At 39.2% G+C, this 72,089-nt stretch overlaps 1 protein-coding gene and 1 non-coding gene across 2 annotated transcripts; both read right to left on the bottom strand.

Annotated features, from left to right (window-relative positions):
• Positions 1 to 25,145: 25,145 nt before the first annotated feature.
• Il36a (interleukin 36 alpha) lies at positions 25,146 to 27,686 on the bottom strand. Its single transcript, XM_052181026.1, has 4 exons — positions 27,671 to 27,686; positions 27,465 to 27,578; positions 26,837 to 26,976; positions 25,146 to 25,358 (listed from the first exon to the last, which is right to left on the bottom strand). The coding sequence occupies exons 1-4, from the start codon at positions 27,684 to 27,686 to the stop codon at positions 25,146 to 25,148; spliced, it is 483 nt and encodes a 160-aa protein (XP_052036986.1).
• Positions 27,687 to 67,113: 39,427 nt separating this feature from the next.
• On the bottom strand, positions 67,114 to 67,220 carry LOC127686636 (U6 spliceosomal RNA). Its single transcript, XR_007978218.1, has one exon. It is a non-coding gene; the product is annotated as a U6 spliceosomal RNA (small nuclear RNA).
• Between the last annotated feature and the right edge of the window lie 4,869 nt (positions 67,221 to 72,089).

The raw sequence follows: 72,089 nt of genomic DNA, 5'->3' as shown, positions 1-72,089 counted from the left end.
GAGGTAATTCTTCTTCCCTCATAATTGGTAGACATCCCTTGGTCACAGAACTACACTGATGAGGGCACTGTCACTCAAGAATAGAATTTCATTGGTCATGTGCTGACTCTACCCTCCTGCCTTCCTTGTTCTTAACTACCTTCTCCTGGTCCTGTGTCTCAAAGGGCAGGTCCACTTCTATTTTCATGACAGATATTGCAATAAGTTTCATGTAGCTACAAAAAAGTCTAGGGACTACAAACAAGAGAAACGTTTGTGTTTCTGAGACAGACTTATTTTGCTTAATTTGATTATCTCAAGTTGTATCTATTTTCCTGCAAATTCCGTAGCATCATTCTTGATGTCTGAAGAATTGTTCCCTCACTCAGCTACTGTGAGTATTGCTGCAATAAGACTAATGTGCATGTGCCTCTGTGACATGTTGACTCAGAGCCCCTCAGGGGAATACCCAGGAGAAGCAGAGCTAGGTCATGTGCTAGATCTACTTTTTACTTTTTTGAGGAACCTACATACTCATTTCATGGTGGCTGGACTAGCTTACATTTCCATCCACAGTGTGTAGAGTGTTCCCTTTCCACCTCCTCCTCATTTGTTGCCATATGTGTGCATAATGACTGCCAGTATCTTGCTCAGGTAACCATGTGCTAGTTATCTTACTACAAAATGTTCAATCATGAAGCACATGGCAAGGATTTCAGTTTTTGAAAACTTTTAACCTCTGTTGAAGTTAACTTTCATATGCACTATTCATATTCCAATTTAAAAATGTTGTTGGGCCAGTGAGATAGCTGAGGATAAAGGTGCTTGCTGCCAAGCCTGGTGACCTGAATTTGACCCCCAGTACTCATATGGTGGAAGGAGAAAAATGATTCCTGCAAGTTGTCCTTTGACCTCTCCATATATGTGTGACTTGCACACAGACACAGGCACAGACACAGACACACACACACACACACACACATAAACACACTCATGGATACAGACACATGTACATATGCACAAACCAATGAGATAATTCTTTAAAATATTTTCTACTGTTATTTAAAATACATCCACCTTCCAGTTTCTGTCTGCTGGTGGTGAAGATTGTCTGCCACAGGGCTCCATACCCAGGTGGCACAGGGAGATAGCTAGCCTACTAGGAGTGCGGGCAGGCCTGTGAGTTTAGATAGGAACTGATGCTCAGAGCAACCTGCCCATAACCCTTAGGACACAGGAACCCAGGACCAGCCTGGGATGAGAGCCTTCTGGTTTCTGTCTGTGTCCAGAGCTGATCCTGGGCCACAGAGGTACATATATAAATACCATCAGGAGAGAGCTGGTCTCCCAGAAGTGCCTACATACCTGCGAGCATAGAGCTGACCCTGCACCACAGCTCTCCACACCTAAATTCCTTGAGGAGAGGACTAGTCTCCCAGGAGTACTGACACACATATTTGCAGGACAGACAAGTCAAGTCAAGGAAAGCAAGAGCAGCTAGCACCAGAGATAACCAGATGGCAAAAGGCAAGCACAAAAACACAAGCAACAGAAACCAAGGCCTCTTGGTATCATCAGAATCCAGTTCTCCCACTATGAGTCCTGGTTACCCCAACACACTAGAAAAGCAAGACTCTGATTTTAAAATCACATCTCATGATGATGATAGAGGACTTCAAGAAGGACATAAATAACTTCCTTAAAGAAACACAGGAAAAAACAGGTAAACAAGTAGAAGCCCTTAAAGAGGAAACACAAAAAACCCTCAAAGAAATACAGGAAAACACAACCAAACAAGTGAAACAATTGAACAAAACCATCCAGGATCTAAAAATGGAAGTAGAAACAATGAAGAAATCACAGAGGGGGACAACTCTGGAGATAAAAAACCTAGGAAAGAAATCATGTGTCATAAATGCAAGCATCAACAACAGAATACAAGAGAGAGAAGAGAGAATCTCAGGTGCTGAAGATACTGTAGAAAACATTGACTCAAGAGTCAAAGAAAATGCAAAATGCAAAAAGCTCCTAACCCAAAACATCTAGGAAATCCAGGACACAATGAGAAGACCAAACCTAAGAATAATAAGTATAAAAGAAAGTGAAGATTCCCAACTTAGAGGGCCAGTAAAAAACTGAGGAATACTGAATGTCTGAGAGGCACCTAAAGAAATGTTAAACATCCCTTTGTTTAGTCATCAGGGAAATGCAAATCAAAACAACCCTGAGAGATTCTACCTCTTACCAGTCAGAATGGCTAATTTCAAAAACTCAGGTGACAACAAATGCTGGTTAGGATGTGGAGAAAGGGGAACTCTCCTCCACTGCTAGTGGGATTGCAAGCTGGCAAAACCATCTGGAAATAAATTTGGTGGTTCCTCAGATAATTAGACATAGTACTACTGGAGGACCCTGCTATACCACTCCTGGACATATACCCAGAGGATTCCCCAGCATGTAATAAGGACACATGCTCCACTATTTTCATAGCAATCTTGTTTATAATAGCCAGAAGCTGGAAAGAACCCATATGTCTTTCAACAGAGGAATAGATACAGAAAAATGTGGTACATTTACACAATGGAACACTACTCAGCTATTAAAAACAATGAATTCACGAAATTCTTAGGCAAATGGATGGAACTAGAAAATATCACCCTGAGTGAGGTAACCCAGTCACAAAAGAACACACATGGTTTGCACTCCGAGATAAGTGGATATTAGCCCAGAAGCTTGGAATATCCAAGATACAATTCACAGACCAAATGAAGCTCAAGAAGAAAGAAGACCAAAGTATGGATACTCTGGTCCTTCTTAGAAGGGGGCACAAAATATCCACAGGAGGAGATACAGAGACAAAGTGGATCAGGGAAAGGCCATCCAGAGACTGCCACACCTGGGGATCCATCCTATATACAGTTACCAAACCCAGACACTATTGTGGATGCTAACAAGTGCTTGCTGACAGGAGCCTGATATAGCTGTCTCCTGAGAGGTTCTGTTAATGCATGACAAATACAGACCAGGACACTCTCAACCAACCATTGAACTGAGCACAGGGTCCCCAATGCAGGAGCTAGAGAAAAGACCCAAGGAGCTGAAGGGGTTTCTAGCCCCATAGGAGGAACTACAATATGAACCACCCAGTATCCCCAGAGCTCCCAGGGACTAAACCACCAACCAATGAGTACACATGGAGGGACCTGTGGCTCCAGCTGCATATGTAGCAGAGGATGGCCTTGTTGGACATCAAAGGGAGGAGAGGCCCTTAGTCCTGAGAAGGCTCGATGCTGCAGTATAGGGGAATGCCAGGACAGGAAAGCAGGAATGGGTGGGTTGGTGAGCAGGGGCAGGGAGGATGGGTTAGGGAGGATTTTTTTGGGGGAAATCAGGAAAGGGAACATCATTTGAAATGTAAATAGAGAAAATATCTAATAAAAATAATAAAAAATAATAAAATCACTGTTTTAAAAACAACAACAACAACAACAACAACAAAATACATTCACCAAATACGTCCAAATTGTATCCTCCCTAAAAACTAATTTTTCTTTTTCTCGACTCAGTGGTAGTTACTATAATGTATTGATATCACTCTGGTCAATTGAATATGAAAATATGCAGTGCTTTTCTGCGTGTCTTTGCATATCTCTAAGTGTGTGCATTACTGACTCACATACATTTCCCTGGTTGGTACTTGTCCATTCAGCCATATGTGTGAATGATGTTTATCCTGGTATGAATAGCTTTAGTTCATTCTCTACAGCTGCTGGCGAGTTTCCAAAATTCCTTTCACTGCTTAGCTATTCCTTGAGATTGGCAGGTAGGCGGTTTCATAAACAGTATTACAACAACTATCCTCCTGAAGACCCCGTTTCATAGCTGCATATCTTGCATATACAAGCAATATTTTCATTAGAAGAATGAATTAAGGGATGATGGAATAGATGCTTTCTTTATTTTTCAGGAGCTCTCTCTCTTAGATATGGCTTTTCCCATTTAAATACCTTTAAGATATTTTTCCTTGACTAATATTTCTCATAATTTAGATTATGAGTTCTGTTAGCTCAGTTATAAAAGACCATTATTTGTTTGTAATTGTTCATCATTTACTAATAAGCACTCACTAGTCAGCACACCCTAGTCTGACCTCCATGTCTAATCTTCCATTCCAACTCTGCTGAGCAGCATTGATAACACCTTTGTCTGTTGCATAATCCAGAGGGCACTGGCATTTCACCCCAGACAGTGGTGGAAACAGCTCCCCTCCCCTCACATCTCCTACTCATCGACCAGATATTCTGCACTAAGTCCTGTCTTACCAGACCTTACTGGGTGTCTGTTCCTAGTCCTGCTTGCTGACTCCTCCTCATGTGACTTCTAAAGGCTGAAGCTGCCCTGAAGTCACTGGTCCCTCCTCCTTCTTTCACAATATTTTGCTAGGTGGTACTATTTGTTCTCATGAGTTTAAATTCTAGGTGTAAGCTAAGAAATGGTCTTGGGCCCAGAACTCTCTATTAAACTGCAGATTGGAACTGTGCTGACTTGTGCTGTCTCATAGCTCATAAATAGATATGTGGTGAGCAGAACCTTTAATGCTCCCCAACCTACCTATGCCCACACCCAGTTTTCTCTCCTTTTCTCAAGTAAGAAACCAAACAGTCATCATGGATTCCTCCTTGGCCTAAAGCCCAAAACTCCAGAAAGTTCATTTTCAAAGATTAACTCTTAACTACATCTCATTCCACCCATCTCTGTGCAGAATCTCTGCCAGTCACCACTAAATGATAGGCAAACAATCAGCTGAATTGTGGGTAATCTGCTGAACTCAACTATACCCATTAAATCCATCTTGTACATGGCTACCAACATTTAGGCTCTCCTACACTCTACATGCACGTTGCAGGCTCACCTAGAGAATTAGGCACAACCTCCCCACTCTGGGGATCTTCCCTTAACAGTTATGCCAATCTTTCGATTCCTCAAAGGTGCCACCTTTTCTATAGCCTCAAGGCTTTTACATGTACCATGCTCTTTCACATCCCTGAACCTGGACTGCTTGTTTATTTTTTATGTATGTATATAATAAGTATGTATGTATATATGCATGCATATATTTATTTTATTTTCTATATTCTTTGTTTATATTCCAAATGATTTTCCCTTTCCTGGTTCCCCCCTCCCCCTAAGTCCCATAAGCCCTCTTCCCCAATCAACCAGTTCCCCAATCAACCCCCTCCCACTCCTCTGTCCTGGCAATCCCCTACAATGCTGCATCAAGCCTTTCCAAGACCTGGGCCCTCTCCTTCCTTCTTCATGGGAATGATTTGATATGTGAGTTGTGTCTTGGGTATTCTGAGCTTCTGGGATAATATCCACTTATCAGTGACTGCATTCCATGTGTGTTCTTTTGTGAATGAATTACTCACTTAGTATGATATTTTCCAGTTCCAACCATTTGCCTATGAATTTTATGAATTCATTGTTTTCAACTGCTGAGTAGTATTCCATTGTGTAAATATACCACATTTTCTGTATCCATTCCTCCATGGAGGGAAATCTGGGTTCTTTCCAGTTTCTGGCTATTATAAATAGGGCTGCTATGAACATAGTGGAGCATGTGTCCTTACTACATGTTGGAGAATCTTCTAGGTATATGCCCAGGAGTGGTATAGCAGGGTCCTCTGGAAGTGTCATGCCTAGTTTTCTGAGGAACCACCAGACTGATTTCCAGAGTGGTTGTATCAGCTTGTAATCCCATCAGCAGTGGAGGAGTGTTCCTCTTTCTCCACATCCTTGGCAACACCTGCTGTCTCCTGAGTTTTTAATCTTAACCATTCAGACTGGTATGGGGTGAAATTTCAGGGTTATTTTGATTTGCATTTCCCTGATGACTAAAGATGTTGAATATTTCTTAAGGTGCTTCTCAGACATTCAAAATTCTTCAGGTGAAAATTCTTTGTTTAGTGCTTTACCCCATTTTTAATAGGGTTATTTGGCTATCTGGAGTCTAACTTCTTGAGTTCTTTGTGCATATTGGATATTAACCCTCTGTCAGATATAGTGTTGGTGAAGATGTTTTTCCAATTTGTTGGTTGCCGTTTTGTCTGATTGACAGTGTCCTTTGACTTATAGAAACTTTGTAATTTTATGAGGTCCCATTTGCCAGTTCTTGATCTTAGAACATAAGCTATTGGTGTTAAGTTCAGGGACGTTTCCCCTGTGCCCATGTCCTCAAGGCTCTTCCCCAGTTTTTTCCTATTAGTTTCAGTGTATCTGGTTTTATGTGGAGGTCCTTGATCCATTTGGAGTTGAGCTTAGTACAAGGAGATAAGAATGGATCAATTTGCATTCTTCTACATCCTGATCTCCAGTTGAACCAGCACCATTTGTTGGAAAGGCTATCTTTTTTCCACTGGATGGTTTTAGCTCCTTTGTCAAAGATCAAGTGACTATAGGTGTCTGGGTTCATTTCTGGGTCTTCAATTCGATTCCTTGATCTATCTGCCTGTCACTGTACCAATACCATGCAGTTTTTAACACTATCGTTCTGTCGGACTGTTTGAGGTCCGGAATACTGATTCCCCCAGAAGTTCTTTTACTGTTGAGAATAGTTTTAGCTATCCTGGGTTTTTCTGTTATTCCAGATGAATTTGAGAATTACTCTTTCTAACTCTATGAAGAACTGAGTTGGGATTTTGATGGGGATTGCATTGAATCTGTATATCACTTTTGGCAAGATGGCCATTTTCACTATATTAATCCTACCAATCCACAAACATGGAAGATTTTTCCATTTTCTGAGGTCTTCTTCAATTTCCTTCTTCAGAGACCAGAAGTTCTTGTCATACAGATCTTTCACTTGTTTCGTTACAGTCACACCAAGATACTTTATATTGTTTGTGGCTATTGTGAAGGGTGTCATTTCCCTAATTTCTTTCTCAGCATGCTTATCCTTTGAGTATAGGAAGGCTACTGATTTGCTTGAGTCGATTTTATAACCTGCCACTTTGCTGAAGTTGCTTATCAGCTGTAGGAGTTCTCTGGTGGAGTTTTTCAGATCACTTAAGTATACTATCATATCATCTGGGAAAAGTGATAGTTTGCCTTCTTCCTTTCCTATTTGTATCCCTTTGATCTCCTTATGTTCTCTAAGCGCTGTAGCCAGAACTTCAAGTACAGTATTGAAAAGATATGGAGAAGGGGGGCAGCCTTGTCTAGTCCCTGATTTTAGTGGGATTGCTTCAAGTTTCTCTCCATTTAGTTAGATGTTGGCTACTGGTTTGTTGTATATTGCTTTTACTATGTTTGAGTATGGGCCTTGAATTCCTGTTCTTTCCAAGCTTTTAGCATGAAAGGATGCTGAATTTTGTCAAATGCTTTTTCAGCATCTAATGAAATGACCATGTGGCTTTATCTAGTTCCATCCATTTGCCTAATAATTTCATGAATTCATTGTTTTTAATAGCCGAGTAGTACTCTATTGTGTAAATGTACCACAGTTTCTGTATCCTTTCCTTTGTTGAGGGACATCTGGGTTCTTAACAGCTTCTGACTATTATAAATAAGGTTGCTATGATCATAGTGGAGCATGTGTCCTTATTACATGTTGGAACAATGTTTGGGTATATGTCCAGGAGTGGTATAGTTGGGTCCTCAGGTAGTGCTATGTCCAATTATCTGAGAAATCGCCAAACTGATTTCCAGAGTGGTTTTACTAGCTTGCAATCCCACCAGCAGTGGAAGAGTGTTCCTCTTTCTCCATATCCTCTCCAGCATCTGCTCTCCCCTGAGTTTTTGATCTTAGCCATTCTGACTGGAGTGAGGTGGAACCTCAGGGTTGTTTTGATTTGCATTTCCCTGATGATTAGGGATGTTTAACAGTTCTTAGGTGTTTCACAGCCATCTGGTGTTCCTCAGTTGAGAATTCTTCATTTAGCTCTGTACATCACTTTTTAATAGGGTTATTTGGTACTCTGGAGTCTAACTTCTTGAGTTCTTTGTATATATTGGATATTAACCCTCTATCAGATGCAGGATTGGCAAAGATCTTTTCCCAATCTGTTGGTTGCTGTTTTGTCCTATTGACAATGTCCTTTGCCTTACAGAAGCTTTGCAATTTTATGAGGTCTCATTTGTCAATTCTTGATTTTAGAGCATAAGCTATTGGTGTTCCAGATTCTTCCCCACTTTCTCTTCTATTAGATTCAGTGTATCTGGTTTTATGGAGGTCTTTGATCCATGTGGACTTGAGCTTTGTACAGGGAGATAAGAATGGATCAATTTGCATCCTTGTACATGTTGACTGCCAGTTGACCCAGCACCATTTATCCTAGGCTGGTCAGTTTCTGCCATTTTTCTTTTCTTGATTTCCTATTTTCTCTGTTTTCATGGATGACGGCTTTCCAGAACAATTCTGACTTCAAAATACTGAACACATTTTTATAGGATGTAGTTAAGGAGTGGACTTGTTGGGTTACAGTGTCTACCCAAATGTAACATATTATACTCCCATCAACCTCTTGGGAGAATTCCATTTGCCCATATTTGGCATTGCCAGGCTATAGGCTATTTAGGTATTCCTTGTGGCTTCCTTGTGGTTACTTTTCTGCTGTTGTAGAAAACCCTGATGAAATGCAGCTTTGGGAAGAGAATGTTTATTTGGTTTACAGTTCCAGGGGATACATTCCATTATGGGGATAGGGGCCCTGGCAGCAGGAGTGTGTAAGAAGTGGAGTCAGGGTGCCCACTCCCAGTGACTGACTTCTAGCAAGGCTCCACCTCCTAAATACTGCACCCTTCCCAGACAGTGACCCCAGGCTGGACCAAGCAGTCAAACACATGGACCTATAGGAGCATCTCAGATTCAAATTGCAACACTGCTTTATTTTGCATTCCATTAAATTAGGAATGGCATTGAGGTGTCAGCACACACTTAGCTCTAAGTGTCTATTTTGCATACTGTCCAGTTTTATGATTGTGTTTTATTAGCTGTCATTGTATCCTTACTGGCACATACACAGATGCAGGGATTTTAATTTTCGGTATTCAATCAAAGAGCTTAATATTTGTCTAGTTATAAAAAAAAAAAAGGAAAGAAAATGTTATCTTTTTCCACTGGATGGTTTTCGCTCCTTTCTCAAAGATCAAGTAATTATAGGTGTGTGAGTTCATTTCTGGTCTCCAATTCTATTCCATTGATCTTTCTGCCTGTCTCTGTACCAGTATCATACAGATTTTTTTAAATCACTATTGCTCTGTAGTAGAGCTTGAGGTCAGGGATGATGATTCTACCAGAAGTTCTTTTATTGTTGAGAATAGTTTCAGCTATCCTAGATTTTTTTGTTATTCCAGATAAATTTGGAAATTGCTCTTTCTAACTCTATGAAGAATTGAGTTGGAATATTGATGTGGATTGAATTGAATTTGTAGATTGTTTTAGGCAAGATGGCCATTTTTACTATATTAACCCTGCCAATCCATGTGCATGGGCAATCTTTCAATCTTCTGAGATCTTCTTCTATTTCTTTCTTCAGAGACATAAAGTTCTTATTATACAGATCTTTCACTTGTTTGGTTAGAGTCACACCAAGGAATTTTATATTATTTGTGACTATTGTGAAGGGGGTCATTTCCCTAATTTCTTTCTCAGTCTGTTTATCCATTGAGTATAGGAAGGCTACTGATTTGTTTGAATTAATGTGATATCCAGCCATGTTGCTGAAGTTGTTAGGTTTAGGAGCTCTCTAGTGGAATTTTTGGGGTCACTTATGTATAGATGGTATCATATCTGCAAGTAGTGATACTTTAACTTCTTCCTTTCCAATCTGAATCCCTTTGACCTCCCTTGTTGTCTAATTGTTCTGGCTAGGACTTCCAGTATTATACTGAACAGACAGGGAGAGAATGGACAGCCTTTTCTAGGCTCTGATTTCAATGGATTGCTTCAAGTTTCTCTCTGTTTAGTTTGATATTGGCTACTGGTTTGCTGTATATTGCTTTTACAATGTTTAGGTATGGGCCTTGAATTCTTGATCTTTCCAAGACTTTTATCATGAAGAGGTGTTAGATTTTCTTCAAATGATTTTTTGGCATCTAATGAAATGGTCGTGTGGTTATTTTCTTTGAGTTTATTTATATAGTGGATTACATTGATGGATTTCTGTATATTGAACCATTCCTGCATACCCTGGAATGAAGCCTACATGATCATGGTGGATGATTGTTTTGATGTGTTCTTAGATTCAGTTGGCAAGAATTTTATTGAGTATTTTTGCTTCAATATTCATAAGGAAAATTGGTCTAAAGTTCTCTTTCTTTGTTGGGTCTTTATGTGGTTTAGGTATCAGAGGAATTGTGACTTCATAAAATGAGTTGGCTAATGTTCCTTCTGTTTCTATTTTGTGAAGTAGTTTGAAGAGTATTGGTGTTAAGTCTTCTTTGAAGGTCTGGGAGAACTCTACATTGAACCCATCTGTCCCTGGGCTTTTTTTGTTGGGAGAATATTAATGATTACTTCTATTTCTTTAGGGGTTATGGGATTGTTTAAATCATTTATCTGATCCTGATTTGACTTTGGTACCTGGTATCTGTTTAGAAAATTGTGCATTTCATCTAAATTTTCCACTTCTGTTGAGTATATGCTTTTGTAGTAGGATCTGATGATTTTTGGATTTCCTCAGTATCTGTTGTTATGTCTCCCTTTTCATTCCTGATTTTGCTGATTTGGATACTGTCTCTGTGCCCTCTGGTTAGTTTGGCTAAGGGTTTATCTATCTTGTTGGTTTTTTCAAAGAAATAACTTCTGGTTTCATTGCTTCTTTGTATAGTTCTTTTTGTTTCTACTTGGTTGATTTCAGCCCTGTGTTTGATTATTTCCTGATATCTACTCCTCTTGGGTGTATTTCCTTCTTTTTGTTCTAGAGCCTTCAGCTGTGATGTTAAACTGTTAGTGTATGCTCTTTCCAGTTTCTTTTTGGAGTACTCGGGGCTATGAGTTTTCTTCTTAGCACTGCTTTCATTTGTGTCCCATGTTGTGGCTTCATTTTCATTAAATTCTAAAAAGTCTTTAATTTCTTTATTTCTTCATTGACCAAGTTATCATTGAGTAGAGTGTTGTTCAGTTTCCATGTGTATGTGGGCTTTCTGCTGTTTTTGTTGTTATTGATGACCAACCTTACTTCATGGTGATCTAATAGGGTGCATGGAACTATTTCAATCTTCTTATACATGCTGAGGTCTGTTTTGTGCCTGTGTATATAGTCAGTTTTGGAGAAGGAGCTGAGAGGTGCTGAGAAGAAGGTATATTCCTTTGTTTTAGGATAAAATGTTCTATAAATATCTGTTAAATCCATTTGGTTCATAACTTCTGCTAATTTCACTGTTTAGTTTGTGTTTCCCCGATCTGCCATTGACAAGAGTGGGGTGTTGAAGTCTACCATGATTATTGTGTGGGGTGCAATGTATGCTTTGAGTTTTAGTAGTTTCTTTTGTGAATGTGGGTACCCTTTTGTTTGGATAATATATTTTCAGAATTGAGAGTTCATCTTGGTAGATTTTTCCTTTGATGAGTTTCAAGTGTCCTTCCTTGTCTTTTTTGATTACTTTAGGTTGAAAGTCGATTTTATTCAATATTAGGATGGCTACACCAGCTTGTTTCTTGGCACCATTTGCTTGGGACATTGTTGTCTAGCTTTTTACTCTGAGGTAGTGTCTGTCTTTGTGCCTGAGGTGGGTTTCCTGTATGCAGCAAAATGTTGGGTCCTGCTTATGTATCCAGTGTGTTAGTCTATTTTTTTTTTGAGAATTGAGTCCATTGATATTAAGAGATATTAAGGATAAGTGATTGTTGCTTCTAGTTATTTTTGTTATTACAGGTGGAGTTATATTTGTGTGGATCACTTCTTTTTGGTTTGTTAAAAGAAGATTAATTTCTTGCTTTTTCTAGTGTGTAGTTTTCCTCCTTTTGCTGGTGTTTTCCATTCATTGTCCTTTGAAGGGCTGGATTTGTGGAAAGATATTGTGTAAATTTGTTTTTATAGAGGAATACTTTGGTTTCTCTCTCTGTGGCAATTAAGAGATTTTCTGGGTATAGTATCCTGGGTTGGCATTTGTGTTCCATTAGGGTTTGTATGACATCTGCCCAGGATCTTTTGTCTTTCAAAGTCTCTGGTGAGAAGTCTGGTGTAATTCTGATAGGTCTACCTTTATGTGTCCCTTGACCTTTTTCCCTTACTGCTTTTAATATTCTTTCTTTGTTTAGTGCATTTGGTGTTTTAATTATTATGTGACAGGAGAAATTTCTTTTCTGGTCCAATCTATTTGGAGTTCTCTAGGCTTCTTGTATGTTCATGGGCATCTCTTTCTATAAGTTAGGGATGTTTTCTTCTATAATTTTGTTGAAGACATTTACAGGCCCTTTAAGTTGGAAATCTTCACTCTCTTCTATACCTATAATCCTTAGGTTTGGTCTTCTCATTGTGTCCTGTATTTCCTGGATGTTTTGGGTCAGGAACTTTTTGGATTTTGCATTTTCTTTGATTGTTGTGTCAGTGCTTTCTATGGTATCTTCTGCATCTGAGATTCTCCCTTCTATCTCTTGTATTCTGTTGTTGATGACTCCTAACTTCTTTCATAGGTTTTCTATGTCCAGAGTGGTTTCCCTTTGTGATTTATTTATTGTTTCTCCCTCCATTTTTAGATCCTGGATGGTTTTGTTCAATTCCTTCACATGTGTTTACCTGTATTCTCCTATATTTCTTTAAGGGCATTAATTATGCCCTTCTTAAAGTCCTCTATCAGTGTCATAAACTGTGATTTTAAATCCAAATCTTGCTTTTCTGGAGTGTTGGGGTTCTAGGACTTGTTCTTGTGGAAGAATTGGGTTCATATGGTGCCATGTTGCCTTGATTTCTGTTGGTAACCTTCCTACATTTGCCTTTTGCCATCTGGTTATCTCTGGTGTTAGTTGGTCCTGCTTTGACTGGAGCTTGTCCTTCCTATTGCCTTGCAAGCCTTTCTCAGCACCCCTGGAACAGATTGCTGTGGCACTGGCCAGATCCTGGGTGCAGGTGGAGCCTGGACTGACCCTGTCCTAGAGGCTCTTCCATTCCTGTGTTCCCTGCGCTCCTGGCTTTACAAGTCTGCTCAGTCACTGGAGAGAAGATGGCGGCCTCACCTCTAAACCTGGGAGTCAAATAACTCCCTGCAGAGTAGTTCTCCCCTAGCAGGATCAGTGCACAGATGGCTGTGGCACTGCCCAGCTCCTGGGTGCAGTTGATGCCCACAGGACCACAGGACCATAGGACCATAGGATCACAGGATCACAGGATCACAGGATCACAGCATCACAGCATCACAGGATCACAGGATCACAGGATCACAGGATCACAGGATTAAATAGACAGCTGGACTCCCAAGACTTCTGACACAACCAGAATCACAGGCTCACAGGCTCACAGGAAGGACAGGCTCCAGTGAGAGTCAGCGAAGCCAGTTAGCACTAGAGATAACCAGATGACAAGAGGCAAGTGCAAGAATATAAGCAATAGAAACTAATGCTACTGAGCAACGTCAGAACCTAGTTCTCCCACCACAGCAAGCCCTGGATACACCAACACACCTGAAAAGCAAGAATAAGATCTAAAATCCCATCTCATGAAGATGATAGAGGACTTTAAGAAGGACATAAATATTTCCCTTAAAGAAATATAGGAGAATACAGGTAAATAAGTAGAATCCCTTAAAAAGGAAACACATACATCTCTTAAAGAAATATAGGAAAACATAATCAAACAGGTGAAGGAATTGAACAAAACCATCCACGATATAAAAATGGAAATGGAAATATTAAAGAAAACACAGAGACAACCCTGGAGATGGAAAACCTAGCAAATAGATCAGGAGTCACAGATCACTAACAGAATGCAAAAGATAGAAGAGAAAATCTCAGGCATAGCAGATCCAATGCCCAACAGTCAAAGAAAATACAAAAAGGAAAAAACTCCTAATTCAAAACATTCGAGAAGTCAAGGACACAATGAAAAGACCAAACCTAAGGATTATAGGCATAGAAGAGTGAGGATGCCCAACTCAAATGATCAGTAAACATTTTCAACAAAATTACAAAAGAAAACTTCACTAACCTAAAGAAAGAGATGCCCATGAACATACAAAAAGCCTACAGAACACTAAACTGATGGGACCAGAAAAGAAATTACTTCCATCACATAATAATCAAAACACCAAATGCACAGAACAAAGAAAGAATATTAAAGGCAGTAAGGGAAAAAGATCAAGTAACATATAAAGGCACACCTATCAGAATGACACCATACTTCTCATCAGAGACTCTAAAAGCCAGAAGATCTTGGGCAGATGTCATACAGACCTTAAGAGAACAAAAATCCCAGCCCAGGCTACTATATCTAGCAAAATTCTCAATTACCATAGATGAAAAAACCAAGATATTCCATGACAACCCCAAATTTAAACAGAATCTTTCCACCAACTTAGCCCTACAAAGGAAAATAGAAGGAAAACTCAAGCACAAGGAGGGAAACTATACCCAAAGAAAAGCAAGAAATTAATCTCATAACAAAACCAAAAGAAGAGAACCCAACAAACATAATTCCACCTCTAACAACAAAATTAACAGGAAGCAATAATCATTGGTGCTTAATATCCCTCAACATCAATGGACTTAATTTTCTAGTAAAAAGACATGCGCTCTCAGACTGGATATGTTAAAAGAACTCAGCATTTTGCTGCATACAGGAAACACAACTCAGTGACAAACAGAGATACTAACTCATAGTGAAAGGCTAGAAAAAATTCCAAGCAAATGATCTCAAGAAACAAACTGGAGTAGGAATTCTAGCATACAATAAAATAGACTTTCAACCAAAAGTTATCAAAAATATGGAGAAGGACACTACATACTCATCAAAGGAAAAGTCCACCATGCTGAACTCTCAATTCTGAACATCTATGCCCAAAATGCAAGGGAAACCAACCACATTTGTAAAAGAAAATTACTGAAGCTCAAAACACACATTGAACCCCACACAATAATAGTTGGAGACTTCAATACCTCATTTTCACCAGTGGACAGATCATGAAAACAGAAAATAAACAGAGACACATTGAAAATAACAGACATTATTGAACCAAATGGATTTAACATATATCTTCAGAACATTTTACCCTAAAACAAAAGAATATACCTTCTTTTCAGCACCTCATGGTACCTTCTCCAAAACTGACCATATAATTGGTCACAAAACAGTCTCAATAGATACAAGAAGATTGAAATTATCCCATACATCCTATCAGATCATCATGAACTAAGGCTAATCTTCAATAACAACAAAACCAACAGAAAGCCCACATACATATGGAAGCTGAATCAGTAGCTCAATGATAACTTTGTTAGGGAAGAAGTAGAGAAAGAAATTAAAGCCTTTTTATAATTGAACAAAAATGAAGGTACAACATACCCTAACTTATAGGACACAATGAAAGTGGAAAACTCATAGCTCTGAGTGCCTCCATAAAGAAACTGGAGAGAAAATACGTTGAAAGCTTAACAGCATATCTGAAAGCTCTAGAACAAAAATAAGCGAATACACCCAAGAGGAGTAGATGGCAGGAAATAAACTCAGGGTTGAAATCAACCAAGTATAAACAAAGGTAACTATACAAAGAATCAACAAAACCAGGAGCTGGTTTTTTGAGAAAAATCAATAAGATAGATAAACTCTTAGCTAGACTAACCAGAGGGCACAGAGACAGAATCCAAATTAGCTAAATCAGAAATGAAAAGGAAGACATAACAACAGAAACTGAAGAAATTAAAAAAATCATCAGAAACTACTACTAAAGTCTTCACTCAACAAAACTGGAAAACCTAGATGAAATAGATGATTTTTTAGACAGATACCAGGTTCCAAAGTTAAATCAGGATCAGATAAACTATCTAAACAGTTCCCTAACCCCTAGAGAAATATAAGCAATAATTAAAAACCTCCCAACCAAGAAGAAAGCCCAGGACCAGAGGGTTTTAGTACAGAATTCTATCAGACTTTCAAAGAAGACCTAATACTAATACTTCTTCAACTATTTCACAAATAGAAACAGAAGTAACACTACCCAATATGTTCTATGAAGCCACAGTTACATTTATACCTAAACCACACAAAGATCCAATAAAGAAAGAGAACTTCAGACCAATTTCCCTTATGAATACTGATGCAAAAATACTCAACAAAATTCTTGCAAACTGAATCCATGAACACATCAAAATGATCATTCACCATCACATCATCATGATCAAATTGGCTTCATCCCAGGGATGTAGGGATGGTTCAATATACAGAAATCCATCAATTTAATCCACTATATAAAAAAATACTCAAAGAAAAAGACAACATGATCATCTCAGATGTTGAAAAAGCCTTTGATGAAATAAAATACCCCATCATGTTAAAAGTATTGGAGAGATCAAGAAATCAAATTCCATACCTAAGCATAATATAAGCAATATAGAGCAAACTAGTAGCCAACATCGACCTGAGTGGAAAGAAACTTGAAGCAATCCTACTAAAATCAGGAATAGGACAAGACTGTCCTCTCGCCCCTATCTATTCAATATAGTATTCAAGGTTCTAGCCAGAAAAAATATGTAACAAAAAGAGATCAAGTGATACAAATTGGGAGGGTGCAAGTCAAGATACCCCTCCATAGACCCCCCCATTCCCCACCTCTTCGCCACTATGAGGGTGCTCTCCCACCTACCCACCCACTATTACCCCACCTCTCCAGCATCCCTCTATACTGGGGCAGCAAACCTCTACAAGATCAAGGACCTCCCCTCCCGTTGATGTCAAACAAGGCCATCCTTTGCTACATATGTAGCAGGAGTCATGGATTCCTCTTTGGTTGGCGGTCTAGTCCCTGGGAGCAGTGGGTGGTCTGGCCAGCAGACATTGTTCTTCCTATGGGGTTGCAATGCTCCTCTGCTCCTCCAGTCCTTCTGCCAGCTCCCACAGCTGGGTCTCAGAACTCAGTCTGATGGTTGGCTCCATGAATCCACATCTCCATTGGCCCACTGCTGGCAGAAGCTCCCAGGGAACAGCCACACTAGGTTCCTGTCATCAAGCACCTCTTGGCAACAACAACAGTGTCAGGGTTTCATGTCTGCAGACAGGATGAATTACAAGGTGGAGCAGTCCCCGGATGGCCCTTTCTTCAGTCTCTGTTCCATTTTTTTTTGACCCTGTCTTTTCTTTGGACATGAATATTTAAAGAAACTTTAGTTTTAAAAAATATATTAAAAGATAATCCTACAAAAATGAATATCCTCTGCATATAAGAGCATGAAGTCAAGTTATGGTTGATGAGCTCAAAGAAAAAGTCAAAAGATGCTCACAGAAGCACATCCCAGCAGAAAGAAGCTAACACACCCAAGAGGAGTAGATGACAGGAGATCATCAAGCTCAGGGCTGAAATCAACCAAGTAAAAACAAAAAGAACTATACAAAGAATTAACAAAACCAAGAACTGATTCTTTGAGAAAATCAACAAGATAGATAAACCCTTAGCTTGATTAACCAGAGGCCACCAAAACAGTATCCAAATTAACAAAATCATAAATGAAACAGGAGATATAACAACAGAAACTGAGGAAATTAAAAAACTCATCAGAGCCTACTATAAAAGCCTGTACTCAACACAACTGGAAAATCTGGAGGAAATGAATATTTTCTAGACAGATACCAAATACCAAAGTTAAATCAGGATCAGATAGACCATCTAAACAGTCCCATAACCCCTAAAGAAATAGAAGCAGTCATTGAAAGTCTCACAACCAAAAAAAGCACAGGACCAGGTGGCTTCAGTGCAGAATTCTATCAGACCTTCAAAGAAGACCTAACACCAATACTCTTCAAACTATTCCACAAAATAGAAACAGAAAGAACTCTACCCAATTCGTTCTATGAAGCCACAATTACGCTGATACCAAAACCACACAAAGATCCAACAAAGAAAGACAACTTCAGGCCAATTTCCCTTATGAATATTGATGCAAAAATACTTAATAAAATTCTTGCCAACTGAATCCAAGAACACATTCAGACGATCATCCACTATGATCAAGTAGGTTCCATCCCAGGGTATGCAGGGTTGGTTCAATATATGGAAACCCATCAATGTAATCCACTACATAAACAAAGTCAAAGAAAAAAACCACATGGTCATTTCATTCGATGCTGAAAAAGCATTTAACCAAATTCAGCATCCTTTCATGTTAAAAGTCTTGGAAAGAAAGGAATTCAATACCCGAACCTAAACATAGTAAAAGCAATATACAGCAAACCAGTAGCTAGCATCAAACTAAATGGAGAGAAACTTGAAGCAATCCCACTAAAATCACTAGACAAGGCTGCCCTCTCTCTCCATATTTATTCAATATAGTACATGAAGTTCTTGCTAGAGCAATTAGAAATCAAAAGGAGGTCAAAGGGATAAAAATGGAAAGGAAGAAGTCAAATTATCACTATTTGCACACAACAGGATAGTATACTTAAGCAACCCCCCACCCCCCCAAAAAAAACTCCACCAGAAAACTCCAACAGCTCATAAACAACTTCAGCAAAGTGGCTGGATATAAAATTTAACACAAACAAATCAGTAGTCTTCCTATACTCAAAGGATAAACAGGCTGAGAAAGAAATTAAAATGACACTCTACACAACAGTCATAAGCAATATAAAGTACCTTGGTGTGACCCTAAACAAACAAGTGAAAGATCTATATGACAAGAACTTCAAATCTCAGAAGAAAGAAATAGAAGAACACCTCAGAAGGTGGAAAGATCTCCCATGCTCATGGATTGGTAGATTATTATAGTAAAAATGTCCATCTTGCCAAAATCAATCTACAGATTCAATGCAATCCCCTTCAAAATTCCAACTCAATTCTTTATAGAGTTAGAAAAAGCAATTCTCAAGTTCATCTGGAATAACAAAAAACCCAGGAACTTTCCCCCTGTACCAATGTCCTCAAGGGTCTTCCCCAGTTTCTTTTCTATTAGCTTCACTGTGTCTGGTTTTATGTGGAGGTCCTTGATCCATTTGGAGTTGAGCTTAGTACAAGGAGATAAGGATGGATCAATTTACATTCTTCTGCATGCTGACCTCCAGTTGAATCAGCACCATTTGTTAAAAAGGCTATCTTTTTTCCACTGGATGTTTTCAGCCCCTTTGTTGAAGATCAAGTAGCCATAGGTGTGTGGGTTCATTTCTGGATCTTCAATCCTATTCCATTGATCCACTTGCCTGTCACTGTACCAATTCCATGCAGTTTTTAACACCATTGCTCTGTAGTATTGCTTGAAGTCAGGGATACTGATTCCTCCAGAATTTCTTTTGTTGTTGAGAATAGTTTTAGCTATCCTGTGTTTTTTGTTATTCCAGATGAATTTGAGAATTGCTCTTTCTAACTCTATGAAGAACTGAGTTGGGATTTTGATGGGTATTGTGTTGAATCTGTATATTGCTTTTGGCAAAATGGCCATTTTAACTATATTAATCCTGCCAATCCACGAGCATGGCAGATTTTTCCATTTTCTGAGGACTTCTTCCATTTCCTCTTTCAGAGACTTGAAGTTCTTGTCATACAGATCTTTCACTTGTTTGGTCAGAGTCACACCAAGGTACTTTATATTGTCTGTGGCTATTGCTAAGGGTGTCATTTCCCTAATTTCTTTCTCAGTCTGCTTATCCTTTGAGTATAGGAAGGCTACTGATTTACTTGAGTTGATTTTATATCCTGCCCCTTTGCTGAAGTTGTTTATCAGCTGTAGGAGTTTTCTGGTGGAATTTTTTAGGTTGACAAATGGGACCTCATAAAATTACAAAGTTTCTGTAAGGCAAAGGACATCATCAAAAGGACAAATGGTCAACCAACAAATTGGGAAAAGATCTTTACCAACTCTACATCCGACAGAGGGCTAATATCCAATATATACAAAGAACTCAAGAAGTTAGACCCCAGAAAACCAAATAACCATGTTAAAAATGAGGTACAAAGCTAAACAAAGAATTTTCACCCGAAGAACTTCAGATGGCTGAGAAGCATCTTAAAAAATGCTCAACATCATTAGTCATTAGGGAAATGCAAATCAAAACAACCCTGAGATTTCACCTTACACCAGTCAGAGTGGCGGAAGATTAAAAACTCAGGAGACTGGAGGTGTTGGCGAGGATGTGATGAAAGAGGAACACTCTTCTACTGCTGGTGGGAATGCAAATTGGTACAACCTGCATCAGTCTGGTGGCCTCAGAATCAGTCTCAGAAAATTGGGCATGTCACTTCCGGAGGACCCTGCTATACCACTTCTGGTCATATACCCAGAAGATTCCCCAGCATGTAATAAGGATACATGCTCCACTATGTTCATAGTAGCCCTATTTATAATAGCCAGAAGCTGGAAAGAACCCTCAATGGAGGAACAGATTTTAAAAAATGTGGTATATATACACAATGGAGTACTACTCAGCCCATAGAAACAATGAATTCATGAAATTCTTAGACAAATGGATGGAGCTGGAGAACACCATACTAAGTGAGGCAACCCAGTCTCAAAAGATCAATCATGGTATGCACTCACTGATAAGTGGATATTAGCCTAGAAACTTGGAATACCCAAGACATAATCCACATATCAAATGATGTTCAAGAAGAACTGAGGAGTGGCCCCTGGTTATGGAAAGACTCAGTGCAGCAGTATAGGGGAAAACCAGAACAGGGAAGTCGAAAGGGGTGGATGAGGGATCAGGGGGAGGGAAGAGGGCTTATGGGATTTTTGGGGAATGGGGAGCCAGAAAAGGGGAAATCATTTGAAATGTAAATAAAAAAATATATCAAATTAAAAAAAAAAAGAAATCTCAGAAGTCCCCAGGAGACGCCAACACTCTGAGCTTCTTAAATACTGGGTTAGTAATAGAGCTTGGCCTTTGCATTTAAGGACTCCTAGTAAGGATACATTTCAGGATTAAAACTTAAATTCTATCTAATCTGTTAGTTAGCCACCTATCCCCTAGAGATGGTCTCCACTGAAAAGCATTTGATTTGCTAAAGCTCTATAACATTTTCTTGCTGACAACTAAAATTAGGACTGTCTGTGGGCCATGAGGGGAAGCAGGCAGGAAGGAGAGGGGTGTGAAATTTCAGAAGCCTTCTGGGAACTTGTTCATATTTGTTGTAACCTATCAGGTTCTTTCCCTATTCTTTTTAAGAAGTGGAATCAGAATTTGTAATATTTTACCTTGGCCTTTTGAACCAAGCAAATTTTGTTTGTCTGTTTGAAAATTGTCACTGAGGCGAGCAATCCTTAACTGAGCTTGATGCTTTTTTTCCTTGCTCATAATTATTAAACATCTGCACCTTCACTAAAAAAAAAGAAAATAAAAAAGAAAAAGGAAGACCAAAGTGTGGATACTTCAGTCATTCTTAGAAGGGGGAACAAAATACTCAAGGGAGGAAATATGGAGACAAAGTGTGGAGTAGAGACTGAAGGAAAGGCCATCCAGAGACTGCCCCACCTGGGGATCCATCTCATATACAGTCACCAAACCCAAACACTATTGCTGATGCCAAGAAGTATTGCTGTCTCCCGAGAGGCTCTGCAAGAGCCTGACCAATACAGAGGCAAATGCTTGCAGCCAAACATTGGATTGAGCACAGGGTCCTCAATGGAGGAATTAGAGAAAGGACTGAAGGAGCTGAAGGGGTTTGCAGCCCCATAGGAAGAACAACAATATCAACCAACCAGACCCCCCACCCCAGAGCTCCTATGAATTAAACCATCAACCAGAGTACACATGGAGGGGTCCATGGCTCGAACTGCATATGTAACAAGAGGATAGCCTTACTGGACATCAGTAAGAGGAGAGGTCCTTGGTCCTGTGAAGATTTGATGCTTCACAGGGCAGGGAGACATTGGGTGGGTGGATTGGGGAACACCCTCATAGAAGCAGGGGATGGGGAGATTGGATAGGGGGTTTCTGGAAGGGAAACCCAGAAAGGGGATAACATTTGAAATGTGAATAAAGAAAATATCCAAGAAAAATGTATTATTTAAGAAAATACAAGTAATTTTCAGCTCCTCTGTCTCATCTGTTAAATAATCATACCTTCATGATGTTTCCTCCAGTGTCTCAAATTCTTGTGTGTTTAGGGGTAAATAAGAAATAATCTCAGGCTGGAGAAGTGGCTCAGTGGTTAAGAGCACTGCCTGCTCTTCCCGAGGTCCTGAGTTCAATTCCCAGCTCCAGAGGCATAGTCAACAGAGGATTGCTTTGTTGGACATCAAAGGGAGGTGAGGCCCTTGGTCCTGGGAAGGCTTGATGCTGCAGTGTAGAGGAATATCAGGACAGGGAAGTGGGAGAGGGTTGATTGGGGGACAGGGGGAGGGGAGATGGGTTATGGAATTTTCAGGGAGGCAGGAAAGGGGACAACATTTGAAACGTAAATAAAGAATATATTTAAGAAAAAAGAAATGTAAATAAAGAATACATCTAATTAAAAAAAAAAAGAAAAAGAAAAAGAAAAAGAAAAACACAACCAAGGGTAGGGCAGGAGATTTGAAGTCAGTTATGCATCTGCATTGTGCAATACAGAATACAAAATGTAGAATACAATTTCTATTAATGGCATCCTGTTTGTCTTAGTCATTCCATATTTGTGCCTTGAAGAATCTGGTTTTGGAAAAGGATACTTTCTTTAGAAATCTTGCTAGTTCTAAAAGTTAAGAGACTTGGGGCCCAGGAGATGGGATAAAGGATCATGTAGTTGGTGCTCAAGTGTGCAAACCAGAGTTCAAGTCCCCAATACCCATGTAAGGGCTGGGCAGGCATAGCAATTTTGTTAGTTTGTTTCCTATTGCTTTTATAAAGATTATAGTCAAAAGTGGTTTGGAGAAGAAAGATTTATTTGATTTACACATTCTGGTCACAGCCCACTTTTGAGGGATACCGCTCTGGTTACTGTTTTATTACTGTTAAGAGACACTATGCCTAAGGTGACATTTGTAAAGAATAGCATTTAACTGGGTTCTTGCCTACAGTTTTAGAGGGTTAGTACATTGTTGTCATGGCAGGAAGCAGACACACATGGCACTGGAGCAAGAACTGAGAGCTTTACATCTTGATCCTCAGGCAGAGGGCAGAAAGAGCAATATTGGGCCTGGTATGGACATTTGCGATCTCAAAGCAACACTCCTCCTCCAACAAGGCCACTCCTCCCAATCCTTCCAAGCAGTTCACCAACTAGGGGCTAAGTGTGCCAATATATGAGGCTATTCTCATTCAGATGCCACAGAAGCCAAGGCAAGAATTCAAGCAGGTGAAACCATGGAGGCAGAGGCAGAAGCCGAGACCATGGGAGGAGTGCTGCTTACCGGCTTGGCCATTGTGAGCCTGTTTTCTTACACTACTGAATTACTAGCACAGGGGAGGCTCTGCCCATTATAGATTGGACGCCCCTGCATTAGTCATTAATCAAGGAAATTCTCCACAACTGAAGTTCTCCTCTTCTCAGATGACCCTGCTTGCGTCAAGTTGACAAAAACAAAACAAAACAAAAAACCTTAAGCAGCATGTGTCCCATTTGTAATCCCATCCCTCTGAAGGTAGAGACAGAGTTCTCCATGAGAAAGCTGGATAGCTATACCAGCTGAGTTGGCAAAATCTGAGCCCAAGTGAAAGACTCTGTCTCAATATATAAGGTGGAGGGTGATCAAGGAAGAACCATGACATCAACTTCTGGCCTTCACATGCACATGCATACAAGGAGAGAGGGGGAGGGGGAGGGAGAGGGGAAAGAGGAAGGAAAGAGGGAGAGGGAGAAAGGGAGGGGAAGGAGAGAGAGAGAGAAAGAGAGAGAGAGAGAGGAGAAAGAAAAGAGAGAAACTGCATGTGAGCTTGCTTTACAAACCACACTTCCTTATAAATGCAAACATCATATGGCTATTTTATTCCACTAAAATCACTGCATTCAAAAATACAAGTGAGATAAATGATTTTAATTCAAAAAGTTCACTCCTTGTAAAAACCAACAGTAAATGCTTTGGATGAAAACATGGTAAGAAGTTCTGCATCTGATCCTTCTGTCGAGGGAAAACAGTCCAGGGAGGGCCGCTCAGTTTTCTTTTCAGTATTGCATTTTGTTAAGGGTGTCTCTGGTTACTTCTTCTTGTTGGAATCTGAGAGATCTTGAGAGAGTGCCAGAGCGATGTGTCTAAAACCCAGAAGTGTGAATACAGATAGTTACCACTTATATATTAGCTTACATATTATCATGAAGTATATAGCTAGAGGTCTCTTCATTAGTTTTGTGATGGTGTCATGATTTAATGACATGACCATGACAAAAAAGCCTAGTATACCACTACTGTTTCCCCCACAGCCTACACCAGCATTTAGATCATTGCATGAATTTGTTGGAGGGCACCAATTCATCTTGAGTCAAAAGTCCAATAACAGATTCTTTCTTTGTATTTTAGGATTAAGCTTTACTACACATTACCTCTTAATCTACTTTCTATCTCTGAAAATTGGGTATGTGTGTTTGCTTTTTTGTTGCTGGAATAAAACATTTATCAAAAACAACTTGGCAAGGAAATGTTTTATTTCAATTTATGCTTTCAGGTCCCAGGTAACAATTTATCACTGAGGGAAGTCAGTGCAAGAACTCCAGACAGGAACCTAGAGTCTAGAATGGAAGCAGAGACCCCAGAGGAATACTGATTTATATATGGGGTTTGCTCAGCTTGCCTTCTTATACCCTCTGGGACCACCCAGGCAAGTGTAGCATCAGCCACAGTGGCCTGGGCCCTCCCGTATCAATCACTAATCAAGAAAATAGCAGCATTTAGATCATTTAGACTTGCTGATAAGCCAATATAATGGAATTATTTTCTCAAATGAAATTTTTGCTCCTAGATGAGTCTAACTTTTAGGTTGACATGAGCAAAGTCTCCTCTCCTTGAAGGATGGAGCAGGGTAACAGTATCCATGTAAGAAGGAAGGGTGCGGCGAGCTAGAATGGTGGAAGCAAAGGCGAGGTTCTCTGCTTGGGAAGCAGGACCCATTACAAGACTGACCTTAATGCACCACAATCATCTCGAAGTCAGTGATGAAGGTTTTCCCCAGTTCTTGGGTCAGAATGAGTGGGCAGCTCCCTTTGGAGCAGACAGCGATGAACCAACCAGGGAAGGCTGCAGACTCAAATGTAGAGGTTGTACCACTCTTCTTGTGATAGAAGAGAGAGGCCTTTACAGGTTCCTTTTGGTGGTACATTTCCATTATGTTCCCTTTCTGGTGGGCGAGAAGGAGATTCCAGGATGAAATGTCACCATGGGAACTCTTGCTTTTTAACGTCAGGATTAAAGAAAGGGAGATCTTTTAAAATAGTCTGGAGACTTCTGTTTCTTATTAGAGAATCATGTACTCCAAATACATTTTAAGAGTATAGTAAAAACATTAGGACACAAAATTTCAATTTTGTTTGTGTTGTCAATATTTTGAGACAAATTTTCTCTGGGTAGCCTCAATGCTAAGGTTCTGGCAGGTGCCACCATGTCCAGCTGGTCCCCCACTCCCACCCCCTGCTCTGTAGATCAGAATAGCCTTGAACTCAGAGATCTGCCTGCCTCTGGCTCCCAGTTGCTGGGATTAAAGGCATACACCATCACTACTTGCCTCAGTCACTCTTAATGTTTTGAAAGAATAAATTGGCAGAGATTTTGGATATTATACACCATTGTTTTAGCAATTCACTTCCTGTTTCCTACAAATAAAGATGTTCAAAGAATGTTTACATATTAGCATAAATTTTGAGTAAAATACAATTGTCTTTGCAAAATTTCTTTAATCTTAGCAATATGCACATCTTTATTGTCAGGGGATGCCCTTTTATGTAGGTTGATCCCTGTATGCAGTATCCCTGCCCTTCACTCACTAGACAAAAGGCACATTCTTGCCTCAAATTGTAACCTCCTGTTCTAGTTAGGTTTTCATTGCTGTGAAGACACTCTATGACCACAGCAACTCTAATCAACAAGACCACACCTCCATTAATGTTATTCTCCATTATACCCAAAGTATCTTGACAAAGACAACTTATTTCCTAGTTGAAAATCACTCCATTTTTAGTCATAAAGCTGAGCATTTGTCTATGACTGCTTATTGAAAGGGTCAAAGTAATCATTATGGTTATAATGAAGAGTCATTAAGATGCCTATTGCAGAGATTTATATATTTTTTTCACAAAAAATTGTCAGTGAAATTTTGTCTAGAAGATAAACTCGTCCACTCTGTGACAGTTTAAATGTCCTTGGTTTTTTTAAACTGGCCAGTCAGCCTAGCTTAGTTGATGAGCTCCAGATTTGGTGAGAGGTCCTATCTTAAAAATAATGTGGAGGGGGGAGATGAAGGAAGATACGCAGTGTCAGTCTGACTTATATATACACGCACACATGCACACATGTGCACATAGACCTATGCTCACACATATGAACACACAGACACTCCAGAGTAACTCTAAAAATCTTCTTCCTCGACCAAACTTACTTTTGTAAAATAAAAGAAAATGTTATTTTGGAAAGCTGGTTTCAAAATACCCCTACATTTTTTCCTCATTCTTTCGTGATGTATGTACCCTTAAATCAGTGTAAGGATAATGTAGTAATTGCCTTTTAAAAGATTTGAGAGTTTTTGTTAAGTGGGTGCTTTGTGAAAAGGTAGGCTCCTCTTCCCTGGTCAGAAGAGAGTAGCTCCTCCTTTTCTAAACTCACCGCAAGTTGTAGTACAGGCCACTCCCCATTCTTTGTGCAGAACAGGCAGCTCTGAGGCTTTTTAACTCCCAGGTACATAGGATCCCCCCTGTTCTTCTCAAGAGTGTCCAGATATTGGCATGGGAGTAAGGTAACAGTGACTATGAATGCAAGGCAGAGAGCAGAGTTCAGTTCATGCTTCCAAAGCATCATCTCTAAACTCAACACAACAAAATAGAGACTGGAATCTTCTCACCCACCTTCCTGTCACCCACTGCACACCACCTGGCTCAGACAGGTCTGTTTCATGCATCTTAGTTGTGTGACTGACAACTTCTCAGGGATTCAAAAGTTCATCTCATAGGCTTTTCTCTTTTGTTTAACTCTTGGAAGCTTCACAGAAAAAAAAAAACAAAACTTCTACCATTTCCTCATCCTAACCCTCCACTCCTCTTAGGGTCACCTACCTCTCTTTTTCTTGACCCATCCTTTGGCTGTCCAAGACCATGACTGCCCTCCTTTATAAGCTATCCATGCAATTCTCCTCTTTAGATAAGGCCAGTTAACACACATTCAGTGAAATGAAAATCTGAGGACACACCCACAACATTAGCCAGAGGGGCTGCCATAAAGGGCCAGGGCTACTCACCTGGATCTGTTTGCTCTTTCCTTGGGACTGCAGTGAGGATATTGTTCTGAAGGACCCACACACGACTACTAAGATCCTGAATATGTCTAAACCAAGGTGTTAGTGCACTTAGTTCTGTAAGGAAAATAAATGCAGATTCTTAAGTAGGAAGGCACAGACTATCTCCCCTTTCCAATCTTTTTCTCCTATATAAAGATGATCTTTACCTTTATCCTTACTCATTATGTTGATGTTGTTTCTTAACTGCCAATCTGCAGACTGACCTTAGGGAAGACATAGAGTTAGTCCTAAGTCACTGTTTGACCCAGGTCAGAGGAGCTGGTGAGCAACTTAACTGTGACCCTTGGCAGACTCTCTAAGCCAAGTGTCACCAAGCTCCCATTATCTCCTTAGACTCAGCTTATTGTCCAAGAGAAGCAGCTACTAATTCCCATGTGGGCCTGAGGTATAAGGGGACAGAGAGCATCAAGGCCAGAGCCAAGCAGCAAGAGATTCCCAGCAGTGGCTGAGAGCCACAGGCTGCATTTCTAACCTGATTGCAGAGGAACGCGTCTGTACACTACAGAACTACAGCCACTGCTGTCTCAGCTTCTCTGACAAGCTCTACTAGGGTCCAGGCCTTTTATCCACAACATGTGGGAGGAGGTTATTCCTTAGTGGATCTACGACTGCTGGACACCCTAGATAATTGCTGGAGGGCTTGCTAAGCATCTTTTGGAATAAATCGTAATTATAGCCATGCTTGTGATTTAGAGCAACGTGGAAAGGGAAGGCTTGCTAAGCCTGTGAGAGCAGTAAGCAGGAAATAAGTCACAGATTTTAACATGATGGAGGAAAGAAACATTATGGGATTTCCCCAGGATGGATGACTGGACTAGATGACATAAAATGAAGAAGTAGAATATTGCTCCTACTAGTAGGAGCCTACAGGAAGTGCAAGGGTGGATGAGAAGACTATGTTCTAAGTCTTACGTTACTTTTAAACTGGTACAAGTCACCTGGGGCTGACTCCAGTAGATGCTCCACCTTCTCCCAGCCAATATGCATGTTGCTTCTCCATCAACAAATTTTAGCCAAAACAAAGCCAACTCCTGGACTTCCTGCCCACTTAAATCTCAGCAGATTTAAGTAATTATCTTGTTATAGGAAGAGGAAGCCTGATGGACTGCTCACATTTGGAGTACTCCCTTCTGATGCGTGTTAGGCACAGAACACACCCAAACAGCAATTACTAAGCAACATACAACGTGGCTGCATCTGAACTGAGCAAAAGCAGGAGTGAATGGCTATTTCCCTATTAAAGGGGAAAAAGGGGGAAGGTTAGGTTAAAATGGCCTAGAATGAGTAGGTAGGTTCTGGTTGGACTTGTTAGTTAGTGTAGCCAAATAGGAAATTTTGATAGCTGGATCTTGGTAGTCACGCCCAGGAAGGAATCAGGCATAATAAGGAAGTGGCCAACTAAGGGAATCCAATGCTTTAGCATGAGAGGGAAGCAGAAAGGGCAGCATCTGCAGGTGCATATTTGCCATGCTTGGGCCTAAATGTCAGATGGTCTATCAGTTGTCAGAGTGTCTATCATTAGATTTTTCTTAAAGGAAACTGAGGCAATGATTTTTATGTGCTCCTCCACTGCTGGTGGGAATGCTTTTCTCTATATCAGAGTTTATGGTCTGTCTCTGAAAGACCTGAAAACATGTCACTTTCATACCTTTTGGGTTCCATCTCAGGGACAAATACTACCAATGAGTTAAGGGACGTTTGGATAAGGTCCCAGCCTCCTAGTCCCCTGGCAGACAATTCTCAGGCTTCTCAGAGTGCCCTCAGTGGCTCCCAGCTGCAGTTACCTATAAAAGTAACTAGTATCTACTGAATTCCCTGTAGTCATCTCCTAAACAAGTTTCCTGCTCTAAAGACTACCTTAATAAGCCAGTAGTTCAATATTAAAAAGGAAGACATTTGCATCAAAATACTATGTATTCAAAGTAAAACTTTAGACATTTCTACTTATGCTAACAATTGATTATGATGTGTAGACTATTCATGTTGTATTGGCATCATTTGGCATCTGGTCAGAAATACAAAAACCCAGGCTCTACTCCAACCTACAGTATCAAAATCTGAAATAAAAGAACATTAAAACTTGATATACTGCTTCCAGTCACCATCTGCACCCAGGACCTAAGGCTGTTCCACAGCCCTCTGTACAAAGGTCCTGCCAGGAGGGAGCTGTTCTCCTAGGAGTGCTCTTGCCTCCTAGCTCAGAGGGGAGATCTCCACTCTCTCTCCAATAACTGCCTAAAGTGGGACCAGCCAGGAGCACACAGGGCACAAAAACAGTGGAGCACTTGGGACAGGATACTTCTGATCACCATCTGCACCTGGGAGCTAAGGCTGTTCCATAACCCTCTGTACACAGGTCCCATCAGGAGAGAGTTGGTTTCCAAGGAGGGCTGATACAGGTTTACAGACCCACAGGAGGGACAAGCTCTAGCCAGAGACAGCAAGAAATAACAAGATGGCAAAAGGAAAAGTGCAAGAATCCTACCAACAGAAACCAAGGTTATGTGGCATCATCAGAACCCAGTTCTCCCATCACAGCAAGTTGTGGATACCACAAAACACTGGAAAAGCAAGATTTGGATTTAAAATCACATGTCATGATGATGATAGAGGACTTTAAGAAGGACATAAATAACTCCCGTTTAAAAAAAAAAATAAAAGAGGAGGACACAGGTAAACAGGTAGAAGTCCTTAAAAAGGAAACACAAAAATCCCTTAAAGAATAACAAGAAAACATAACCAATCAGGTGAAGGAATTGAACAAAACTATCCAGGATCTAAAAATGGAAATAGAAACAAAGAAATCACAAAGGGAGACAACTCAGGAGATAGAAGACCTAGGAAAGAGATCAGGAATCACAGATGCAAGCATCACCAACAGAATACAAGAGATAGAAGAGAAAATCTCAGGTGCTGAAGATAGAATAGAAAACATTGACACCAAAGTCAAAGAAAATGCAAAATGCAAAAAGCTACCAACCCAAAACATCCAGGAAATCCAGGACACAATGAGAAAACCAAACCCAAGGATTATAGGTATAGAAGAGAGGATTATAGGTATAGAAGAGAAGATTATAGGTATAGAAGAGAGGCCCTTTCCACCTTAAATCCAAAACATCCAGGAAATCCAGGACACAATGAGAAGACCAAACCCAAGGATTATAGGTATAGAAGAGAGGATTATAGGTATAGAAGAGAGGCCCTTTCCACCTTAAAGGGCCAGTAAATGTCTTCAACAAAATTATAGAAGAAAATTTCCCTAACCTAAAGAAAGGGATGCCTATGAACATACAAGAAGCATACAGAACACCAAACAGACTAGACCAGAAAAGAAATTCCTCTCATCACAGAATAATCAAAACACCAAATGCACTAAACAAAGAAAGAATATTGAAAGCAGTAAGGGAAAAAGGTCAAGTAACTTATAAAGGCAGACCCTTCAGAATTACACCAGCCTTCTCACCAGAAACTATGAAAGCCAGAAGATCCTGGTCATACCCTAAGATATGACCATAAGACCCTAAGAGAACACAAATGTCAGCCCAGGTTACTATATCCAGCAAGCCTCTCAATTACCATAGATAGAGAAAATAAGATGACAAAAACAGATTTACACAATATCTTTCCACAAGTCTAGCCCTTCAAAAGATAATAAATGGAAAACTCCAACACAAGGACAAAAACTAAATCCTAGAAAAAGTAAGAAAATACTCTTCTTTTAACAAACTGAAAAGATAGCCACAGAAACATAATCCCACCTCGGACAACAAAAATAACAGGAAGCAACAATCACTTTTCCTTAATATCTCTTAATATGAATGCTATCAATTGCCCAATAAAAAAGACATAGACTCACAGAGAGGATATATAAACAGGATTCAACATTTTGTTACACATAGAAAAACCACCTCAGTGACAAAGACAGACATTAACTCAGAGTAAAAGGCTAAAAAACAATTCTCCAAGCAAATTTCCAAAGAAACAAGCTGGAGCAGCCATTCTAATATCTGATAAAATTGACTTTTAACCCAAAGTTAGCAAAAAAGATAAGGAAGGACACTTCATACCATCCAAAGGAAAAATCCACCAAGATGAACTCTCAATTCTGAACATCTATGCCCCAAATGCAAGGGCACCCACATTTGTAAAAGAATCTTTACTAAAGCTCAAAGCACACACTGCACCTTGCACAATAATAGTGGGAAACTTCAACGCCCCACTCTCATGAATGGACAGATCATGGAAACAGAAAATAAACAGAGACACAGTGAAACTAACAGACACTATGAACCAAATGTATTTAACAGTTATATATAGAACATTTTATCCTGAATCAAAAAAATATATACCCTTCTTCTCAGCACCTCATGGTACCGGCTCCAAAATTGACCATATAATTGGTCACAAAACAGCCATCAACAGATACAAGAAGAGTGAAATAATCCCATGCATCCTATCAGATCACCAGGGACTAAGGCTGATCTTCAACAACAACATACACAATAGAAAGCTCACATACTTGGAAGCTGAACAACACTCTACTCAATGATAACTTGGTCAAGGGAGAAATAAAGAAATTAAAGACATTTTAGAGTTCAATGAAAATGAAGCCACAACATATCTAAACTTATGGGACACAATGAAAGCAGTGCTAAGAGGAAAACTCATAGCTCTGAGTGCCTCCAAAAAGAAACTGGAGAGAGTATATACTAGCAGCTTGACAGCACACCTGAAAGCTCTAGAACAAAAAGAAATGAATACACTCAAGAGGAGTAGATATCAGGAAATAATCAAACTCAGGGCTGAAATCAACCAAGTAGAAACAAAAAGAACTATGCAAATAATTAACCAAATCAGGATCTGGTTCTTTGAGAAAATCAATAAGATAGATAAACCCTTAGCCAGACTAACCAGAGGGCACAGAGAGTATCCAAATCAACAAAATCATAAATGAAAAGGGAGATATAACAACAGAAACAGGAAATTAAAAACTCATCAGATCTTACTACAAAAGCTGGAACAAAACTGGAAAATCTGGAGGAAATGGATAATCTTCTAGACAGATACCAAGTACCAAAGTTCAATTAGGATCAAATAAATGATCTAAACAGTCCCATAACCCCTACATAAATAAAGGCAATCATTAATGGTTTCACAACACCCACCGCCCCCAAAAAAGCCCAGGACCAAATGGGTTTAGTGCAAAGTTCTATTAGACATTCAAAGAAGACCTGATACCAATACTCTTCAAACTTCTCCACAGAATAGAAATGTAGGAACCCCACCCAATTAATTATATGAAGCCACAGTTGTGCTTATACCTCACAAAGCCCCCCAAAAGAAAGAGAACTTCAGACCAATTTCCCTTATGAATATCAATGCAAAAATACTTAATGAAATTCTTTCCAAGTGAATCCAAGAACACATCAAAATGAAAATCCATCACCATCACGTAGGCTTCATCCCAAGAATGAATAGTTCAATATACGAAAATCCATCAACATATGAGCAAACTCAAAGAAAGAAAAACCCACACAATCATTTCATTAGATGCTGACAAAGCACTTGACAAAATTCAACACACCTTCATCATAAAAGTCCTGGAAAAACCAGGAATTCAAGGCCCATACCTAAACATGGTAAAAGCAATATACAGCAAACCAGTAGCCAATATCAGATTAAATGGAGAGAAACCTGAAACAATCCCACTAAAAATCAGGTACTATACAAGGCTGCTCACTCTCTCCGTACCTATTCCATATAGTACTGAAAGTCCTAGCCAGAGCAATTGGAAAACAAAAGAAGGTCAAAGGGATAAAAATTGGAAAGGAAGAAGTCAAAATATCGCTATTAGCAGATGATATGATAGTATACTTAAGTGACCCCAAAAATCCCAACAGAGACCTCCTACAGCTAATAAATAACTTCAGCAAAAACAGCTGAATATAAAATTAACTCAAACAAATCAGTGGCCATCCTCTACTCAAAGGATAAACAGGCTGAGAAAGAAATTAGGAAAACAACTCCCTTCACAATAGTCACAAAAAATATAAAATACCTTGGGGTGACCCTAATTAAGCATGTGAAAGATCTGTATGGTAAGAACTTAAAGTCTCAGAAAAAAGAATCGAAGATCTCAGAAGATGGAAAGCTCTCCCATGCTCATGGATTGGCAGGATTAATATAATAAAAATGGCCATCTTGCAGAGAGCAATCTACAGATTCAATGCAATCCCCATCAAAATTCCAACTCAATTCTTCACAGAGCTAGAAAGAGCAATCTGTAAATTCATTTGGAATAATAAAAAACCCAGGATAGCAAAAACTATTCTCTACAATAAAAGAACTTCTGGGGAATCAGTATCCAGGACCTTAAGCACTACAGAGCAATAGTGATAAAAACTGCATGGTATTGGTACAGTGACAGGCCGGTAGATCAATGGAATAGAATTGAGAACCAAGAAATGAACCCACACACTTGTGGTCAGTTGATATTTGACAAAGGAGCTAAAACCATCCAGTGGAAAAAAGACAGCATTTTTGACAAATGGGGCTGGGTCAACCGGAGGTTAGCACGCAGAATGCACATTGACCCATTCTTATCTCCCTGTACAAAACTCAAGTTCAAGTGGAACAAGGACCTCCACATAAAACCAGATACACTGAAAATAATAGAAGAAACTGATAGGAGGTAATGTGGGGTAGAGCATGGGCACAGGTGAAACATTCCTGAACAGAACACCAATAGATTATGCTCAAAGATCAAGAATTGACAAATGGGACCTCATAAAATTACAAAGTTTCTGTAAGGCAAAGGACACCGTCAATAGGACAAAACAGCAGCCAACAAATTGGGAAAAGATCTTTACCAACCCTACATCCAACAGAGGGCTAATATCCAATATATAAAAAGAATTCAAGAAGCTAGACTCCAGAGAACCAAATAACCCTATTAAAAATGGGATACAGAGCTAAACAAAGAATTTTTAACTGAGGAATATTGAATGGCTGAGAAGCACCTAAAGAAATGTTCAGCATCCTTAGTTATCGGGGGAAATGCAAATCAAAACAACTCTGAGGTTCCACCTCACACCAGTCAGAATGACTAAGATCAAAAACTCAGGGGACAGCAGATGCTGGAGAGGATGTGGAAAAAGAGGAACACTCCTACATTGCTAGTGGGATTACAAGCTGGTCAAACTACTCTGGAAGTCAGTTTGGCAGTTCCTCAGATAATTGGATATAGCACTACCTGAGGACCCAGCTATACCACTCCTGGTCATATACCCAGAAGATGTTCCAACATGTAATAAGGACACATGCTCCACTATGTTCATAGCAGCCTTATTTATAATAGCCAGAACCTGGAAAGAACCCAGAAGTCCCTCAACAGAGGAATGGACATAGAAAATGTGGTACATTTACACAATGGAGTACAACTCAGCTATTAAAAACAATGAATTCATGAAATTCTTAGTCAAATGGATGGAGCTAGAAAATATCATCCTGAGTGAGGTAACACAATCACAAAGAACACACATGGTATGCACTCCCTGATAAGTGGATATTAGCCCAGACACTTGAAATACTCAATATACAATTCACAGACCACATAAAGTTCAAGAAGAAGGAAGACCAAAGTGTAGATCCCCCTTCTTAGAAGGGGGATCAAAATACCCCCACATGGCTCACAGACAACCAATAGACTGAGGATAAGATCCCTAGTGGAGGAGCTAGAGAAAGGACCGAAAGAACTGAAGAGGTTTGCAGGTCCATAGGAGGAACAATTATATGTACCAACCAGTAACCCCAGAGTTCCTAGGAACTAAACCACCAACCAAAGAGTACACACGGAGGAACCCATGGCTCCAGCTACATATGTAGCAAAGAATGGTCTCTTCAGACATCGATGGGAGCAGAGGCTATTGGTCCTGTGAAGGACTGATGCCCCAGTGTAGGGGAAAGCCAGGTCAGGAAAGTAGGGAGGGGGGTTGGTAAGTATGGGGAAGGGAAGGGGATAGGGTTTTTCTGAGGAGTAACAAGGAAATGGGATTACGTTTGAAATGTAAATAAAGCAAATATCTAATAAAAAAGAAAAGAAAAAAAAACTTGTGGAATCACCATCCCTGACCTGTACTACAGAGCAATTAAAAAACTGTACAGAGTAATTAAAAACTGTATGGCATTGGTACAGTAACAGGCAGGTAGAACAGTGGAATAGAACTGAAGACCCTGAAGTGTACCCACACACCTATGGTAACTTGATCTTTGACAAAGGAGCTAAAACCATCCAGTGGGAAAAAGACAGCATTTTCGTTTTCTTCCTTCCTTCCTTCCTTCCTTCCTTCCTTCCTTCCTTCCTTCCTTCCTTCCTTCCTTCCTTCCTTCCTTCCTTCCTTCCTTCCTTCCTTCCTTCCTTCCTTCCTTCCTGTCTTTCTTTCTTTCTTTTTGAGTGAGTGAAGTAAAGAAAACAATTCTTTAATTTGAAAAGTAGAAATTTTGATAAATGATTAAACAGAAAGGTGGTGTGTGGTAGACCTTCATAACGGAGACTTCTGGAGATCATGAGAAGCATAAAGAGCTTGTGGTAGGAATGACTGCAAAAATGCAAAAAAAAAAAAAAAATTAGTTACCAGTTATTTTTTTCTCCATTTGACCTAAGAAAAAAAATTCCCACTGGTGACTGAACAATTGTGTAAACTATATAAGCTTCTAAATGAAATTAATACCTTTAATATTTTTAGTTTTCTACTTTATAGAGGAGGTATTTTTTTTTCTGGATCACTTTTACACAATATAGGAAGGCACATACTGATATCTGACTTGGACAACAGTTTTAGGTCAGCATTTTAGAGTAGAAATCTGAGCATATGTGAAATAAAGGTCCAAGGGTCAATCATTTATAAAGTATAAATGTGTGTATGTGTGTGTATGTGTGTGCGTATACTTTCTTTTATTTATTTACTTTCTTTTTTATTAGCTGTTTTCTTTTTTTATTGTTCTGATACTATCTGATTGTATTACCTGTTTTTTTAAATTTATTTTCTACATTCTTTGTTTCCATTCCAAATGATTTCCTCTTTACCCATTCCTCCCTCCCCATAAGTCCCATAAGCCCTCTCCCCTCTGCCCATTCCCCAATCAATCCCCTCCCACTTCTCTGTCCTAGATGCTCCTTCAAGCCTTTTCAGGACCAGGGCTCTCTCCTTTCTTTTTCTTGGGAATGATTTGATATGTTAATTGTGTCTTGGGTATTCAGAGCTTCTGGGCTAATATTCACTTATCAGTGACTGCATTCCATGTGTGTTCTTTTGTGTTTGGGTTACCTAACTTAGGATGATATTTTTCAGTTCCAACCATTTGTCTAAGAATTTCATGAATTCATTGTTTTTGATTGCTGAGTAGTATTCCATTGTGTAAATATACCACATTTTCTGTATCCATTCCTCCATTGAGGGACATCTTGGTTCTTTCCAGCTTCTGGCTATTATAAATAAGGCTGCTGTGAACATAGTGGAGCATGTGTCCTTATTGCATTCTGGGGAATCCTCTTGGTATATGCCCAGGAGTGGTATAGTGGAGTCCTCTGGAAGTGTCATGCCCAGATTTCTGAGGAACCACCAGACTGATTTCCAGAGTGGTTGTACCAGCTTGCAATCCCACCAGCAGTGGAAGAGTGTTCCTCTTTCTCAACATCCTTGCCAGCACCTGTTTTCTCCTGACTTTTTGATCTTAGTCATTCTGACTAGTGTGAGGTGAAATCTCAGGGTTGTTTTGATTTGCATTTTCCTAATGACTAATGATGTGATCATTTCTTAAGGTGTTTCTCAGCCATTTGAAATTCTTCAGGTTAAAATTCTTTTGCCATTTTGTCCTTTTGACAGTGTCCTTTGCCTTACAGAAACTTTGTAATTTTATGAGGTCCCATTTGTCAATTCTTGATTTTAGAGCACAAGCTATTGGTGTTCTGTTCAGGAACTTTTCCCCTGTGCCCATGTCCCCAAAGCTCTTCCCCAGTTTCTTTTCTATTAGTTTCGGTGTGTCTGGTTTTATGTGGAGGTTCTTGATCCACTTGGACTTGAGTTTAGTACAAGGAGGTAAGAATGTATCAATTTGCATTCTTTTGTGTGCTCGCCTCCAGTTGAAGCAGCACCATTTGTTGAAGAGGCTATCTGTTTCCCACTGAATGGTTGTAGCTCCTTTATTAAAGATCAAGTGACCATAATTCTGTGGGTTCATTTCCGGGTCTTCAATTCTATTCCATTGACTTGCCTGTCACTGTATCAATAAGAATGGATCAATTTGCATTCTTCTGCATGCTGACTTCCTATTGAACCAGGACCATTTGTTGAAAAGGCTATCTTTTTTTCCCACTGGATGGATTTAGCTCCTTTGTTGAAGATCAAGTGACCATAGGTGTGTGGATTAATTTCTTCAATTCTGTTCCATTGATCTACCTGCCTGTCACTGTACAAATACCATGCAGTTTTTAACACTATTGCTCTGTAGTACTTCTTGAGGTCTGGAATCCTGATTCCCCCAGAAGTTCTTTTATTGTTGAGAAGTTTTAGCTATCCTGGGTTTTTTGTTATTCCAGATGAAACTGAGAATTGTTCTTTCTAACTCTATGAAGAACTGAGTTGGGATTTTGATGGGAATTGCATTGAATCTGTATATTGCTTTTGGTAAGATGGCCATTTTTACTGTATTAATCCTGCCAATCCACAAGCATGGAAGATTTTTCCATTTTCTGAGATCTTCGATTTCCTTCTTCAGAGACCTGAAGGTCTTGTCATACAGATCTTTTACTTGTTTGGTTAGAGTCACACCAAGATATTTTATATTGTTTGTGGCTATTGTGAAGGGTGTCATTTCCCTAATTTCTTTCTCAGCATGCTTATCCTTTGAGTATAGGAAGGCTACTGATTTGCTTGAGTTGATTTTATAACCTGCCACTTTGCTGAAGTTGTTTATCAGTTGTAGGAGTTCTCTGGTGGAGTTTTTTGGGTCACTTAAGTTTATTATCATATCATCTGGGAATAGTGATAGTTTGACTTCTTCCTTTCCAATTTGTATTCCTTTGGCCTCCTTATGTTGTTTAATTGCTCTAGCTAGAACTTCAAGTACTGTATTGAAAAGATATGGAGAGAGTGGGCAGCCTTGTTTAGTCCCTGATTTTAGTGAGATTGCTTCAAGTTTCTCTCCATTTAGTTTGATGTTGGCTAATGGTTTGCTGTATATTTGATTTTATTATTTTTAGGTATGGGCCTTGAATTCCTGTTCTTTCCAAGACTTTTAGTGTGAAAGGATGCTGAATTTTGTCAAATGTTTTTTCAGCATCTAATTAAATGACCATGTGGTTTTTTTTCTTTGAGTTTGTTTATGTAGTTGATTGTATTGATGGATTTCCGTATATTGAACCATCCTTGCATCCCTGGGATGAAGCCTACTTGGTCATGGTGAATGATCATTTTGATGTGTTCTTGGATTCAGTTGGCAAGAATTTTATTGCGTATTTTTGCATTGATATTCATTAGGGAAATTGGTCTGAAGTTCTCTTTGTTGGATCTTTGTGTGATTTTGGTATCAGTGTAACTGTGGCTTCATAGAGCATATTGGGTAGTGTTCCTTCTGTTTTTATTTTGTGAAATAGGTTCCTGCTCATCAAACCACCCACTTCAGCTTCCCTGTCCTGCCATTCCCTTATACTTGGGCATTGAGCCTTCTCAGGACCAAAAAACCCAGGATAGCTAAAACTATTCTCAACAGTAAAAGAACTTCTGTGGGAATTAGTATCCCTGACTTCAAGCAGTATTATAGAGCAATTGTGTTAAAACTGCATGGTATTGATACAGTGACAGGCAAGTCAATGGAATAGAATTGAAGACCTGGAAATGAACCCACAGAATTATGGTCACTTGATCTTTAATAAAGGAGCTACAACCATTCAGTGGAAAACAGATAACCTCTTCAACAAATGGTGCTGCTTCAACTGGAGGTCAGCATACAAAAGAATGCAAATTGATACATTCTTATCTCCTTGTACTAAACTCAAGTCCAAGTGGATCAAGGACCCCCATATAAAACCAGACACACTGAAACTAATAGAAAAGAAACTGGGGAAGAGCTTTGAGGACATGGGCACAGGGGAAAAGTTCCTGAACAGAACACCAATAGCTTATGCTCTAAGATCAAAAATTAACAAATGGGACCTCATAAAACTACTAAGTTTCTGTAAGGCAAAGGACATTGTCAAAAGGACAAAATGGCAACCAACAAATTGGGAAAAGATCTTTACCAAAACTACATCCGACAGAGTGCTTATATCCAAGATATACAAAGAACTCAAGAAGGTAGACTCCAGAAAGCCAAATATCACCCTTAAAAATGGGGTACAGAGCTAAACAAAGAATTTTCACCTGAGGAATATTGAATGGCTGAGAAGCACCTAAAGAAATGTCCAATATCTTTAGTCATCAGGGAAATGTAAATCAAAACAACCTTGAGATTTCACCTCACGCCAGTCAGAATAGCTAAGATCAAAAAGTCAGGAGAAAACGGGTGCTGGCGAGGATGTGGAGAAAGAGGAACACTCCTCCACTGCTGGTGGTGTTGCAAATTGGTACAATCACTCTGGAAATCAGTCTGGTGGTTCCTCAGAAAACTGGGCTCGTCACTTCTGGAGGACCCTACTATACCACTCCTGGGCATATACCCAGAGGATTCTCCAGCATGTAATAAGGATATATGCTCCACTATGTTCATAGCAGCCCTATTTATAATAGCCAGAAGCTGGAAAGAACCCAGGTATCCCTCAACAGAAGAATGAATGCAAAAAATGTGGTATATATACACAATGGAGTACTATTCAGCCATTAGAAACAATGAATTCATGAAATTCTTAGACAAATGGATGGAACTGAAGAACATTATCCTAAGTGTTGTAACCCAGTCTCAAAAGAACACTCATGGTATGCACTCACTGATAAATGTATATTAAGTCAGAAGCTTGGAATACCAAGACACAATGCACATATCAAGTGATGCCCAAGAAGAAGAAGGAAGGAATGGCCCCGGGTCCTGGAAAAGCTCAGTGCAGCAGTGTCAGGGGAATACCAGGAGAGGGAAGTGGGAAGGGGTAGATTGTGGAACAGGGGGAGGGAAGAGGGCTTATGGGACTTTCGGGCAGGGGGGCATCCAGGGAAGGGAAACTCACTTGAAATGTAAATAAAGAATATAGTGAATAAAAAAATAAAATAATAATAATAAAAAACAAAACAAAACAAGAAAACAGATTCTTTTTACATACACTGTACCTTGGTTACAATTCCCCCTTCCTCTACTACTTCTAGCTCCTCCCTTCCTCCCCATCTAGATTCACTCCATGTCTCTCATTAGGAAAGGAGAGGCTTCTAAGAGATAATAGCAAAACATAACAAAACAAAATACAAGATAAAACAAAAAACATTACATCAAAGTTGGGCAAGATAAATTAAAAGAAGGAAAAGAGCCCCAAGAGAAGGGACAAGAGTTATAAATACACTTGTTCACATGTACAGGAGTCTACTAGATACAGAAGCATCAAAATTATCTTTGTATCTTTATTTTTAAGTTCTTATTTATTCACTTTACATCCTGCTCACTGACTCCCTCCAGGTCATCTCCTTTTGCAATCCTTCCTCCACACCCCTTCTCCTCTGAGAGGGTGGGAGTCTCCTGCATTCCTTGTATCTTAACAGATCATAGTTCAATAAAACTGGAATTTAATTGTAATAAAAGCTACCAATGAATATGCAGGCTAAACACTGCACTTTGATTGCACAGTGATGAGTCATTGAAGAAATCAGAGAAGAAATTTAATTTTCCAGAATACAATTAAGGGAGGATGGGATATTGTCTTTCAGGATGTAAAACATGAAGTTCCTTATTTCATACTTCTGTCTACTCCCTCCTAGGCTTTTCTTAAATATTTCTCCCACTGAGTCTTTTGGCATCTTCTCCTCAAAACACCTTAGCTTACATGAATGAATTCTGAGAAAGTGAAACTGTAGATGAATGCATACTTTATGATCTCATCTCCATAAAAAGTTGCAGGCTAAAGAATACTTTTTAAAGGGACCCATAAGTGCCACAATATTATAATGAAGTCCAAAGGAACAGCTGCCATTACATTTAGGGTGGCATGCAAGAAATTCAGGAAGGAGATGGAAAAGAAGAGGAGGAAGAGGAGAGGAAGAAGGGGAGAAGGAGAAGAGGCAAAAGAGGAGAAGAAGAGGAAGAAGAGGAGAGGATCAAGAAGAGAAGGAAGAAAAAGAGGAGGAAGAAGAGAAGGAAGAGGAGGAAGAAAGGAGAAGAGGAAAAAGTGGAGGAGGAAGAGGAAGAAGAAAAGAAAATGCGTGTCTGTGTGTATGTGTGTGTGTGTCTCTCTGTGTGTGTGTGTGTGTGTGTGTGTGTGTGTGTATGTTTCTCTGTGTGTGTATGTGTGTCTGTGGGTGAAGAGAGACCTCTTAGGTACAGATGCATGAAGTTCAGGAAGGAGATGGAAAAGAAGATTGGCAAATGAAGCTTGCAAAGGTCTGTTTCTTTTTAAGTGAGGTGATGAGACCTTGGATATATTTGCTATAAGTAAACCTTCAAATGTTCTCAATGCTTATTTTGAACCAAAGGGCTAAAAAGCAGGTTCTGAAGAGATTTCTTGATGGTTCAAGAAATAATAGACTTACCACAGCAATAACAATCATTCATTGTTTTCCACAACTTCTGTCCTCTAGAAAGGATTCTTTGTTAAATATATATGTAATTCAAAATAAAATAAAATGCCATTTAAAAGGCAGATCACTATATCAAGTGGTGTAAATAAAATAGACCTATCTCATATAGTAATTGTATTAATCTTTTTCTTTTCCAAGATAACAGTCTTTATTCCAATAAAGGACTGCCTTACTTTCTCTTTAGCCTCTCCGCTTCTCTGCTTCAGTCTCTGACCCCAGCCCTCTACACACACACACACAGACACAGGCACACAAACACACACACACACACACACACACTCACACACACTCATACACACACTCACACACACTCATACACACACACTCACACACACACACACACTTACTTTTCTTCTTCACTTTTTCCTCTTCACTCTTCCCTTGCCTTCTTCCTCTTCTTTTTCTTCTTCCTCTTCTTCTTCCTCTTCTCTTCTTTCTCCTCTTATTCTGCTTTTTCTTCCTCTTCTCCTCTTCTTCCCTTTCCTCTTCCTTCTCTTCTTTTTCTTCTTACTCTCCTCCTCTTCCTTCTTCTTCTTGAGTGCATGTCCTACCACCCAGAATTTTTGCTTATTCTTCTATAGAGTTCATTATCCTCTCACAAATTTTCCTCATCACCAAAATCTCTTTAATTAATTCAGTGAGTCAAGCTCACTGTCTACATGGCTCACGTATTTCTGCTGAGCCTGTGATGCTGGGTAAAGCCTCTCAAAGAACAACCATGCCAGACTCTTGTCTGCAAGCAGAACAGTAGCATCAGGGACTGGGGCTTGTCCATGGGTCTCAAGTTGTCAGTGGGCCAGTTATTTGTTGGCCATTTCCACAGTTTCTGCTCCAGCCTCCTGTCCCTGAATTCCTTGTAGGAAGGATAAATGTTGGGTTGAAATTTGTGGATGGGTTGGTCTCCTTATAGCTTTACTGGGGTTTCTGTCTGGCTATAGGAGGTGGCCTCTTCAGGTTCTATATCCCCAATGCTCAGCTCACTTTTAAATCACTCAAGAGGCAAAAGCCTTAGAGAAGAAAATATAAATATTGGCAAGAAACACACATTTTAAGATAACATTTTATTTCTACAGAAGCACATATATAATCTTAACTATGATTAATTGGAGTACATCTATGTAGAAAATTATAAGATCTAGAAAAACATTAGTCAATCAGAAATCTTTGGGGAACATGTTGCAATGTCTAGGAAGGGGTTTTAATTTACTAGGTGTGGGGTTTCTAAAGGCTTAGTACATACCCCTGTAATTCTGATGTTGTTTTAAGTGTGAGAAATGCAGTGAAATAAGTACATTTCATTATAAATTGTATTAGGATGATTACATAATTGTATTTGGGTAGCTAGAGGTACTGCATTTGGGTGTGTCATTGGCTGATATTGTGCAAAATAAGGACAGCCTCAAGGATGTGCATGAGGAAGCCTGGAGTTTGTCATGTGTTATGCAACAGTTTCTGCAAAGATGGAAATTTTCCATCCTCCAGGCAGTCTACTTAAGCAGGAAAGTAAACCACCCAAACTAGTTTTAGGAAGTCCCTGAAACTTAGCAAATTTACTAGACCCCTCCTTGCCAGAGTAAATAATAAAAGCCTCAGAGGTGCTATGCTACAGAGAAGACTAAGACCCCGCCAGCTTCCTGAAAAACCACAACCCAGTGGAGCTGCCTGGGAGAGGTTTAGAGCAATGGAGGCTCCTGGAAAGGACCATCTCCAACCTGTTGAGCTGCCTGTACACAGTGTAGCATGTTCCAGGTTTCCTAGCTTTTGTGCATTGTCACTAATACTGGGCTTTGGTAATGCAGCTACCTTTGAGTCACTTGTGCTCCTGTAAGAAACCTCTCACTGGAATTCTTGTTAGCAAACTCAGTAAAACTCATTGGTTTACCAAATTGGACTTTGGTGTATCTGTACCTTGGTCTGTCATGGAATTCCCTCCTTGGGGAAGTAGACATGTGTTGTGTCCCTACAGTAAAAAGTTTTGTCATACACACCATGCCATCTTGAACTGACTAAGACAATACCATACTATCCTAACATAGTTTTGTGCCTGCCTGGTCACTTCTCAGCCTTCCACCCACAACAGCCGCATTCACCTTAGCAACTTCTGGGACTGGCCATGTTCTTGACCATGCTCCAGGCATATTGTGTAGTGTCTATAAGATATTGCTGGGCCTTGTAAAGAAAGCAGATGTTATTAGGGAACTTCCAATGCTTCAATAATGCAATGCCTTCCTATTAGCATGGATGTAATTATGGTTGGGCACCAAGAGACTTTCCAGAGATGTGAATCCACTCTTGGTCTGGCCATTAATAAAGGACTCAAAACTTTTAATTGGATTAACCAGCAAAGTTGTTGTGAACTATCTCACGTGAATTACTTCAATCTTGCTCAGGATCATTTCTGCTGATTTCTTATACTGTGTTTTATAATGAACCAATTAAAGTAGACAGATATTTAAAGTCCAAATATCAAGAATATTATTATTTCCAGTTATAGTATTCAATGTCAATGCTGTCCTCAGGATTTCTTGTTGATTCCATATTTCTTCCTTTCCTAACTCATGAAATAAAAGGCGGGTTGAAATGATGCCACTTAAAAAATTATTCATGAACTGGATAGATGGATGGATGGTTGAGAGCATATACTTCTCTTGCAGAAGACTTGAGGTCCCTAGCACCTATTATTGGGCTATCTCACAACCTCCTGTAACTCCAAGCTCCAGGGAATTCAGCACCATCATCTGGCCTCCATAAGTACCTGCAAACACACACACACACACACACACACACACACACACACACACACACACACTTACAAATAATAAATTATCCAAATTCTAAATCAGGTGAAACAATCATCCTGGGCCACTGTGTCACAGGGCCTCCTGAGTGAAGTCTCACTGTCAATGAGTCCAACTCTGCTGGAGCCAGTGCTTGTGCCCAGGTCTACTGTGTACATAGAAGCAAGATGGGGACATAAGAACTGAGCAAGGGAATGTGCTTTATAGAGACGGGACTGGGGCAAGATAGTAGTAGTGCTTTTAACCACAGATGCACATTACAGTGGAAAAAAACCTTTAAAACATTTATGGAAGTCTAGAATAATAAAGGGCAATGTTTTAAGGATGTGCATCATAACTTGCACACATTAATCCCAGGGAAGAATTGTTCAAGCGGAGTTTATAACTGTTTATGACTTACCAGGCAGTATTCTCATCCTTCAAAGATAAACCATTGAACTCCAACAAATAAACAGCTCTAGTTGTTTTAAAAATTGTTTATTCACGCAGGATTCTAGTTCCTTTCCTAGTGTGTCCAAATTCACACAGCAGTCAGTTGCTGAAGGGTCAAAGCTATTAGATGTTGGAGAAAATGTCATTGTGAGGCCTCTGCTATCCAAATGCAAGGAGTTGATACTACAAGTGTGTAAAAACCTAGTATAAATCAGGCCAATGACTGGAAGTGAGGGTGTCACCACTTACACAGAGGGCACTCTAGGTTTTATACACTGTGGCAAAGCACCCTATTTCTCAGGCATGATGCCTTATGGGTTGGGCCACTTCAGTCTTAGAGGACAGTCTTACACCACTCCCATCCCACCTACTTTGGCGTATGTATTCTGTTTTGTTGCTTCTTCATCTATGAAATGAGATAATGTTGGTTCTGCTCACCTTTCAGTATGGAAACACTACAGATCAAACAAATGACAACATATTAGAGGTTTGAAGTTTTAAGAGGAAGAGTTCTAACCAACCCTTTACCTCCATGCTAAGTTCAAGACTTTATATCTAAATTGAAGTTAATGTTGTAATATTCCCCCTTTTTTGATGTGAGGAAGATGAGTTTTCAATCTTGGAGGAGGCGATAAAACTGTCAAGGAAAGCCACTGACTCAAAGGTGGGCATTCCACCTGTCTGGGTGTGGTAAAATAGGAAAGCCTTCATTGGCTCAGGATGGTGGTACAAATCCAAAATCTTCCCTTCCTACAAGTGAGAGAGAATATTCATGAGCAAAAACAGACACTACTTCTGATGGGCAAAGTTATTTTTCCACAGCCACTAAATATTTTCAAGTTCAAGGAAGCCTCTCTTATAACAGGATAAGAAAGAGACATTTCAGGGGTGAGGAATTCAGCTCAGAAAATGGTAGAAAATGCCTAGCAAGTACAAAGCCCTGGGTTCAATCCCTACTAACTCTCCTTCCCCAAAAATATAAAAAAGAAAGAAAATAAATAGAAAGGAAAGGAAGGAACAAGGGAATAAAGGAAGGAAGGAAGGAAGGAAGGAAGGAAGGAAGGAAGGAAGGAAGGAAGGAAGGAAGGAAGGAAGGAAAGAAGGCTTCAATTCTCCCTGCTGATCATCATGTCTTTTCTGGTTTTTCCCTTCACTACTAAATGCCTTCTAAACTTGCCCGTTACTGACCTGACATTCTGCTCAGCAGAGATTCATTGACTGTTCAAAAAGTGAAAATCTGCCTTCTTATCCATCTCCCAAACCTCTTCAGTCATCTTCACTTCCAGATTCCAGTTCCCTGAGGAAGCTGAAGTGACTGGAGCAGAACTTCTCCAAACTACCCACTGACTGGGCACAAGTCAGCTCTACCTCTGCCTCCTACCTGAGAAGGACCATACAATGGCTTCTCTCCACCCACACATTCAAGGATTTCCTCTAGCCATTCTTCCTGCTCTCATAGGCACTGTCCATTTTTGCTTTCTCTGCTCAGTCATATCTGTATATGCTCAGACCACCCAAGGCAGTTACAATGTCATATAATTATGACATGGTCTTAGGAGAGCACTGTATATGAAGCCCATTGTTAGTCAGAATGTTCTCTTGTGTCACATAAGTGTATTTTAATGATCCAAGCCCACTGTCAGTTCTTGCTTTACAGAAACCCCTTGAGATGACTGCCAAAATCTGCTGTCTGGTTTTTCTTTTTAAGCTCACTCTATGTATTCAACCTTTTCACCTCTACACTTGTCTCATAAGTTCCCCCAAAAGTCCATACATTATCAATGGCCAATTTCTGAGGACAAATGTCCTATAGAAGAGTGACTTAGCAAAGGCAGGACAGAATTTTGCATGTAGTCACATTTACTCTGTCTAAAAATCTTGTTGCTGACACTTAAAAAACTATTTCCAGAGTCCACCATCTCCGTCATCATCTCAGAACCATCAAACCACACCCAGCTTACCATATAGCCTCCAGAGGACTTTTATTCTTGACCCCTGCAATGATCAACCTAATGTCAGATGATCCATTTCAGACCTAAGTTGTTTTGGGTCACTCTGTCCAAAGCATCCCAGGTTTTTCCTTTTACTTGGCTGGAGTGGCCAAGTCTTGGCAAGTCTTTTTCTGGTCTTAGTTCAGTGCAACATAACTGTCTTCACTGGACTTAGCCTCAGATTCTGACTAAATTCCTTGCTTCCTGCTCTCTCCTAGGCAATGACACCTACCACACATTTTACTGCCTGACACTATATTGTTTCTGCTGCTCCCAGGCTCTGCCCTGACCAGATTGGCTTTTTACTGAACTTCTTTTGTTTTGCTTTGCTTTATTTTTCCTATGACATGTGGTACCCTTTACCATATCATAAATGTACTATTATATTTATCATTTGCATGTTTCTTCTCCTTCTAGAATCCAGGCTGTACAAGGATAGAGCTCATTGCCATTTTGTTCAAAGATAGCCCATGTACTCTTATGGTGCAATTAAGTTCTTGCACATTTGCTGAGTTAAATTGGATTGAGTTGAATAAAGCTAATTAAAATGAAGTTTATGGAGCAAGAAGAGATATATGTAACACATATCCTTATATACAAACAAAATTATATCTATTTATATACATTTCTATGTATGAATATATATATATACATATATATGTATGTATATATATATATGTATAGAAATTGGAACAGCAAAGATTAACATTTCAGGAAAGCTTAAGGAAGGGTCATTGAGCAGGTAGGACAATAGAAAGAGCATAATTATAAACTGGGATATTGTATCAAGAAATTCTCCTAGAATGAAAGGCCAATAAGCAATTAAATAATGGAAGGACAGAAAGTGTGGCATTACATAAGATAGTGTAAAATACTCAGGGGAGGCCTAAGACTTCCACTGACTGATGAATAGGAATTCTGAAATGAGACATAAAGGAGAATTAGGGAGAGGTCACTCAAACGTTCACAATGACTGCAGGCATCTTAACATTTAAGAAAGACAAAATTTCTCAACTAGGAAAGTAGAATGTAATCTCTGCTACTTAGACCAACCAAGTGGTCCTCCACCCAACTGCCTCTCCATCTTGATATGTAAGCACTGGCCTAACTCTTAGGGCAGGAATAGATGGTAAGATCTACATTCTCACAGCCGTGCTTGAACACCTGGTGGCAGTCGCTCCTATCCTAAGCAGCTGCTCTGAGCCTCAGAGAGCTCTTGGACCAGTAGCAACATTTACCTAATGGGATGTTGACATTTTCCTGTCTGTGTTATTCACTCATTTAATTCTTTTAGGATGCCTTGATGTCATATAGAACATACACATATTGTTCTTCTACAGTTTAGCTGCTTTATATCCATGGTACAAGTTCTAATACCTGAGAAGGGTCTTCCACCCATAGTTTGGGTCAACCCTCTCCCTGACTTCTCTTCTTCGGCAGGTGTAAAACTCTCCCTTTTTCTGGTGGCCCCCATTGAAAGTTAAGCTTGGTTTTGTCACATAATTAGACATATTTTTAGGGTACAGAGTATTGATTTAATACATGTATGTGACAAACGACAATGATGAAACCAGGGTAATCAGTATATGTTTCAGGTCCTATATTTAACATTCATCTGTGGTCAAAGAACCCAGAAGCTTTCTTCTAACTACTATTAACCATGGCCATCCTACTGCACAATAGGGCACTAATGCCTTCCCTTAACGAAGTCTGTGCAGTATAATGAGCAAAGCAGTAGCAGATGACCACTGACCTGGAGTTACAGTGTGGCTTCGTGGAACTGTGACAAGGGCCTGGTCATGAAAGATCCACACCTGCTGGTTCACATCAAAAACCTCCCCAAAGTCAGGAGTTTCTTTTCCTGTTTGAATGAAAACAAATGTGAAGCTTAAGTTTCAGAAACAGGAGAGAGATGATATCCTAAATCCAGATGCAATAAAGACCAGGGGTTTATAGGAGAGAGATTATCTAAATCTAGACCCATTCTGCAATGAAGACCGGTTGTTTATAGCTCCAAACTGGCAGCTTTTTTTGTAACCCATCAACCCAGACTTTCTTTGTAGTAAATCTATGGGAAACAAAGGCTACCCTGGGTGATTACTGATCTAAGCACATTAGAGTAAAAAGCATTTTCACAGTTCATGTGTACTGAGACCCAGCTGCTATTTTTTGTGCTTGCTCTGTGCTTGGCCTGATGCTGGTAGTGGTCTCCACACTCCAGAAAATGAAGGTATAGTGGCATATGGGCACCATTCCTGAGATGGCTAGAGAAAATGGGTGTTTAGAAGACATAGCTGAGGATACAAGTAGCCTAGCTCTCCAGGGTTCCATCTCAACATCACTTCCATATATAATGGTTTTCAAAATTGTTTTCCATTGTGAGCTTGTTCTGGTGCCTGAGGGAGAAGACATCAGGGAGAAGAAAGACCTTATCAACATTTCCAAGACTTTCTAAGATTTCTATAATTGCCTACAATAGTTATTAGCAGTATGTAAAGCAAAGCACTAAATGAGGTTCCTCTTCTACCCACCAGGAAGTCACAAATTAAAAAGACAATACACAATGGTGTGAGGAAGTAGATTCCACCTCCCTCCATTCTGGTTAAGTTTGCAGCACCCTTATCAGATGGCTCACAACTTTCTGTAACTCTAGTTCCCAGGGATCTGAAGCTCTCTTGTGGCCTCAATATCTCTGCATGCATGTGATATGCATACATATAAGCAGACACACACACCACACACACAATCTTAAAGGATATATATATATATATATATATATATATATGCCATTATATCACCTTATAGTTCAGGTAGCTATATAAAAATATAAGTGAAGGTTTGGAGACAAAGGATCCCTTAAACATTGATGATATATGACTTCCTCTACTACCACTATAGAGGCGGTGGGATCTCCGATACTGGTATCAATCAATGAGGTGGGCTAATGTCTCATCCAATAGCTAACTTTATTCAGAGCCTCAGGCAATTTATACTCTGAAGGTTAGGAAGGGCCATGAGTAAAGTCCTCATGAGTTCAAAATGTAAACAATCACAAGTAAAACCACATGTGGCATAAACATGTTTTTTCTTAGAAGCATTTAAAGATAGTTTAAACATTGAATTGAATAACAACAAGTAAGCAATAATGAATAACCTGAAGTAAACTATCTGCTACTCCTGGGAGGAGCACAGAAACCACATTCTAAGAACAATTTCATATTTTGAAGAAACTGGAGTAGCAAGACTCTTGCTTTATTTTCATGAAGTGTTTTCACAAGCAGTCAGAATTACCCTCAGAAAACTCCATTCCTGAACCATGTTCGAACATCTTGACCACTTTTGTTTTTTAGATGCAGAATACCCAGAGTGATTTTTTGAGATGTTGTAGATAAATGTAATTGTCATTCAATGCATGAGTGTCCTATATGGAAGCAAATTATATAGTGAATCTATTAGAACAATGAAAGCATTGTGTGTAATGCCTAGTACTATTGTTTATATTAGTATATTGATTAGAAAATCTAAAGAATAGCTTGAACAGAGACCTGTATGATTAGTAGTTCTGGTATCTTATAGAGCGTAAGCCCATATTTGCCTGTAATAGGAATACAAATATTATGATGCACGATGACTTATGCAAATAGGAAGTGATTTAAATCCTGAGGAAAAATTAAATGCAGCCCCTTCTCCAGATGAATGAATGACTCTATTGAGATCTCAAAGCCTATTGATACACGGAATGTAATTGTCATTCAATGCATGAGTGTCCTATATGGAAGCAAATTATATAGTGAATCTATTAGAACAATGAAAGCATTGTGTGTAATGCCTAGTACTATTGTTTATACACAGAGCCATTAGTAACGATAACAAGAGCTGAAGCCATCAAATGTACAAGTTGAAACAAAAGAGGATGAGGAACATAAGATCAATACACATGCTCAGAGACATTACTGCAGATGCACAGGTCAATGCAGCTAGCACCACCAGAAAAAGATTCTCAGGGGCATAGGGCTCTGTCTATTTCTTTCTTGGGGCCTTAACTTGGCCCCAGATGGCAGACTTGACTTCTAAAGATATGGTATCTCCTTTTGCTTTTGAGTTGGAAGTTTGCTACCTTTGAGATATTTCCACTGTCTCATCACCTTCTGCTGTTGTCCTTGATGGCCTGGGGCTAGAGCAGCTGAAGAGAAATCCACAATGTTTCAGGGGATCTATTTACAATGACAGGAACCCACTCTTTCCCATTTTTCTTCAACAAACTGGGATTCCAAGTAACAAATTGTTTAAGCCACACAGGCCTATCTAAAGTCAATTCAGAATGTTCTGTAGAGCTCTTGAACATATATGTTCAATGATATATGTTCAATGTTTTTGAGCTCTTGACCATATATCACCTTGAGACAAATTTTTAAAAATTAAAAGTCAATAAGAAAAGAGCAAGAACATCCCTTGATATAAAATAAGTAAATATTTGCCTATGGAATCGAAAAGTTTGGACAATTTTTATAATCACAAATTCAGTTCCAATGAGAAAAATCCCATAGCTTACCAGTTGGATAGTGATTTCCTATTCTTCCACAGTAATCTGGAAATGAAATTTAAAAATCCATAGAGATCTCTTAACACTATTAAAAGCTGATTGTTAACTAAGGGTAATGAAATGCAGCAAGGTTCAAACCCAGATAATTGTTGACATTGAGTCCTCCCTGATTTTACTTGAGCAAGAAGAGTAAGGCAAGCAGTTAGTATCTTATAGCTCTTATTGATGTAAATAAATCCATTCCAAAGGTTATCTTTTTGTGCTATAATACCTGTAGGAGACAATGGGGGGGGGGAGTAAGTTTAAAAACAGTAAAGGAGCCACACGATACACAGATGCCCCTTTTAGTCTGGATTCATATAGCCATAGTTCTTCCTTTGCCTCTCAAGATAATATGCAAGGACCGCCTAACACTGCCTTTCCTTCTGGAGTTTAAAATAAATAATTTAGTGCACAACTAGGTATTACTTTAGTGGGACTTAACCAATTAGTATCTCCTAATAACTTTGGAAAATTGTTGGGTGTTTTTAAATTGTCTAGTGGGTGTGTGGTTTTATAGTTGTTTTTAAACTAGTTATCCTAAATATTGTACAGTGTCTGATCTTTGTGCTTTTTCAGGTGCAATAAGCTCATTTGTATGTAGCATATCCTGAGTCATGTAATATTTGGATTGCAGATTTTCCTCTTTGGAGATGGCTAATAAGATATCATCCTACATAGTATTGAAATGTAACAGGGGAGTTTGGCAAACCTGGAGGTAATACAATCCTGGATATTGGAGGTGAGGTTCTTTATGACTGAGCAAGGGAACAGAAGAGGTGATCTATTATTATCAGGTTGAACATGTGTAGTATAAAAGCAATACTCTAAACCCAAAACTACTAACGGCCAGTCTTTAGGAATAGCTGTGGGCTTAGGAAAACCAGGCTGTAAAGCTCCTGTTCACCACATGGTGGCAGTAACATTACATAAGTCAACCAACAATCTCCATTCACCAGCTTTTAATTACAAAACCAGGAGAATTCCAGGGAGAAAAAGAGGGTTTGACTTTCTCCAACAGTTCTCTGACTACCCAGTGCAGAGCCTGTAACTTTTCTTAAGAAAGTGGTCATTGAGGTGTCCAGACAGGCTCACTGGATTTCCATGTAATTTTTATAGGTGGGATTTTTTTTCCCTCTGGCCCCTATGAAAAACCCAATCCATGTTTATGATTTTATCCTTGTGGAAAATACAGGTTCAAGAATCCCTTGCAACCCTTTTCCTAGTCCTTTCCCTTTTGGATATCCCATTCTTTTCATTAGCTATCGAGCCTGTGAAGAACAGGGAGCATTAGAGGTGGGAATACAGATCTCTACAATAGGCTATTGTAGAAAGTCTCTTCCTTAAAGATTAATTGAAACATGAGTAGCATGTCTGTAGGACTGCCATTCTGTCTTCTGAACCTATGCCTTGCAACTTTGTAGCACTTTGGTTAACCTCCATAGGCTCGTAGTTCCCAGCCCTAGGAGGGTTTAATTCATCTCTGTAACAGGCCATGGGGTGGGCACTCTTTCAGTTTGTACTCTGAGGATTAAGAAGTAAAGTTCTCATGAGTTCAAGCTGTATGCAATCTCAAGGAAAACTCATGTTTTTTCCTTAGAGGCATAGAAAGGATTACTTAAACACTGAATTGAATAACAACAGCAAGCAGTAATGAGCAATCAGAAGAAAATTCATTCCTATCCATCATCACTGGGAGGAACAACAACAAAAACCAAAAAAACAAAAACACATTCCGCAAACAACAATTCTATGTTTTGAAGAAACTGAATTCACAAGACTTTTGTCTTTTTTTTTTTCTTTTTTAAGTGTCTTACAAAGACCCAGAATTCTCCTCCTGTGACTCCATTCCTGGACCATGTTCTGACGTACCATCCTGATAAAGATTCCTGGAAAAAATGGGATTAAACCATCTGCTATGATCTGACTATGAAATGTCCCACACAGGTTCATATATTAGTTAGCAGCTGACGGTTGGGGGGGAAATTATTGGGTCCTAATGGTTCTGATCTAGACAATGGTTTAATCCTTTACTAGGCTTACAATATGGTGCATTGTTTGAATGGTGGAAAGTATCAGGTAGGGCCTATATACAGGAAATAAGTCACTAAAAACCATACCTTGTCCTGGCCACTTCTCTTTCTCTGCTTCCTGCCCATCAGATATATAATCTATGTGATATGTGCTGTTGCTCTGATGTTTAGTTTTACCAAACCCCTGGATCAAAAATGAAATTTAATGTAATTGCTAAATTAAAATTTTATTCCTTTAAATTATGTCAGGATTCTGTTATAGTTAGAGCAAGTTAATCAACATTCCAACTAGCCTAGCAATCCCACTTTTAGAAATATATCCAAAGGAAAGAATATAAGCAAGTCAAAGAAACAGTCTTAATTTTCATTGCCAAAAAGAATTTCAGAATAGCCATGGTTTGCAGTGGATATATTAATTGATTGAATTGTAGTAATCATCATACACAATATACATGTGTCAAATAATCACACCAGAGCTCCTGGGCATATATGATTTCATTTATTTTCAAATTTAAAAATAACACAAAAATGTGAAATGCTTTAAATATATAAATTGCAACTTGAATTGTTAATATTCTGAATATTAGTCACTTTTGTTTCTGTCATAAAACACCATGACCAAAAGCAGCTTACAGAAGGAAGAGTTTACTTTGAGTTTGCTTATATGTGTGTGTGTGTGTGTGTGTGTGTGTGTGTGTCTACAACAGCAGTGCAGGCACAGCAGCAGGCGGCTGGAACCTGGGTCACATCTTCCTCTGAAAACATGAAGCAAACTGGAAGCTGGATGAGGCTATGAACTCCTAAGTCTGCCCCCAGGGACGCACGTCTTCTCGCAAGGCTGCCTTACCTACCTACTCAAACATGCCCACTAACGGGGATCAAGGGTTCAAATTCATCAGCCTATGAGAAACATTTATCATTCAAACCACAACATAAATTAAGTGAAACACTTTTTAAAACTTGTTTCACCATTTTTTTCTTAATTTTTGTAAATGTGACTACTAAAATTTTATTTATTATTTATTTATTTATTTATTTATTTATTTTTAAAGATTTATTTATTATTATATGTAAGTACACTGTAGCTGTCTTCAGACACCAGAAGAGGGCATCAGATCCCAGATGGTTGTGAGCCACCATGTGGTTGCTGGGATTTGAACTCAGGACCTCCAGGAGAGCAGTCATTGTTCTTAACCGCTGAGCCATCTCTCCAGCTCTAAATTTTATTTTTAATATTATTTATTTTATTCAATTATTAAAATTGAATTATACTTAAATAAAATAAATTATTTTATTCAATTATTTAAATTGAATTATACTTTAAATACTTTCATTTATTTTTAATTGTGTGTGCATGTTTGTGTGTTGTAGGGCTTGTCACATGAATACTACAGAGGTTTGTGGAAGTGAGAGGCAGGAGATCACCTTGGTGCTGGACTTATAGACAGTAGTTAAACTCAGGTCTTCTGCAAGAGCAGGATGTGGTCAACTTTAAATTACACTTATGTATTGTAGTTGTTAAGATAGATGAGGCAGAAGGCTCGTGAGCTTGAGACTAGCCTGGAATAGACAGTAAAGTAAAGGCCAGCCTGAGATATATAACTAGACTTTACCTAAAAACATCTTAAATTATCTGAACGACTCATATATGCAGCTCACATAGTATTTTGATGGAACATTCCTTTGAGAAATTTAGCAGTTGTCCCAGAAAGGCCAATAAAGGGGTTTGCTAGCTTAGTCCAGGCTATGTAACAAGTGCCAGGAAGTGCAAGGCAGGGCAAAAGAGAACATTATACTCTGGGTATCTTAGAGTGCAGACAACATCTTCATCTAATGCCTGGCTTCCCTCTTTCCCTACTTAATCAACTTCATGAGAAACCAGTTCACTACCTTACACCAGTATTCCTATTGTTGTGTAGTCATGTTTTGTTTGACTCAAGCTCAGAGTATCTAATTCATTTAAACCTGACCTCCCTCTTCAGGAAACACAAAAGCTCTCAATACTGAATGATAGAAATCCCTCCAATAATCCATTGTCTGAAAAATAAATGTCCACCCCTTAGCATGGCCAAGGCCCTGACAATGGATAGAGGTCACACTCAAGAGGTATATGGGAGGGATTACAAACATGAGAATGTAATAATGGCAGGAGTATATAATAACGAAACACCGGTGGCTACAGACAGTTGGAGCCCACCATGCTCTACAGAGGAGAAGGAGCAGGGGGGGGGGTGGTGGTGGAGCTGTAGCTGGTTGTGCTGACTAGTTTTGTGTCAACATGACACAAACTAGAGTCATCTGAGAGGAGAGAACCTCAATTGAGAGAATGCCTCCATAAGATTGGGCTGTAGGCAGGTAAGCTTGGAGACATTTTCTTAGTGATTGGTGTTGGGGGACTGAGCCCATTGAAGATGATGCTATCGCTGGACAGGTGGTCCTGGGTTCTATAAAAAATAAGCCTTAATAAACAGTAAGCAGCACTCCTCCATGGTCTCTGCATCAGCTCCTGCTACCTGACTTCCTCCTGGTTTGAATTCCTACTTTGGCTTCCCCCAGGGGATTGTGATACAAGATATGTAAGCCAAACAAACCCTTTTCCTCTGTGAGATTCTTTTGGTCATGGTATTTCATCAAAACAATAGTAACCCTATCTAGGACTCTGGTCTACTGCATGATCTAGTTTCTTGAGCTTCAGAAGAACAGAGCTGTGACTATCCTTAGCAGAATACAGCTCTTGCCAACACGTATGAAAAGGGAACTCCACGTGAACTCCTCTCTCTCAGCTCCTATTTCTTGAGCCCAACTGAGAGGTGGAGAGACTGAAATAGTCTATAGGTAAGCTTGTGGGCATAGGTGGAGCAGGTAGAGATATATGGGCCATCCATCTGAGGAGAATACCATTTGTCATGGACCTGATTCAACCCATAACTATCAACCCCCCTCAAACTGTTGCCTTTCTAGATTGCCTGTGGAATTTTCAGGCAATGCAGAGTTCATCCCATCACATCATGCTCTGTGTAAAACCCTTCAGTGACCCTATTAGGTCTGTGGAGAAGTCTGAGTACTACAGGAAGGCCTTTAATCACCTTACTGCTCAACAGCTTATGTACTGTAGATTTTTAAATTAAGACATTTGACTTATCACAAACTCCTTAAAGATCCATCTTTACCTCTTACCTCCTGGGTCCTACTACTGAGATGCCCTGTTGCTAGTGAGACCAGAGACCTTTCCATCACCTTCAGAAAACCATCAAGTCTTTTGTCCCATTGGAGCTGCTGTTAGAGCTGTGCCCCCTCCAACCCAGATCTGCAGAGGATAGCATGAAGATATTAAAGAGCTATGCCCTGAGTCCACGCCATTGACATGTGGTGAAACCTGGATAAGACTTTACTCATAACAAAAGCACTGTTCTTAATCTTTCATTTACTGGATTGAACCCATGCTGGAAATACATTCTACATTGAAACTCAGTTCATCCCTCTATAAATACAGCTAGCTTTCAATATTAATTTGATAAAGTCTAATCGTATAATTTCATAATAAAAAGTACAAAACAGAACAGTTGAAGTAAGTTAAATTCATTAAATTGAATTGTTGGCCTTTGTATTTTCTGAAATACACATTTTAAAAAGATATAGATATAATTTTATATGTATGAATGTTTGCTTGAGTGTGTCTATTTATATCTTGTGCATGCCTGGTGTCCATGGAGGTTGAAAGAGAGGTACTTAGGATCTGAACCGTGGTCCTTGGAAGAGCAGCCAATGCTCCTAAGTGCTGAGCTATCTTTCCAGTCCCTGAAATTCAGGCTTTAAAATGGTTTTGTTTCTAAGTGCTTATGTAGAACACTCGGTTTTTTGGTTATTGAATTCATGAAAAGTAGTATTTGGATAGTTTATTGCTACATACTTAATTTGTTTGAATTTTTAATTTTTTTCTTTTATTTTTGAGATTGTAGTATAATTATATCATTTCTACCTTTCCTTTTCTACCCTGCAATCTTTCTTTCTTTTTTTTTTTTTAACATTTATTTATTTTCTGTATGTGAGTACACTCACTAACACTGTCTTCAGACACTCCAGAAGAGGGCGTCAGATCTCATTACAGAAGGTTGTGAGCCACCATGTGGTTGCTGGGAATTGAACTCAGGACATCTGGAAGAGCAGTTGGTGCTCTTAACCACTGAACCATCTCTCCAGCCCTGCAATCTTTCAATATCCTTCCTTGTTCTCTTTCAAATTCATGCTACTGTTTTCATTAATTATTGTTACATGCATGTATATAAAACATATACATCCCTAGATATAGCCTTAGTCTGTATAATGGTGCTTGCAGTTTATCTAGGGCAGATGAGTAGTGCCTTGCTGCCTTTCTTCCTCACTGAGGGACTTCTTGGTTTTCTTCATAGGATTACCGCTGGATGCTAAGAGCAAGCATCCCAGACTATGGACATGTGGAAGAAGTGCAGAAGTTATCTATCTGCAGAGACTGAGGCCCGCTTTTGTCATAATGTCTTGGTTAGTCAAAGGGCCTGCAATGATACAATGGGAGGGTGCAGACAACACCCCTAAGGAGAAGTGTCAAGAAATTTCCATTATTCCTACTCCGTCTTTTGGGTACAAATTATATTCCTTGACTATAAAATTGCCCTCTCCTTCACATTGTCCCACCAAATCACATTCAATAATGAAAATTATTGTGAAATGCATATATACAGTGTATCAAGGCCTTTTTGTGTCATTGTCCCTTTCAGCCTAAGGAAGTATGACTATTAGAAGCAGTTACATTATTACTGTATGACCAATTTGATTGTAGAAAACAGTACATATTTATAGGATTTTTTTTCAAGATAGTTCTTGAATTGCCTGTGAACCCTCTGTGCACAGGCACTCACATTTCTTGGAGAACGTGACCTTACATCTTTCTGGGATCTTACAGTTTTGTTAAATTTCCCACACCTTCTGAAGAATTTTACTCATTCTGCAGTTATTCCTCCCAGGGTTCCAGTGGCCTTTTGCCTTCTGTCAGGCTGAATCAAAGCCAATAGTTCTTCATCAGCTATTGTAGCATTCTACATTGGGACAAAATTATTTTCTGGTTATTTGAGAAAACTATCCTAAAAATTGGTAACTCATAATTCTGCAATTTAGGAAGAACTTAAGGTTCAGCCAAGGGGTGTTGTTATGTTCCATGTAAATCATGAATGGCTGGAGATGTAATGCTAGGTGGCTAACTTATTGGGCTGACCATTTGGTGCTGAGTGCTTGGTAAGAATTCACTGGAGACTTAATAATCTCGGTCTTGTCATGCTTCAGACCTCTTACACCCACATGACTGTGTTGTAAGAAGTATTGCAAGGGACTAGAGGCAAAAGGCAATGTTTTAACAGCCAAGAAGAGGTCGTAGCAAGTGAATCCGTCAATCCTACTGCTAATTATTGATGGTCAGCAGGCAGAGTCAGAGGAGGGGACCTCACCTGACAAGCAGCAAAGCATCAATGACTTTGCACTCATTGTCAATGTGACAAGCCAACAAAACAGTTGGTTGATAACTATTATTATACCATCATATCTATCCACTCCCACTTTATTACTCTTAGTAAAGCAATAGTCTCTGTGGTCACTGCGTCCAAAGATATTCTAGAGCTTCCAACATCTGCTCAGAGCTACCGAAATGCACATCCCGGATCCGGGTATTTAGTCTGGCATAGCCCCTGGGCTATGGCACATGTTACTTAAGTCCTTATTGCTGACCCAAATCCAAATCTCATCATCCCTTACAGCCAAGAAGACATTGTAGCAAGTGAATGTAGGCTTGCATTACTGTGGAAATGGAATGGCAGTTATTGAGTTGGCCTGGGCTTTCCTCTTATGGCTCTTCTTTCCTTTCAAATTTATCTCTAAGATGTATGATGAATGACTTACATAAGGTACAGGAGCAGTATTCTACCCGACAGGGTTTGTACCAAGGATTAATAGTCTCTTAGAAGTCTGAGCAGATGTAGAGAACAGAGTATGAGTATACAATTCCTTGGTGCACTGTAGTAGAGTGTTGTTGATTTGCTCCTCTCTTCTAGTGCTGAGGATGGCTTCTAAAGGTAAACAGCAAATTTGTGTTAGGAAAGGGCTTTCTGATACCACCTCTTTGGGCTTTCATTTTAGGTAAACATTGATTGACTCCTGATAGATAAATACAACATTTCTTTAAATGAACAGATAAGTGGTTGTCACCTGAGTAGATACCAACTAAAGAACTGATGTGAATTTTATCAGCCTTATGGTCAATTCTGTCTGTCTATCAGTTTACTCTTACATAATGAATCACCTAAGACTCTCTAGGTCATAAGGAAATAAGGTTTATTGTCTCAAAGCGCAAATAACATGGTGCCACTTGATGCAAGAACTCTTCCAGTTGTCTCACTTAGGTCTTGGTGCTGTGGGAGAGAATCTGTCATAGCAGGACAGGGAGGGGCTGGTAATGACCTGCACCTGATGAAGATCCTTCCTGTTAACACTGAGAACTAATATTCCAACACTTGGACTCTGAAGAGTTCAACCACATCCAATACACAGCTGTCTGTAACACACCTTGAGACCTCAGAGATATTGGTATCATCCTGTTTGTAGAGTGGAAGTAAAAATGGACTCAAACCCCTATCCTTGTTTTCCTTACCTAATTTCTTAACACTTCACAGATGGCTCTTGGTGGTGGTGGTGGTGGGGGGGGGGTCATTGATTTCTTATACTTGCTCATTTTGTTCACATATTTAAATTATTTTCCCTTTTTTGCTAAATTAATTTAAAAAGTAGATTCTCTCCACCTCAAATAAAATAAAAAACATGTTCACAAAGCATATTATTGGCCCAATTTTTCCCCAACCACAGTTTAGTTTCCTTTCTAGATCTCTTCAGTAAGAGTCTCTACACTGTGGCACCTAATCTTCCATACCCTCCTAAATTCTTTGGGTAGTTCCATGTCAGCCACCCTGGATAGTATGACAAGTAACACAGCACAACTCAGGATGCAGGTGTGAGTAGGAATCAGCCAGAGATCTTGTTAAAAATCCAAGTTCTGATTCTGATTGGGCTCCAAGTTCTACATTTTTTCCTTTTTTCTTTCTTTATTTTTTATTGGATCTTTTATCTGTTTACATTTCAAATGTTATCCCCTTTCTTGGTTTCCCCTCTAGAAGCCACCTATCCTATCTGTTCTTCCCCTGCTTCTATGAGGGTGCTCCCCTTCCTACCTACCCATTCCCAGCTCAGTGCCCTGGCATTCCCCTATACTGGGGAATCGAGCCTTCAGAGGAACCAAGGGCCTCTCTTATTAATGCCAGACAATGCCATCCTCTGCTACATATGTGACTGTTGCCATGGGTCCATCCATGTGTAGTCCTTAGGAACTCTGGGGGTCAGGTTGGTTGATATTTTTGTTCTTCCTATGGGGTTGCAAACCCCTTCAGCTCCATCAGTCCTTTCTCTAACTCCTCCATTGGGGTCCCCATGCTCAGTTCAATGGTTGGCTGCAAGTATCTGCCTGTGTATTTGTGAGGCTCTGGCAAAGCCTCTCAGAAGACAGCTATAATAGGCTCCTGTCAGCAAGAACTTCCTGGCATCCTCAGGAGTATCTGGCTTTCTCATGAGCTGTAGAGCATGCTAGTTCTGCAGATCCAGAGAGTACATTTGGACTAATGAGGAGCAAGCAGGCACAGAATACCACTGGCTCACACTGAACATCAGACACACACCTAGCAAGCGAGGGTCAGTGTCCCATGCTCCTCAGAGCCTCCAGGCACATCTGCTCTTAGCTCCCTGCTCTCTTTATCCTTTAATTTCCCTCAGTTTCCCTATGCTTGTATCACTTGCTTTTTCTTCATTTGGTCACATCAGTCTTGCTCTGTTCCCAAACACACCCCAGTAACACTGTAACAATATTCTTTGAACCCTAAATGTTCTATCAAAAGATTTGATCAATCCCAAAGCTGTACTTCTAAACCACAGTATCCTAAACCATAGTTTCCCAAACCTTCCTATTTCTAATTAATATTTGGGGATTTTTCACAGTATCTTTAAGCCACAAGACATATTTGATGGTTCACCTTATTTTTTTAATATATATTTTTATTTTCTATATTCTTTGTTTACAAGCCAAAAGCTTTCCTCTTTCCCAGTTCTCCCCTCCCCATATGGCCCATAAGTCCTCTTCTCTCCATCCATTCTCCTGTCTTTCCCCCTCCCTTTTCTCTGTCCTGGTACTCCCCTACAATGCTGGATCAAGCCTTTCCAGGATTAGGGCCCTCTTCCTTCTTCATGGGAATCATTTGATATGCTAATTGTATCTTCAGTATTCAGAGCTTCAGGGCTAATTAACATCCACTTATCAATGACTGCATTCCCTGTGTATTCTTTTGTGATTTCGTTACCATGCTTAGGATGATATTTTCCAGTTCCATCCATTTGCTTAAAAAATTCATGAATTCATTATTTTTAATTGCTGAATTAAATTGCTCCATTGTGTATATATACCACATTTTCTGTATCCATTCCTCCATTGAGGGATATCTGGGTTCATTCCAGCTTCTGGCTATTATAAATAAGGCTGCTATGAACACAGTGGAGCATGTGCCCTTATTGTATGCTGGGGAATCCTCTGGGTATACACTCAGGAGAGGTATAGCAGGGTCCTCCGGAAGGGTCATGTCCAGTTTTCTTAGGAACTGCCAGACTGATTTTCATAGTGGTTGTACCATCTTACAATCCCACCAGCAGTGAAGGAGTGTTCCTCTTTCTCCACATCCTTGCCAACACCTGCTGTCTCCTGAGTTTTTAACCTTAGCCATTCTGACTGGTGTGAGGTGAAATCTCAGGGTTGTTTTGATTTGCATTTCCCTAATGCCTAATGATGTTGAGCATTTCTTAAGGTGCTTCTCTGCCATGTGAATTTCTTCAGGTGAAAATTCTTTGTTTAAGTCTGTACCCCATTTTTTAATAGGATTATTTGGTTCCCTGGGGTCTGACTTCTTGAGTTCTTTGTATATATTGGATATTAGCCCTCTATCAGATGTAGGATTGGTGAAAATCTTTTCCCAATTTGTTTGTTGCCATTTTGTCCTTTTGACGGTGTCCTTTGCCTTACAGAAACTTTGTAATTTTATGAGATCCCATTTGTCAATTCTTGATCTTAGAGCATAAGCTATTGGTGTTCTGTTCAGGAACTTTTCCCCTATGCCTATGTCCTCAAGGTTTTCCCCAGTTTCTTTTCTATTAGTTTCAGTGTGACTGGTTTTATGTGGAGGTCCTTGATCCACTTGGAGTTGAGTTTAGTACAAGGAGATAAGAATGGATCAATTCACATTCTCCTGCATGCTGACCTCCAGTTGAACCAGCACCATTTGTTGAAAAGGATATCTTTTTTCCACTGAATGTTTTCAGCTCCTTTGTCGAAGATCGAGTGACCATAGGTGTGTGGATTCATTTCTGGGTCTTCAATTCTATTCCATTAGTCCACTTGCCTGTCGCTGTGCCAATACCATGCAGTTTTTAACACTATTGCTCTGTAGTATTGCTTGAGGTCTGGGATACTAATTCCCCCCAGAAGTTCTTTTACTGTGGAGAATAGTTTTAGCTATCCTGTTTTTTTTTTATTTTTTTAATTCCAGATAAATCTGAGAATTGCTTTTTCTAACTCTGTGAAGAACTGAGTTGGGATTTTGATGCGGATTGCATTTAATCTATATATTGCTTTTGGCAAGATGGCCATTTTAACTATATTAATCCTGCCAATCCATGAGCATGGAAGATTTTTCCATTGTCTGAGGTCTTCTTCAATTTTCTTCTTCAGTGACCTGAAGTTCTTGTCGTATAGATCTTTCACTTGTTTGGTTAGAGTCTTCAAGATACTTCATATTGTTTATGGCTATTGTGAAGGGTGTCATTTCCCTAACTTCTTTCTCAGCCTGCTTATCTTTTGAGTATAGGAAGGCAACTGATTTGCTTGAGTTGATTTTATAACCAGCCACTTTGCTGAAGTTGTTTATCAGCTGTAGGAGTTCTCTGTTGGAGTTTTTTGGGTCACTTAAGTATACTGTCATGTCATCTGCAAATAGTGATAATTTTACTTCTTCCTTTCCAATTTGTATCCCTTTGACTTCCTTATGTTGTCTAATTGCTCTAGCTAGAACTTCAAGTACTATATTGAAAAGATATGGAGAAAGAGGGCAGCCTTGTCTAGTTACTGATTTTAGTGGGATTGCTTCAAGTTTCTCTTCATTTAGTTTGATGTTGGCTAATGGTTTGCTGTATATTGCTTTAACTATGTTTAGGTATGGGCTTTGAATTCCTGTTCTTTCCAAGACTTTTAGCATGAAAGGATGCTGAATTTTGTCAGATGCTTTTTCAGCATCTAATGAAATGATCACGTGGTTTTTTTCCTTTGAGTTTGTTTATGTAGTGGATTGCATTGATGGATTTCCTTATATTGAACCATCCCTGCATCCCTGGGATGAAGCCCACTTGATCATGGTGGATGATCATTTTGATGTGTTCTTGGATACGGTTGGCAAGAATTTTATTGAGTATTTTTGCATCAATATTCATAAGGGAAATTGGCCTGAAGTTCTCTTTCCTTGTTGGATCTTTGTGAGGTTTTGGTAGCAGTGTAATTGTGGCTTCATAGAATGAGTTGGGTAGTGTTCCTTCTCTTTCTATTTTGTGGAACAGTTTGAAGAGTATTGGTGTTAGGGTTTCTTTGAAGGTCTGATAGAATTCTGTACTGAAGCCATCTGGTCCCGTGCTTTTTTTGGTTGGGAGACTTTCTATGACCCCTTTTATTTCTTTAGGGGTTATGGGACAGTTTAGATGATCTATTTGATCCTGATTTAATTTTGGTATTTGGAATTTGTCTAGGAAATTGTACATTTCCTCCAGATTCTCCAGTTGTGTTGAGTATAGGCTTTGGGAGTAAGATCTGATGATTTTTTTTTTAATTTCCTCAGTTTCTGTTGTTATATCTCCCTTTTCATTTCTAATTTTGTTAATCTGGATACTGTCTCTGTGCCCTTTGGTTAGTCTGTCTAAGGGTTTATCTATCTTGTTGATTTTCTCAAAGAACCAACTGCTGGGTTTGTTGTTTCTTTGTATGGTTCTCTTAGTTTCTAGTTGATGGATTTCAACCCTGAATTTGATGATTTCCTGCCTTCTACTCCTCCTGGGTGAAATAGCTTCTTTTTGTTCCAGGGCTTTCAGGTGTGTCATTAAGCTGCTAGTGTATGCTCTCTCCATTTTCTTTTTGGAGGCACTCAGGGCTATGAGTTTTCCTCTTAGCATTGCTTTCATTGTGTCCCATAGATTTGGGTATGTTATGCCTTCATTTTCATTAAATTCTAAAATGTCTTTGATTTCTTTCTTTATTTATCCCTGACCAAGGTATCATTGAGTAGAGTATTGCTCAATTTTCATGTGTATGTGGGCTTTCTGTTGTTTTTGTTGCTATTGAAGACCATTTTTACTTTGTAGTGATTTGATAGGAGGCATGGGATTATTTCGATCTTCTTATATTTGTTGAGGTCTATCTTGTGACCAATTATATGGTTGACTTTGGAGAAGGTACCATGAAGTGCTGAGAAAAAGGTATATTCTTTTGCTTTAGGGTAAAATGTTCTCTATATATCTGTGAAATCTAATTGGTCCAAAGCTTCAATTAGTTACACTGTGTCCCTGTTTAGTTTCTGTTTTCCTGATCGGTCCATTGAGGAAAGTGCAGTGTTGAAGTCACCCACAATTATTGTGTTAGGTGCAATGTATGCTTTGAGCTTTAGTAAAGTTTCTTTTATGAGTGAGGGTGCCTTTGCATTTGGAGCAAAGGATGAGAGGGTGCCTTTGCATTTGGATGTTCAGGATTGAGAGTTCTTCTTGGTGTGTTTTTCCTTTGACCAGCAAGAAGTGTCCCTCAGTGTCTCTTTTGATGACTTTAGGTTGAAAGTCAGTTTTATCTGGTATTAGAATGGCTACTCTGGCTTGTTTCCTGAGACCATTTGCTTGTAAAATTGTCTTCTAGTCTTTTACTCTAAGGTAGTGTTTGTCTTTGACACTTAGGTGTGTTTACTGTATGCAGCAAAATATAGGATCCTGTTTACGTATCCAGTCAGTTTTCTATGTATTTTTATTGGGGAATTGAGTCCATTGATGTTAAGAGATATTAAGGAATAGTGATTATTACTTCCTGTCATTTTTGATGTTATCTTATATATTTGGTTGGTTATCTTCTTTTGGGATTGATGAAAGAAGGTTACTATCTTGCATTTTCTAGGGTGAAGTTCCCTCCTTGTGTTGGTGTTTTCCTCTTATTATCCTTTGCAGGGCTGGATTTGTAGTAAGATATTGGGTGAACTTGGTTTTGTCATGGAATATCTTGGTTTCTCCATCTATGGTGATTGAGAGTTTTGTTGGGTATAGTAGTTGGCTGGCATTTGTGTTCTCTTAGAGTCTGCATGAGATCTGCCCAGGATCTTCTAGCTTTCATAGTCTCTGGTGAGAAGTCTGGTGTGATTCTGATAGGTCTTCCTTTATATGTTACTTGGCCTTTTTCTCTTACTGCCTTTAATAGTCTTTCTTTGTTTAGTACATTTAGGGTTTTGATTATGATGTAATGGAAGGTATTTCTGTTCTGGTCCAGTCTGTTTGGAGTTCTATAGGCTTCTTGTATATTCATGGGCATCTCTCTCTTTAGGTTAGGGAAGTTTTCTTCCATAATTTTATTGAAGTTATTTGCTGGCCCTTTAAGTTGTAAATCTGCACTCTCATCTATGTCTTCTCATTGTGTCCTGGATTTCCTGGATGTTTTGGGATACAAGCTTTTTGCATTTTGCATTTTCTTTAACTATTGAGTCCTTGGTTTCTATGGTATCTTCAGCATATGAGATTCTTTCTTCTTGAATTCTGTTGTTGATAGTTGCATCTATGGCCCCTGATTTCTTCCCAAGGTAAAAATATGGAACGCTTCACGAATTTGCATGTCATCCTTGTGCAGGAGCCATGCTAATCTTCTCTGTATTGTTCCAATTTTAGTATATGTGCTGCCCAAGCGAGCACTCTACTTATTAATAATTGAACTGAAACAACTTAGTGGTAATGGTTTGCCTAGGTTTATATTTCTATACAGTCTTCGTCTATAGCTAAGGAACTATGTTTCTAAGCTAGTGATTGATATAAATGTTATGTCTAACTCTTATATCAAGGTAAGAAACACTATCAGATATATCCAACCTCTTGACTATACATCACAGCATTGTCATCTACAAAGTGCATGCTTGAGAACTATGACATTGATTATAAAGATTTAATATCAAAACTTTGTGAGTTTACAGTTTCATATTTGACTGCATGGTTATCCTTAGTTACATGTACACACTTGGTTGCAGCATGGATGTGCCTGTGACTAAGCAGGTGTTTGTACCTGATGAACCTTGATGCCTCCAACAATCTCCAACCCCCTGTGTGACCTTAGGGGGCCACAGAACTTTGATGGTTTAATTGAATTAACATTTATATCTGGTGATCAGCAGGAATTGGTGTATTTAAACTTCAGGTCTTAGCCATTGAAGAGTTCTTGATTTCACTTTCTTTACCTATAAAAGCACAATCTGGCGGTTCCTCAGAAAACTGGGCACGCCACTTCCGGAGGACCCTGCTATATCACTCCTGGGCATATACCCAGAGGATTACCCAGCATGTAATGAGGATACATGTTCCACTATGTTCATAGCAGCCCTATTTATAATAGCCAGAAGCTGGAAAGAACTCAGATGTGCCTCAACGGAGGAATGAATAAAAAAAATGTGGTATAAATACACAATGGAGTACTATTCAGCCATTAGAAAGAATGAATTCATGAAATTCTTAGACAAATGGATGGAGCTAGAGAACATCATCCTAAGTGAGGTAACCCAGTCTCAAAAGATCACTCATGGTATGCACTCACTGATAAGTGGATGTTAGCCTAGAAACTTGGAATTCCCAAGACATAATCCACATATCAAATGATGACCAAGAAGAAGGAAGGAGTGGCCCCTGGTTCTGGAAAGCTCAGTGCAGCAGTGTAGGGCAATACCAGAACAGGGAAGTGGGAAGGGGTGGATGGGGGAACAGGGGGAGGGAAGAGGGCTCATGGGACTTTCAGGGAGTGGGGAATCCAGGAAAGGAGAAATCATTTGAAATGTAAATAAAGAATATATTGAATAAAAATGCACAATAAAAACTCTGCCTCTATGTTCTTTGAAGTCTCATGATGAAAATTTGTTGACTTATGTATGACAAAGGTTTTCAATTATTTATTTATTTTTATAATAAAATAAAATGTGGTAAGATAAAACAAAACCAAAATACATTGGAATAAGATGGAACAAATCAGCAGAAGGAAAAGAGCCCCAGGATCAGAGACCTACTTATTTAAACACTCAGAGACCCATAGCTAGACATTATGCAGAGAATGAGAAACATTCAGCCCTAACTGGGATGTCTCTATCACATCCTTTCTCTCTGGGCTCAGGGAACTGCACAGAAGAGGAGGCAGAATAGTATAAGAGCCAGAGAAGATGAAGGACACCAAGAAAACAATACCTTCTAAATCAACATGAACAAGCTCATATGAACTTGCAGAGACTGAGTCAGCCTGTCCAGTGTGTGCAGGGGTGTTCACCAGATCCTTTGCTTATATTTTATGGCTTCCAGTTTAGTGTTCTTATGGGATTCCTGAGGTACTGATATATAAATAGTATTTCTTTTTTTATTATAGAAATAGTGGTACAAAGTTTGCCACCATTGGCCCAGTGTAGCTTGCAGGCAGGACACCATTTTATATCAGAGGATTTGTGGCTGGCTTGGTACCTATATTTCCTTTTTGGTAGCATGCAAAGTACCTTCCTGTACCAAAGACACTAGAATGTAAGAGATCTATGGAGGCACTAGTTGGATTTTGCCATATTCAATGAGTTGTGTAGGTGTTGTCTTTAGCCTTGCTGTCAGGCCTTGCTGTCATTTTGTGAAGAGCAAACTACAGTACTGTCAACAACCTGGATTGCTTAAGGTTTTCCAGGGACTCCTTTAGTCAACAACTCAATATGGTTATATGGAACCCAGTTCCAGTACTACAAATTTCATTTGGTGACAAGACATGGGCACCTGGGACTCTGTCTCTCCCATTATTTGGCAATTTCATTTAGATCATTTATATGTATATGCTTCAGAAGGTTTATATTGTATTAGATTCCATAGATTTCACCTCTAAGGGACCTTAATTTTATCTGTCATTCCCTCTCCCCACCTGAAACTCCAGTTCTAGCCCCACCACCAACTATCCCTAGTTATCTATTCTATTTCCTTTTCCTAACAAGATCTATCTGCACCCCTGAGTTTCTAACTCTATATCTAACCTCTTGTTTTATAGATTGTATCAAGGTTATCATTGGTGTAACAGCTAACATATACACATAAGCAAATATGTACCATATTTTTCATATTTTACTTTCTGGGACTGGGTTACTTCATGGTAGTTATATCCATTTATCTGTAGTTTTCAGGATTTCATTTTTTAAAAAATGACTTGAGTAGTGCTCCATTGTGTGAATGCTCCTCATTTTCTTTATCCATTCAACTGTTGAGGGCCATCTAGGTTTTTTTAGTTTCTGGCTATTAGGAATAGAGCAGCATCAAACATGGTTGAACAAATGTTTCTGGGATAGGATGAAGAAGCATCTTTTTGGGTATATGCCCCAAAATAAGATATTGCTGGATCTTAGGTGGATTAATTCCCATCTTCCTTAGGAACCAGCACATTGATGTCCATACTGGCTGCTCAAGTCTGCACCAAGCAGTAGATGGGCATCCCCTGATTCTGTGCTCCCTCCAGCGGGAGCTGTCACCTGTGATGTTGATCTTAGACATTCTAACATGTGTATGATTAAATTTCAAAATAGTTTTGATTTTTATTTCCCTAATGGCTAGGGATGCCGAACATTTCTTTAAGTGTTTCTTAGTCATTTGAGCTTCCTTTTTGAAAATTGTTTGGATCTGTACTCCATTTGTTATTTGGGTTATTTGTTTCCTTGAAATTTAGCTTTTTGAATTATGTATATATTTTGGATATTAGTCCTCTTTTGGATGTATATGGTACTGTTTTGTTCAAATGACAATGTCCTTTTGCCTTGCAGAAGCTTTCCAGTTTCATGAGGTCTCACTTATTAATTGCTGATCTTATGTTCTGTTTAGAAAGTCTTTTCCTGTGCCAATGAATTCAGAACTATTCCCCAGTTTCTCTTTTATCATGTTCAGTGTACCTGGTTTTGTGTTGAGGACTTTGATCTATTTGAGTTTTGTGTAGGGGATTAAGTCTGGATCTATTCTACACTCATTCTGTTTGATCACCACCATTTTTTGAAGATATCTTTTTCTAATGTGTATTTCTAGCATTTTTATAAAAAAAAACAGGAGTCTATAGGTATGTGGATTTATGTCTCTGTGTTCAATGAGATTCCATTGATCAATGTTTGTTTTTGTGCCAATACTGTGATTCCCCTTCCCATTCTGTACTAGAATTTGAAATTAGGCATAATGACACCTCCAACAATTTCTACTTTTTAGAGTTGCCAAAGGGATTTTTAAACTTCAGCAATTTAATCTGTACTATTTGGCTCCAAAGAAGTGAGATCCTTGACACCCACAACACTGGTATGATTATGAGCCTGATATTTTCCAGGTCACTAGTAGCTGAATATTTTAGGACCTTGCAACCTACCAAACCTGATCTCTAATCTAGCAGCAGCAGCAGCAGCAGCAGCAGCAGCAGTATTAATCTGTTAAAAAATAAAGGATTTCAGGACTGTCAAGGCAAATTGATTCAGAACCTGTGTTCAGGAAGACCTTCACATCATTCCTGGAAAATTAACTCATGTGAGAAATTCAAAATAATAAATGTCTAAAATTAAATGTTTATTTTAAAGAAGACTCATAACTACCTTTTATAGTAGAACTAAACTAGAATTATACTATGAATTGGAACAAATCTGCTTTTTTTGATATTAAATCAACATTTTGAAGTGGAGACAAGGCTATTTCCTGCAGGTATTAGAGATGTGAGACCAGGCTTCCTAGAGTTGAAAGTTTCTTTAATTAAATTTCTCCTATGTATGTTGGTCCTGCCTCCCTTTACCTCCCCAACTGTGTTCACTCTCAGCACAGACAATGTCATCTCCAGAGCACTGCTCAGATATGAAAATTTATCCTAAGTGCTACAGAGACCTGGTTGAATCCCACACAGAGCCAGAAGTTAAGAAACCTCTTTAAACCCACCCCTGACCTCAAAACATGGTTTTCAAACACAGGGAATCATACTTAATTATGCTCACAGAAGCCACACATTCTATGAACAACCTATGAAGCATCTTAGCTGCAAGAATTCTTCCAAAATATTAGGTAGACAAGGACAGTGATGGAGACAGACATACTACAGTTCAGGACTTCAGATGTATTGTCAGCAATCATAGGATGATGATTGTGATGATGATGATGATGATGATGATGATGATTACATTGTATTTAATTGTTTAATGGTGCATAAGTAGAGGTCAGAGGATAACTTTTGGTAATCAGTTCTCCCCTTCCACTAAATGCAAGGATCAAATTCAGGTCCCCAGGCTTGGGAGCAAGTGCCTTTACCCACTGAGATATCTTGCTGGCCCTGTAGACCAAGTTTAGATACACATGTTCATATGAAACTTTTAAAACATTGCTTTTCCAGTGGATTGTTTGGCAGCCAACAAAGCTTTAAATCAATCAAACAAACAAACAACACATCTTCAAAGCATATTACCTTTCAGACAAGAGGAATCTGGCTAGAACAGCAAATTATAAATATTCTTGTAATTGGAAAACTATTTTTAAATCTTTACTTTTTTATTTTTTATA

The sequence above is a fragment of the Apodemus sylvaticus genome, chromosome 5 (genome assembly GCF_947179515.1).
Source record: "Apodemus sylvaticus chromosome 5, mApoSyl1.1, whole genome shotgun sequence".
In the NCBI taxonomy this organism is placed as follows: domain Eukaryota; kingdom Metazoa; phylum Chordata; class Mammalia; order Rodentia; family Muridae; genus Apodemus; species Apodemus sylvaticus.
The sequence above is the reverse complement of the archived record's forward strand: the minus strand, read 5'-3'. Positions and strand labels throughout refer to the sequence as shown.

What these genes read in the sequence shown, in the direction of transcription:
- Il36a (XM_052181026.1), bottom strand. An exon ending in GAAAGAGCAAACAGATCCAG is followed by an intron (nt 26,977 to 27,464) that starts GTGAGTAGCCCT and finishes TTGCATTCATAG; the next exon opens with TCACTGTTACCTTACTCCCA. An exon ending in GGCCTGTACTACAACTTGCG is followed by an intron (nt 25,359 to 26,836) that starts GTGAGTTTAGAA and finishes CTCGCCCACCAG; the next exon opens with AAAGGGAACATAATGGAAAT.